This window comes from Camellia sinensis, chromosome 5, assembly GCF_055761805.1.
Source record: "Camellia sinensis isolate YWXY chromosome 5, ASM5576180v1, whole genome shotgun sequence".
Taxonomy (NCBI): domain Eukaryota; kingdom Viridiplantae; phylum Streptophyta; class Magnoliopsida; order Ericales; family Theaceae; genus Camellia; species Camellia sinensis.
In genome coordinates, this window is record NC_138965.1 from 180548414 (window position 1) to 180620502 (window position 72089).

General features: G+C 40.3%; 2 pseudogenes across 1 annotated transcript; one reads left to right on the forward strand and one right to left on the reverse strand.

Moving 5' to 3' along the window:
• Positions 1-23638: 23638 nt before the first annotated feature.
• Positions 23639-42835, forward strand: LOC114304123 (putative caffeoyl-CoA O-methyltransferase At1g67980; annotated as a pseudogene). Its single transcript, XR_014330636.1, has 5 exons — positions 23639-24026; positions 28543-28650; positions 29274-29417; positions 42053-42184; positions 42436-42835. The product of XR_014330636.1 is annotated as a putative caffeoyl-CoA O-methyltransferase At1g67980 (transcript).
• Positions 42836-45250: 2415 nt separating this feature from the next.
• On the reverse strand, positions 45251-46928 carry LOC114288244 (pentatricopeptide repeat-containing protein At1g09220, mitochondrial pseudogene; annotated as a pseudogene).
• Positions 46929-72089: the final 25161 nt, after the last annotated feature.

Here is a 72089-nt window from a genome sequence, read left to right on the forward strand (position 1 = left end):
TCTACTATAACATTTTCTCTTCAATTTCACAATCTTTTGCATCCAATCTCCATCGGCCTAATATATACCTTTCGGGAATTTCCATAACATTCATTCTATCAAGTGCTTTGATTGCGTGAATACATAAAATTCCAAAGTTCTCAAATTTCTTACAAGTACAATATATTTCTCGACAATTTTTTTCTCTTCTTAGCCTAGTAACTTCCACCCTACCCTCCACAATATATCATTACCATACAAGCCAATCACGCACTTAACTTCTTCTAACTCTTGGAATTGCTTCACTTGACAACAAAGGGACGTATCCAACTCATAATGAAATAAATCAAAGATAGGAGGGGTGTACAAACTTGCAACTTGGATTAAAATGGGAGACTTTTTTAATTTCATTCTTGGCAACTTTTGTCTAGAATCATATATTGCAGAAAATTCCTCATACTGCTTATCTACAACAATCCGATTGAAGTGAGTAAAGAATTGAACAATGTTATGATCACCTTTCAAATATCTCCTTAATGTTCCATTTAGACTTTCACTAAGTTGTGTGCTTCACATTCCTCTAGTAAATACCCACTTTATATACACATGCGCCCACTGCTATCTTTTTCTCCTAGTTCTTTTCATCCACTCATTCTCTTGGAAGTTGTATTTATCAATCAAAGAATTCCAAGCTTTAATTAATTCATGCTCATTCTCGTAGTCATAAATGCAAGCTTTTAAATCGCTACTAAATTTTGAACCACTCTTGAACAAGTAACCTAAATGCTTCAAAGCATTTTGCATTGGGTGAAAAGTGCACAACCCATGAAAAACCTCAGGCATGATTTGCGAAATTGCCTTAGCCATTGCTTGATCATGGTCTGTGAAAAAAATAATAGGTTTTTTTCTCGACATTGCATCCAAAAAAGTTTCAAATAACCATTCAAATGACTCTGCAGTTTCATCATACAATAATGATGCACCAAAAATCACTGTCATTCTAAAGTGATTAAAGCCAGAAAATAAAGCAAATGGACGATACTCCTTATTTGTTCTAAAAGTTGTGTCGAATGACACTGCATCACCGAAAAGCCCATAATCTGTTATCATCTGATGATCAACCCAAAAAATATTAGTAATCATCTCATCTACATCCAACTGAATGGCATAGTAAAAATACAGATTTTCTGCCGCTTGCTGCTGAAAATATCTTAACAAACTCCCTGCTTCACCATACTGCAAGTTTCGTTGTCTTTTTGCACGTAAGTAGGTTTTCTGATCCTCCCGCATGAATCCTACAAATTCCTTCCCTCCTACTATAGCATTAATAAGATCATGCAAAGCCTTAAAAGATATTCTAGTCTCATCAGCTATATCAATATGTATACCCTGAGCATCACATACCTTTCTCTGAGATGGCATCAAATGAGTACATTGAGGAAGATGCAAAGGGTGGTTGTGGTTGTTATCAAACTTTGACACAATCCACTTCGACAAGTCCTGCTTAAAAGATATATTCACGAATGTATCACAATTTGTTCTTGTCTCACTTTGAGGATTTTTTTATCATTGTGCACCGTTTATCTTTTTCCCTCTCTCCCTCCTTACAACAAACAAACTTTCTACTAGTCATAACACCATCTATTTTGATTTTGTTACAATAATCTCTTCTAATACTAAACCCCACAATTCTTCCGTATTCATTATAAAACTCATATACAACTTCTTCTCATGGAAACTCCATACCAGGATATTGTTGGGGAATTTTTAAAATGGTTTTCAAAATGTATAATTTAATTTTTGGGCGTTTTAAAAACCTTCCATGTTTTCTTTGGAAATCATGAAATAAGCTTGGGGACTTTGTCCCATAATGGACAGAGAGCAAAACATGGAGCACTTAGTAAAGTGCTACATGGAATGTTCTTTTGAATATGGAATTATGGGATGAAAGCTAGTGTGCATGCACCCACACCGCAAGGATGGTGCCTCGCACCATCCGCACACGCACACGAACGCGTGCTCGTGGCATGGGCTATGTGGTGTTTGATGGCGCACTTTGCACATAGCACAGACACATCGGCGCCATGAGGGCGCTTTCCTATTTGCATCGGACAGGTTGGAGCAATGACGTGGATCCGACGTGCTGGCATGGGTGACGTAGAATATAGCCAGCTCCACGTGGCAGTGACGTGTCGTCTGTTGGCAATGAGTCAACCAACCAATCAAACGGTTGTGTGTCTGATCTGGAACGGGTTGATCATAGCCGTTGATTGGAGATGCGAGCGATCATACGGATGAGATGGCACCCGATTGTGATCAGGTGTGATTAGTCAAGGCACCTATTCGGTGTCAGAATGATCTACACCATAGATTGTCGATCCAACGGTCAAATCTGATCGGATGCGATCAAGGGACATGACCATTCAATCAGATCCATCAAGGCCTATACATAGGCTACGAAATTAGTCATTTCATTCTATCCAAAATCCTGAAAAGCATTCCTGCAATTCTCTCTCTTTCTCTCTTCTATCTCTCTCTTCCTCTTGATTTTGAATTTTCGATCAAAAGTTTCTTAAGCAAATTTCTATTTTTCTTATTGATAATCAAGTTCTGCAGATTTGATTATCAGTGTCTTGGTTTCTTGATTACATCAAGAGTGTTCTGATATATTGTCGTCAGTGCAGACGCCGATAGACTAGATCTTTAGATCAGCCTTCATTGTATCCTGGAGGCAAATTTGTTCTAACCCTTTGCACACCTTTCGGTGGGTACAAATATTGTGTTTAGTAACGCGACTTGAAGCACTAATTTTCTATTCTATATAGACAAAATCATTGCCAAATTTTGAAGACTGGAAGACCACCATTTGAAGAATTCAAGATCATTTGTTCCAACAGATATGGTGATTTATCCTTGGCCAACTCTCCCATTTCTTTTATGCATCCCTCAAGTTCACCATCATCCATTATACCATCCTCCATTTCAACACTAACAAATATGAAGAAAGTAAAAAATTAAACAAAACAAGAATCTGAGCAAACAAATTATTAATTAATTTTAAATGTTGAGTAATTAAGCAATTCAATGAAATCTAATAAGTCAATCAATAATGTAAATTAATTAAAAGGATAGGGGAAAGGGAAAAAAAGATGTGTAATTTGTACAGTAATATTGAAAATTTATTGTGTCTAAGTAGATTATAATATACAATTGCAAAATTATATTAGAATTAGTATATTATATAATATAGGGAATCTTTTGGCAGACACGCTTAAAGATGTGAATCATATGCCCTCTTATTATATAAATTTTTGATATATGTTTCGTATTTTTGTCACAAATGTTATGTCATTTTTTATTGAGTTATGACAATTTATGATTAAAAAATTAAATTTGCATTTGTAATAAGGTTATAGATTTTTTTATTGAAACTTTTTTTAGACTGTAAAATGCATAACATTATTACAAAAATACATAACATTGTTATAAAAATGTGTAATATTTTCACAAAAATATATAACATTGCTATAAAAAAAATTATGAATTACAAATTATTGTAACTCCTTCAAAAAATTATATAATATTTATACAAAAATACATAACATGTACAAAACAAATTACATAATAAAGAAATTTTCTTATAATATACAATTGTGTTTCTCAAACTATTCATAGAAAACAAACCAAACCATTATACTTGTTGAATCCAATAACACACTATACGAAATAAAATACAAAACATATATACATATAATATATATATATATATAGATACACATACCAGTTTGCTGAACAATAATGGTCTATAAATCCAACAGAAGGATGGTGAAGCAAAGACAGAGAACACTGTCCAATCTATTTGAGAGAAGACAAAAATGTTTAAAAAAAAATAAAGCTAACTTTTCTACTCTAACATAGCAGAGACTTTTGCTTGGAGTGTTAGAAACGGCGGCAACTGGTAAGGGTACTAAAGAGTCAATGAAACCCTTACATATAAATTAAAAGAACAAAAAAGAAAACGAAAACAAGTGATAAAACGGTGCCGTTTCGAGGCACACAGTAGGCATGCCAGGGAGTAAACACAGCAGGGACCCCACGTCCAATCACATCATGTTTACGTGTAGAAGGGACATTGATGTGACATAACATTTAAGAGCAAAAGTGATGGTGGAGAAATTATTTTTTACTCCTGAGATAATATTACAGTGTTTCAACTAAGCCTTTGTGTAGAAAGACTTAAAATAGTCTAACTTTACCCTTTTTTTGTTATTTGAATTTTTTTATTCTTGTTTGTTTTTTATTTTTGACTTTTTTGACTTTTGTGAGAGAAAAAGTGTAAGGATTATGGTTTGGATTAAATATTTTATCTTTGGCTTATGTAACCAATTTTGTCTTTGGTGCCTTTTTAGCCAAAAAGCCAAAGCCAAACATAGCTTAAATATTCATTGGTAAAAATAATAGAATTCAATAATTTTTGTTGAATTTTTGGAAAATTATTTGTTAAGTGTCAAGTGATAAATAGTGTAAAGTAATATTTAAAGATTATCAAATGATCACTTGTGTGCAATAGGTTAACAGAAAACAGTGAATTGGTCTCATTTAGGAACAGACTATTTTAATAATTTTTGACATTTTACAAAAAAATGTTTAGAAAAATAAAGAGAGTGATGTGATAACTTATAGTGACTTTTTGACTTTTTAACTAAAATATATTATCCCCAGACGAGGTGTCCCCCATAAATTTGAAATTTTTTTTCCCCATTTTACCACTTTTTAAATATTTTTCATGTTTATTTATGAACTTGTATACTTTTGATGTTATTAGGGCTATGTTTGGTAAGTAATTTTGGGCTAAAATAGTCATATAGGATAAAAGTAGACTATTTTAACCAAGAGTGCTGCTATTAGCACTCCATAAATTATTTGGACCCTTAATTTTTAACTTTTTTTTATTAAAATAATAACCTCAAATAAAATTACTACTAAGTATATCATTAATTTTGAGATACTCCATCTCACAATTAAGCCTACACACCCACTACATCATGAATTAGGATTTATGAGAGCACCCACCTCCATCACCACCCATCTATCTTCCCCAAATCTCACCTTCAAAACCTACCCACCCTCAAAACCTTGAAAACCCTTTGGCGGCAATATTCCGTTGATAACGATAGCAACCATTTGATTACTTACACTTCTTCAGCAATAATAATGAGTGGAAGTTTTTTTGACAACCACAACTCCATAAGATGAGAGGAGTACAATAATAAAAACTTAGAGGAGATTCATATCTTTAATATTGTTCTTAGCTCAGAGGAGATTGACATTATACGGGTAAGTTTCTTAAAAAAATGAAAAAAAATAATAAAATGTGTTTGTTATTTTTCGGGACTGAACTCCTGAACATAAGACCGAAATTCGGAAACACGGACCCGAACATTGTTTATTTGTTCGGAAACAGGTAACAGAACATTATTCATAGGTTTGGACCTAGTTTTACAGATCATATTTTGAAATTTAATTTGTATTGTTATTTCTTTCAGGGTGATGGTGAGTTAACAATTAAAATTCTTAACACTTGCAGAAATTTTAATTTTTCAAGTTCAGAAATACAGGCCAGAATATTATTTATTTGTTTGGGGACACATTCTTGAACATAACTTATTTGTTTAGGAATATAGGTCCGAACATGAAGGAAACTCACCATTTTCTACAACTTTGTTTTGTTTATGGCTCTCCTTCAATTCTCACCACACACACACCCACCCACCCACCCAAACTACCATAGTTCCAAGACAGAGATAGAGAAAAGAAAGGGAGGATATGTTATGGTAGAAACCGGAGCACATCAAAAGGCTATACCATGTTAAATAGAACAAATGGGTGTTTTGGAAAGATAGTGAAAAATTGACCTTTTGGCTTATTTTGGCTTTTTGTAAGAGAGAGGAAGTGGGTTAAAACCACTTCTCAAAATACTCTAAAATGTCGCATCCAATCTATAATTATTTCATTTTTTTCTCACAAAAATTAAAAAAGCTAAAAAACTTATCTCAAATAATTTTTTTTTTACCTCAGATTAAAATAGTTAAAAAATTAAAAATTAACCCACATTCCAAATGAAGGCTAGGAAATGACAATCATTTGATGCTATTGAATTATTTATGTAAACCTTCCCCAGCAAGCTAATTAGAAAAGAACAAAATAAATGATGATTGTTCAAAAATAATTGAAGCTATATATCCCTCTTATATATTTTATTATATAAGGAACGCACTTTCCTGTTGTCCATAATCTAGAATGAATTATATTGTCTGCTAAAAAATAATTGAAGCTATATATCCCTCTTATAGATATTATATAAGGAATGCACTTTCATGCTGTCCATAATCTAGAATGAATGATATTGTCTGTTCAAAAATAATTGAAGCTATATATCCCTCTTATATATACACATATATTTTTTTTTGATAAATAACCAAACTTTATTAAGAAGCATCAAGAAGATGCAAAGAATACAAAAACCGGCCACAAAAGCCCAACGAAACTAACAAATCAAATTCTCCACAGAATCTGTAAAAGCCAATACATCTGGATCCACTAATCCTGTCACCCAACTATACAGAACAGAAAGAAGACGCCTCTCTAACCAAGTGATGGAATGAGCGACCCCATGAAACACCCGCCTATTTCGCTCCAGCCAAATCAGCCAAAGTAAACAGTGCAAGGCAAGAATCCAAGCCTTTCGACGCTTCTTCCCCACCCTTCCCTCGACCTAACTCTGCAAAACTGCAAACAAAGACCCCGGTTGAATCCAAACCAACCCAAACATTACCACCACAAGCATCTAAAGACGAGAAGAGACCAAACAATGAATAAGCAAATGGTCAACCGATTCCGCAACTTGACCGCACAAACAACACCAATTCACCAAAATATGCCCATGACGAATCAAATTATCAATAGTCAAAATACCACCCAAACTCGCCGTCCACACAAAAAAGGAAACCTTGGATGGCGTGCCCGACACCCAAACACTCTTCCACGGATAGACGAAAGAGCCATCAACAACACACTTATCCTCAACAAGCGCCTCATAGAATGAAGACACCGTGAAAATACCTTTGGCCCTAGGACAAACCCAAACCAAAGTATCATTATCCGCCTGTCCAAGATGTAAACCATATAAAAAACAAAGGTGGTCCACTAATTGATCTAGCTCCTAGTCTTGGACATGACGACACAGCTGCACATTCCACACCCTGAACTGCCCCTTCCCAACCCTTATAGCACTAACCAACACCTCAGAATTCGCAGCAATAGCAAATATCAAAGGAAAGCGAAACTCTAAAGACAAGTCACCACACCACCTATACCGCCAAAATCGAACTCTATCCCCCACACCAATTTTGAACCTCACATGTCACCAAAACGCTTCCCGACCCAACCAAATCCCTTTCCATAACCCGCAACCATGAGAGTGACCCACCCGTCCCGAGCACCACATTCTCCTAACCACACCAAACTTAGTAACCACCACTCGCCTCCAAAGACACGCCCTCTCCTCCACAAAACGCCACAGCCACTTCCCTAACAAGGCCAAATTAAACAAGACCAACATCCGAACCCCTAAACCCTCTTGCTCCTTAGATCTACGGATCCAATCCCAAGACCCCAAATGGTAATGACCACCCTCACCCCCATCACCCCACAAAAAGTCCCTTTGCAATTTCTCAATTTGCCTTGCTACAGAGACCGGGATCACATTAACAGACATAAAATAGGTTGGGATACTTGACAGAACACTTTTAATCAATGTAAGCCGCCTACCCTTCGACAAATACTGACGTTGCCATCCTGCCAACCGATGACGCACCCGATCCACCACTCCTCCCAAATCCCTGTCGCTTTAAAGGAAGCCCCCAAAGGCAAACCCAAATATGTAACAGGTAACGATACCACTTTGCACCCCAACATGGCTGCCAACACCGAAGACCTCGCCACTTGCCCCACTGGAATCAATTCTGATTTTGCTAGATTAACCCGAAGCTCGGGCATTGCCTCAAAACACAATAACACGCATCTCAAATGTCCAATCTGGACCTCCTCCGCATCACAAAAAATAAGTGCATCATCTGCATAAAACAAATGAGACACCATCGCATTCCCCGGAGCCACTCCTACCTCAAATCCATTCAGCAAACCTGCTTGCACCGCCCTTGCCAACAAATGCCTCAAAGCCTTCATAACCTAAATAAACAACAGAGGAGATAAAGGATCACCCTGCCGCAGCCCGCGATGAGTGGGGAAAAATCCTACTGTGGAGCCATTAACCAAAACGGACATTCGCACAGTAAAATTACAAAACAGAATCCAATGCCGCCACTTCGCCCCAAAATGCATTCTCTCCAACAAATACATCAAAAAGTCCCAATTCACATTATCGTAGGCCTTCTCAATATCTAATTTACAAATAATCCCCTCTTTCCCTTGACGCAAGCGCGAGTCCACACATTCATTCGCCATAAGAACCGCATCTAAAATTTGCCTACCCCTCACAAAAGCATTCTAGGATTCTGATACCACCCCTACCAACACCTCGCGCAAATGATTCGCCAAAACTTTAGCCAACACCTTATATACACTCCCTAGAAGACTAATAGGCCGGAAGTCTCTAATGTCCTTCGCCCCCCCCCCCTTCTTGGGAATCAAGGCAAGAAATGTAGCATTAAGACTTTTCTCAAATTCGCCTGACTGATGAAATTGCTCAAACATAGCCAACACCTCCAACTTGACCACCCCCCAACAGTGTTGAAAAAATGAAATAGTAAACCCATCTGGACCAGGGGCCTTATCTCCAGGCATACTTTGCAAAGCCTTAAACACTTCATCTTCTGTAAATGGCCTTTCTAGAGAAGTACAGTCTGCATCTGACATAACATCAAAACTTACCCCATCCAAACCCGGATGCCACTCCTTCCTTACGCACCGAAACAAATGCTCATAAAAACCCACGATACTTGCCTTAACCTCTTCGGAGGACGAAAACTCCACCTCATTTACTCGAATCCGACCAATCTGATTAACCCGCCGGTGAGCATTTTCCATACGATGGAAAAACTTAGTGTTACGATCACCATCCTTCAACCACAAACATCTAGACTTCTGGCAGAAACTAATCTCCTCCATGTGTGCAATATGACCAAATTCCTGCCGAACTTCCTCCCGACGAACCACATCAGCCTCAGACAACCCCTCACCACCTTGTTTCTCCTCCAACACCTGCAAAGCTTCTAAGACTCTAGCCTTCTACCCCTTAAATTGTCCAAAAACCTCCCTATTCCAACTCTTCAAATCTAACTTAAGGAGCTTTAATTTTTTCGCTAACCGTGAACTAGGCAATCCGGCCACTTTGTAAGTCACCCACCAACCTTGAACCATCTCCACAAAGCCCTCAGATTGTAACAACATATTCTCAAACCGAAAAGGCGTCGGACCACTTCTAATACCACCACTATCCAACAAAATTGGCCAATGATCTGAAGTGGGACGTTGTAACCGCCGTTGAGTTGCCTGAAAGAAATGCTCCTCCCAATCCCCGGTGACCAAAAATCTATCAATTCGAGACATAGCGCCACCCCTAGACCAAGTGAAACCACTGCCTTGGAACAGAAAATCTACCAAATCCATCTCATCAATGAAAGAAGAAAAACGCCGCATAGGACCCCTCCCTGAGGAAGCCCCTAATTTCTCCTCCAGACAACGAACTACATTGAAATCCCCACCCACACACCACGGAACCCCCTCAACGATAAGCAATAGTCTGTAGCTCCTCCCAAAAGCTTGGTCTCTCTACTCCCCGAATTGGCCCATAAACCCCTGTGAAGGCCCATTTGAAATCATCATCTACACATCGAAAGAGGCAAGACAAAGAAAACCCTCCCAATTCTACATCCTCCTTTACCACCACTCGTTGATCCCAACACAAAAGAACACCCCCAACCACCCCCAGTGCAGGGAGGAAATCCCAATCCACAAATCTACCACCCCAAAGATCTCGAACTACCGCCCCCTCAATACAGTCCATCTTTGTTTCCTGAAGACAAACCACATCTGCCCGTGCACTTCTAAGAACGGATTTCACCAAAACCCGCTTCCTCTTGTCATTCAATCCTCGCACATTCCAAGATAAAAATTTTATTCGCATGATAACAACAATGGTTGATCACGTCCTTGTCTAGTACAACAAACTCCACCTCCCTGAGAATGATCATAATTAACAGTACATTCCAACCTTTGTAATTCCCTAGCATTTCTGTCATTATGGCTACCTGAATCCATCCCTTGCTGAAGAGGAACCTCACCTCTCCAAGATTCCTCTAATGCCGAAAATAATCTCAAAGCTTCTTCTTCATGGCCCTCAAAAGAAACCCCCAGTAATTGGCTTACCTCATTAATTCGAGATAAAACCCAAGCAGAAACCTCCTCCGACGCCGATATATCAACATCTGAACCAACAGTACCAATTTCAAGCTCAACCTCATCCGAACCAATCACCTCATTCACATCGTTTTCCACAGCCACCTCATCCGAACCTGCCTCAGGCCTAACCACCATGGCCAACTAATCCAGCATACTAGACCAGCGATGTTCAGCATAAACGGGTTGCTGCAGTTGCGATTTTGGAAACCCGGTTGTACTAAGCCGATACTCATGCCTCTCGACGCCCTCTGAAACTGAAGGGACAGCAGCGACACCAACAGACGACAGCAATGGACTAGTCGGCACCATCTCGGCATTACCCAATGAGTCACGCACCACCGGCGATGCCCCGACTGTGCTTGGACCGAAACCAACTTCAGCGAAGAGGTGTGCCGCTTCACTCGCTCTAAAGCTGAAGGAGCATCATCAACGCCACCAGATGACGGTGTAGGACCAGTGGTGACCATCTCGGCAATACCCATCGAGTCATGCACCACCGGCGAAGACCCATCATCTGGTCTTGTACCTAACCCAGCTTGCAGCAAAGAGAGAACCCGACTGAGAGTTGGGTTTGCATGGGCTTCCACAGAATGAGCCCCTTCATCCCTTCTTACACCATGAGATGGCCCACTTCAAGTATTGGCCCATTTCGGTTTGGGCAGACCTTCAATTCTAGTAGCTTGGACCTTAGCAAAGCCCAAATGACGTCTTTGGATACCCCGATTTAAATCCTGAACCAGGCCCATGTTGGGCAGTTCAAACAAATGACCTCGTCCACCCTTATCCCCATTTGTCCCTCTTATATATATTATATAAGGATTACACTTTCCTGCTGTCCATAATCTAGAATGAATGATATTGTCTGTTCAAAAATAATTGAAGCTATATATCCCTCTTATATATTTATTATATAAGGAATGCACTTTCCTACTGTCCATAATCTAGAAGAATGAATGATAGTCTATTCAAAAATAATTGAAGCTATTGTTAGATTCGTGAACTTTATCCCCAGTCTTATTTTAATAATTCAAGTATTTTATTTAGTAAGATTCATCATATATATTATTTGTAAAAAAATTAAATCAATTCGATAATTATAACATATTTAATATTTTGCGTTTGTCGCCCAAATAATAAATTGAATAAGCTAACTTTTTGTGTGGATAAAATACATAAAAAAATTTAAAAATTATTCGAATCACTAAAATAAGACCGGTGATAATCTTTACCGACATAAATAACAACCTTTGGTCCAAATTATAAACCAAAAGAAGAGTGTGGATCCTTTACTTGCACTCTCTCCTTACCTCCTTACTTACAATGCTGGAAATGCACCTTAGGATGATCCAACAGTCCAAATCTACCTATTTTAAAAAAAAAACAATATTAAAAAAAAAAACCAAATCTAGGCCGTTGGATCAGCCTAGAGTGCATTTCCACCATTAGAAATAGAATGACAAGAAGAGAGTGCAAGTAGAGCATCCTAATTCGCAAAAGAAATCTAACTCGTTTTCCTTTTACGATGTGAATTCAAAAGCTGAAGCTGGGTGGGCTGTTATTTATGGCAAATTTATCATACAACTGTTTCAATTTTTGTTTTCCTTCTTATTTTATGTCTTCCTTTTCTCATTTGCTATGATTTCACAACACACTAGCTTCTCTCTCTCTATATATATGGGCAATGGCGAAATCAAGAATTCAATGAAGAGGGAGTATAAATTAATAACAATATTGATTTTGTTTTTTCTTCATAATAAACAATAATGAGATATTACTAAACGTAAATATTAAGAGTTTATTTGGATAGATGTGAATTTTAAATTAAAGGATTTGAGGTTAAATTTTATACAAATATTGTGGAGTACGTGGATTGAAAAATTAAAAAAAAAAAGATAAGTTCAGATAGTAATGATATATTGTAGTAGAGAAATTCTATAAAAATACATCACAAAAAAAAAAATATCTATCATATGTCGTAGTTATGATCTTTGTGGTCTTTAGTTAAGACACAGTATAGTGTTGGATATAATTTAGTTATAACTTCTTGTGGTTGTTATTTTGGTTATGATTGAAGAAGTCTTTGATTACATATCAAGTAATGATTCATAATTGAAAATCCTAAGTGATTCGTGATTAGATCAAGATTCAAATATTCCAAATTCCAAAAATTCAAAACACACAATCTAAATCAACAAGCACTTACGAAAGTGATTTAGATTGTTTGTTTTTCAGAATAAATAATAAATCGACACCAACGATTTTAACGTGGAAAAAACCACAATTGGACACCTCCAACTGTGATTAAAAAACCACGGGCGAAACACCACTAATCAACCCACTACTGAAGTAAAAAAGATTACAAAGATATCATACAAATTACCCAACTTAGTCAATTTGTCTTCGAATCTTCTGTAACTCTTTCTCCACGACTTCTTCTCGGAACTGATCAATCCTGAAGTTGATTCCACAACATCACTTGTCGAATTAACGACCACGTATAAGATCAAACGCCTTTTGAAACTATACGCTTGAATCTTCGGAATCCACCGAAGAGAACTCTAAGTTAAAGAAACCAACTCCTTGATGTAAGTATTTTAGATCATGAGTGAAGAACTCTTCTCAAAACATCAAGGAAAACTCACCAAAACTTCAGAAGTACACCACAAACAAAACCCTAGGACTCTTGAATAAGATCTAGGAAAAGTAAAACTAAAACAGACCTAACAAACGAATATATAGAATCTGGGATCGCGCGGTCCGCTCGAGCGTGGGTATTCCCGCTCGAGCGGTGACTTCAAATTCTGCGATTTCATACAGGCTCCACGCTCGAGCGTCAGTTTCCACGCTCGAGCGTCTAATCACACCACCCAGTATTTTTCAGGCGACTGCAGAGATGCTGAGAGTTTCCAATCCCCGCTCGAGCGTCACTTTCCCCGCTCGAGCGGGGCAACCAAAATATGAAAACCTGGAAAACTGAAAGCTGTAACAACCTTGGTTTTGATCCATGGATTTTGACAACAAAGGGTCCTAACAATCTCTCCCTTTGTCAAATCCCGGACAAAACCATTCTAAAACAGTTATCCGAACAAAATCACAAAAGAACTCAAACAATATTCCAAACTAATCTAAAAACAATGTTCCAACATAAATCCAAAACAAAAAAACGACACCACCAACGACGATCCAAATCCATGCTTGTAAACAACTATCCTGAAAGAAAACAACCACACACAAACCAACCAAAAATATGTGGAACTGGATTAGATGGATGAAATAAGAAATAACCAATGACAAGAAAAAAAAACATCCAAAACAAAAGAAAACAATCCAACTGTACCAAAGAAGGATAAGATAAAAGCAAAAACAACTGTACCAATATCAAATCCAAAAACATCACCAACATCAACGGTACCAAAATCATCCAAAATCATCCATCACTCCCCTTTTTTGTCCGGGAGGGAACAAAAGTAAGAGAAACAAAACAAAATAACAAAGAGCAAAGATCACAAAGCCGGAGGAGGAGACTGCATTTGAAGCAAGGTCAAGATCTGAGCCAACTGAGAGGAAGACTATGCCACAGAATCCTCAATCCACTGGGAAGAAGCCTCCAAGGCACTGAAACGAGCATCGGTAGTGGTCTCAAGATCTGTGAGTCTGGCCTCAAATATATCCATCCGTGCCTTAAGATGGTCAAACCGGGAACCAACAGAGCGCTCGAGGAACTAAAGCTGACCACGAACTGTACGAACTGGTGGGTGCGGCTCCCCCAAACCAAGATCTCCACCAGCAGCAGCAGCATCAAACTCGGCCTCCTCGGCCATGGCCTCAGCAGCACTGGGACCTGCACCAGATCTACCCGAACTAGAAGGAACCCCCCTAATGTGAGACTGACTCTGGGAGACAGTCTTTTTGGTAAACGGGCGGGAAGGAGAAGCAAATTCGTCCTCATCAAAGGTAGGGACCTTCATTTTTGCTAAAAGGCGGTTAATGAGACAGCCATAGGGTAAGCCAAGATTACTACGCTCAAAAGGAGCAACCATCTTTTGAATGATAAGAGCGGCAAGATTGATGGGACGGTTTTGGGCAATACACTGAAGAACAAAGCCTTGATCTTGGTTAATCTCAGAACAGTGGGTGGTAACTATGATATTGGCACACACAATTAAGTTGAGTAACCGAAATTGTGGAAGAAGTTCATTCTGTTTGATCAAGGAACCAGAAGGCCAAGAACGAGGACAACCACAAAGAAACTGAGCAACCTCATCAAAATCACACGTAGGGCGCACTGGAAAAGGGTAAAAAATCGGAAATCTCTCACGAATCCCTAAAAGCTCGCGGATAAGGTCAGAGGTAACAGTGATTTCCTTAGACCTAACCCAGGTCTTAAAAGATGTTCCAATGTCATTAAGACCATCCATATTGCAATAAAATTCCCGTACCCAAGTAAGATTTTGTGACCCAGAGAACAAAAGTACCTGATCCCCACCCAAAGAATCAAAGAAAGATCGGATAGAAACGGACTCAAAGGTGGAGGTTTGGACTTTTTGTTCAAGATGGATGGAGCGGGAGGAGTAGGACTCGTGGCATAACTTGGCTTTTTCAGCGGATGGGAAGCGTTCAGTGTTATATTTAGGGCGAGAGGCTGTAGACTTACGTCTTTTGAAGGTGGACATGACTAAACAGGACAAACAACCCCCAACCCAATACAACCAAAAACCAACAAAGACAAGAAAAACATTAGTAACACAGTGATATAGCAACATGAGGCAATAACAGAAACCAATTATGCAAAAAATGTATGCAGCATGGTGAGGGATTTATATAAAAAAATCAAATAACACAAGATACTAGAGGTAGACTAAAAACCCCAATTGCAAAGGCAATCAAACACTAGCAAAGTGCCCAAAATACTAACCCTAGATGCAATACGTGGACAGTACAGCATTACTAACTAATCAAGAGCAACAATGAGGGACCTTCAGTAAGATGAAGAAAAAAAACTCAACAGACCCATCGACATACTGAAAACCAACTCAAGTAAAAAAAATACGAAGAAATCAAAAAAACAGAGACCCGACAAGAGCAAAGGAGAAGGAGAGAAGAGACAAACCTGAGATGTGAAAACACACGAAGATCGCCAAGGAGACACCACGGAAGAGCAGAGGACTGGAAGCACAACCAAAGAAAACCTAGGAGAGAGAGAGAGCACAGAGGAAAACATGAACTGAAAGGACGAAGGAGGGAAATATATACAAAACCAGTCCGCTCGTGCGGGATATTTGCCGCTCGAGCGTGAGACAAAACACACAGAAACCAGCTCGAGTGGGAACACAGACGCTCGAGCTCCAATTCACCCCTCTCAGAACTGTAAGGCAGAGAGCAAACTACTGCAAGGCTCAAAACTACGCTCGAGCGTCAAAAAGGGCCGCTCGAGCGAGACAAATTTTTTTTTTTTTTTTTTTAAATAAAAACAAACTACTCAATAACAAGAAGTGAGCCCCGAAACAAAAGTAGATGAGCACATTCAGCCAGAATTGAATACTAAGATGAGATAATCCGTAATTCATGAAGTCTGGTAACTTGCAGTTGTAAAAAAAATGACACTGAACATCATGAGCAAAGCAGATAAAATATAATCAGTGATCATAAGCTACATGAGAATGTACAACTCAAAATCCAATATGAGAGCTCACATAAAAAAGTGTGTGTGTGCAATCCATGAGAGGTCACTGAGCTAGAGTTAATCCTAGTAGTGATCGGATGGCTGGACCTCCATCAAGAGTAACTCAACAATACAGAGAAAAGTCAAACCACTAGGAATCACGGGGTATTTGTTGAGTAAATGCGGAGGCTCCCCCTCAATCAATGAGTCCCATTTTTTTTATTTTTTTTTTATATTTTTTCTTGTGGGCACTCACTGGTGGCTTTCACTCTCAAGAGTATGGAAACCAAACCAGAGAAGAATGAAATCATAAAGGATGGCCTGGTTGGTGCCTCTGAGGTAGCCTTTTCTTAATGCCCGGACTTCAAGGTACTGAGGGAGAAACCGTGGAAGTGAAAACAGATGGTAGATGGTTAAGAGACTCAACATCACCCATGATATGCTAGTATCGGTCAATTCCACTGTAAAAGTACAAGAAACACTGTTAGTGGTCCATAGAGAACTTTGATCACATGTGCGGAAACCCCTGCAACAATTAATCTCAAGGATATGTACAGAATGAGGTCATGAGGTTAATGAGCATGGGCATTCAAAATGAGCTATGACTAATGAACAATGAGATCTTGTAAGCAGCATGAGTAGTGTAAAAAAAAAATTGGATGCAAGTAAACCAGATATCAATGATAATGAGATTATCACATCCAAACATTCATAAGGAAAAACATTTACACCTACTCAAGAAACAAGTAACACTCTAGTGATCGAGCATGACACCCAAGGTCTTTCTAAGGAACTCAAACCGAAGAAGATCGAGGGGTTTTGTAAAAATATCAGTTTTTTGATGCTCAATGGGAATATGCTCAAGAACAACAAGTCCCTCTTCCACTAACTCTCGAATAAAATGATGACGAATGTCAATGTGTTTGGTGCGAGAGTGTTGGACAGGATTTTTTGAAATGTTTATGGCACTTGTGTTATCACAGAAAAGAGTAAGAGTGTTCTGTTCTATCCCATAATCATGAAGCATTTGCTTCATCCACAACATTTGAGCACAACAACTCCCTGCAGCAATGTACTCAGCCTCAGCAGTCGAAAGAGAGATGGCATTTTGCTTTTTACTATGCCAGGAAACCAGATTATTCCCAAGGTAAAAACACCCCCCGGATGTACTTTTCCTATCATCAGCACACCCTGCCCAGTCGGCATCAGAAAAACCAGTAATCTCAGCTGTAGTGTCAGTAGAAAACCAAACCCCATATCCCAATGCCCCATTAACATATTTAATGATGCGTTTGACAGCAAGAAGATGAGACTCTTTAGGACTAGCTTGGTAACGGGCACAAACACCTACACTGAAAGCAATATCAGGACGACTGGCTGTGAGGTACAAAAGACTCCCTATCATACTCCTATAAAGGGTAGGATCAACATCAATACCAGAGGAATCTTTGGAGAGGTGAAGACTGGTGCTCATGGGAGTGCGAGCATGTTTGGCAGACTCAAGACCAAACTTAGACACAAGATTTTTCGCATACTTAGACTGAGACACAAATATACCTGAAGGAGACTGTTTAATTTGAAGACCCAAAAAATAAGACAATTCTCCCATCATGCTCATCTCAAACTCATGTGTCATGCAATCCGAAAAATATTTCACAAGATGTTCAGCAGTGGATCCAAACACAATATCATCAACATAAATCTGAGCAACAAGAATATGAGACTTAGTATGTTTCACAAATAAAGTCTTATCCACACTACCCCTTTGAAAATCATTATCAAGAAGAAATATAGTGAGTCTATCATACCAAGCTCGAGGGGCTTGTTTCAATCCATACAAAGCCTTGTCTAACTTGTAGACATGATTAGGACATTTAGGGTCCTCAAACCCTTTTGGTTGCTCAACATATGCCTCTTCTTTCAAGTACCCATTTAGAAAGGCACTTTTCACATCCATTTGAAACAATTTAAAGCCAAGAAAACAAGCAACACCAAGTAAAATACGAATAGATTCGAGACGTGCAACTGGGGCAAACGTCTCATCATAGTCAACACCCTCTACTTGTGTGTAGCCTTGAGCAACCAACCTAGCTTTGTTCCTAACAACTGTACCATTCTCATCAGATTTATTTTTAAAGATCCACTTGGTACCTATCACATTCATGTCTCTAGGTCTGGGAACTAGAGTCCAAACTTTGTTACGTTCAAATTGACCTAATTCTTCATGCATAGAATTAACCCAACTATCATCAAGCAACGCCTCTCTAAAATTCTTAGGTTCAATTAATGAAACATAACACATATGTGATACCTCATCCCGAATCTGTCTTCGGGTTTTCATTCGATCCGAGACACTTCCAATCACCTGTTGAGCTGGATGGTTCAGTTTCACCCTTGCTGATGGTTTTAGCTCAGGACTTGCAGTGACAGAAGCAACAGGAGTGATGTCCCTTTGTGCACTCTTTGGACTTGCACTTACCTGTGAGGATGGAGCTGTAGAAATTTCTTGTGATTGGTCCGCATATTCTCCTTGATTTTGTGGTTCAGCATCCAAGATTGGAGATTCATCATTGTCATCCTCATTTGTTGCTGGAGTAGGTGCACCTGTGTCATCTATAACCACATTGATAGATTCCATTAAAGATGAAGTTCGCAGGTTATAGACTCTAAAAGCCCTACTAGTGGTTGAATACCCTAGAAAAATACCTTCATCGCTTCGTGAGTCAAATTTGCCCAAAGGCTCTCTATCTTTGAAAATGTAACACTTACTCCCAAAAGTTTTGAAGTATTTTACATTAGGTTTCAAGCCCTTCCACAATTCATATGGAGTTTGTAAAGTGCCGGGCCTTAAATACACACGATTTATGACATAAACAGCAGTATTTATGGCTTCGGCCCAAAACTTTGGAGGAAGTTCTTACTAAGGAGCATGACCCTAGCCATTTCTTGAATAACCCTGTTCTTCCTCTCAACAACTCCATTTTGTTGTGGAGTAATGGGTGCAGAAAATTCATGCTTAATTCCATGTATATCACAAAAATCCGAAAACGAACTATTTTCAAACTCACGACCATGATCGGTTCGGATTCTTATGATACGATCAATGGAAATACCTTGTTCATTTTGGATTTTAAAGACTAAGGCCTGGAAAGCATCAAACGTATCAGATTTTTCCTTTAAAAAATTTACCCATGAAAATCGAGTAAAATCATCAACAGTTAAAAAAATGTATCTTTTACCTCCGATGCTTTCAGTGCGAGTAGGACCCATTAAATCCATGTGAACCAATTCAAGAGGACGTTTGATTGTAAAGCTGTTCACCTTTTTATGAGGAGCACGGGTTTGCTTTCCAAGTTGACATGGTCTACACACATGGCTCAAATTCTTACCCAATTTAGGTACTCCTCTCACAAGCTCTTTGTTGGCTATCTTAGTTAGGTCATTGAAATTCATGTGACCTAATCTTTGATGCCACAGGTCAATGTTACTAATGATGGCAGAATGACACGTGAGATCATTAGTAGTAACAATCCCATAGCAGTTATCAGATGTGCGAACCCCATGTAAGATAGTATTTCCCTTTTTATCCAAAATTTCACATTTATTTTTTGAAAACAATACTTCATGATGGGAATCACACATTTGACTAATGCTCAAAAGATTTGCTTTAAGACCATCAACAAGAAGAACATTTTCGAGCTTAGGAAGACCAGCAACACTTATAGAGCCCTTACCAATGACTCTAGAAGTGCCGCCATCTCCAAAGGTAACAATTCCTCCTTCATATTTTTCAAGGGAGGTGAAGTAAGATTTGTTACCGGACATATGACGAGAGCACCCACTGTCAAGGTACCACATGTGGGAATCACGTGCTTTTAGAGCAGTGTGAACAACTAAACAAGTCAAATCATCTTTTCTCACCCAAATCGTTTTAGTCTTGGTATTTCGCTTAGACATATAAGGTTGTCTCCTAACCCAAAAAGTTTTCGAATTTCTACCCTTTTGAGACACCTTACCAAACAATTCAAAACAATAAAGACGAATGTGGCCATACCTACCACAGTGATGACAAATAAAAACAGTTTTTACCTCCCTTTTGTTGATCTTACCAACTTTAGGTGGATGAAGAGAGAGATCAGCCTGGTCTACCTTCAACTTTCCCTTTGCTTGAGTCTTCATGTCATATGAAGTGGAGGCCTGTCCCTTGTGAGCTGTTGCACCATAACCTAGCCCGCTTTTGTCACAACCCATTTGTTGAGACCCGAGGATGTCCTCTAAAGATTTGGAACCTTTGTTCCACATGGCAATAGTGGCTCTAGCAACACGGAGTTCTTCATCTTTTTGACAGACTCTCTCTTTCAGTGTAGCTTGTGACATCTCAAGACTTTCAAGTTTTTCTTCATATGTGGAATACACCTTTAGGAGTTCATTCCTTTCAGTTTCACAGGATAGAAGTTTTCCACATAATTCTTGCCTATCACTAGAGATCTTGATGATATTCTCCTTTGCTGTTGCAAGTTCTCCTTTCAGCCTGACATTCTCACTCTCACATGTTTTGAGCTTGAGAGAGAGTTTGTCGTTGAGTTTGGACAAATTCAGAGATTCCTCGTACAGCTTTTCGTAGGCTTGTTGTAGTTCATCGCCATTGATCTCATCATTATCCTCAGATGTTTCATCATCCTCTTTTTGCTCTTCATTCTCCTTGACCTCATCCAGTCTAGCAACTAAGACAGGAAGGTTGCTGGATGGTAGTGAAGGTGAATTTCCTCTTTCATGGAATTGGCTCAAAATTTCCCATGCCGCTTTAGCCTTTGTGTAATGAACAACCCGTTGCTGTTCTTCAGTAGAAATTGCCCCACGAATAGTGATCAGGGCTCTCTGATTGCTCGGATTGTCAGCCCTGTCTGTATCTTCTTCAATGGCCTGCCAGCCTTCTGGATCAAAAGCTCTCAGAAAATCTCTCATTCTGATTTTCCAAAACAGGTAGTTACTCCCATCAAAGGTAGGAGCAAGATGCAGGTTCTGACCACGAGCTAACTCTGCAGGCTTTGGAAGAGTTTGAGTGAAAGTGGACCAAAATGCCATGAAAGCACTATCCCCATCTTCTCCAGATTCTGGTTCTTCGGGCTCTTGCTCCGACCCGCTTTCATCATCCCAAGTTACAATGTAGACTTTCTTTCGATTCTTTTTCGAAGGGCATTCAAGGGCAATGTGACCAAACCCTTGACATTCATAGCACTTGACCCCTTGCCCCTTTACAATCTTTTTTTCAGTTTTTGGAGCAAGTTTTGGTGGAAAAGTTTTGGGTTTTTCATTACTCTTGTCTTTAGAAATAGGGTCTCTGAAATTAGGCTTCTTTTTCTTCAAAATTTTTTAAAATTGTTTAGTAAACATAGCCGTCATCTCAGACTCTAAATCAAATTCAACCTCCGGAGTTTTTGCAGACTCATGAGCACTAGTGAAAGCCATACTTTCTTTTTGTTTTTTCTTTGAAATTTGGTGGGCTTCATAAGTCTGCAAGTTTCCAACCAATTGATCAAGCTTGAGGGTATCAACATCCTGAGCCTCCTCAATGGCTGTCACTTTTGGTTGGAACCTCTCGGGTAATGACCTCAAAATTTTTCCAACAATTTTAGCTTCCGGGATTTTTTCCCCGAGTGTGAAACAGGAATTCACGATATCACTAAGTTTTGCATAGAAATCATCAAACGTCTCCTCATCGTGCATAAAAAGGGTTTCAAAGGATGAGGTGAGACGTTGAAGTTTTGACCTTTTGATAGAAGTAGTACCTTCATGAATTGTTTCAAGAATGTCCCAAGCCTCTTTTGCTACCTCACACGTGCAGATATGACGAAATTCTTCAGGTGTGACGGAGCAAAACAGGGAATTGAGAGCCTTACTGTTCCAACTCGAGTTTTGGTAATCAGTAGTGTCCCATTTATCAAGGGGTTTAGGAATATCAACACCAGCAATGGTGATAGTAGGTTCACTCCATCCATGGATTACGCTATGCCAAACTTTCTCATCGATGGATTTTAAAAATGCTCTCATACGGGCTTTCCAATAAGAATAGTTTGTACCATCGAGTAAAGGAGGTCTATGGGTCGAGTTACCTTCACGAATAGAATCCATATCACTAGTCACACAAAATCACACTCCTATATTTTTTTTTTTAAAAAAAGAGTGACCCGCTCTGATACCAATTGAAAATCCTAAGTGATTCGTGATTAGATCAAGATTCAAATATTCCAAATCCCAAAAATTCAAAACACACAATCTAAATCAACAAGCACTTACGAAAGTGATTTAGATTGTTTGTTTTTCAGAATAAATAATAAATCAACACCAACGATTTTAACGTGGAAAAAACCACAATTGGACACCTCCAACTGTGATTAAAAAACCACGGGCGAAACGCCACTAATCAACCCACTACTGAAGTAAAAAAGATTACAAAGATATCATACAAATTACCCAACTTAGTCAATTTGTCTTCGAATCTTCTGTAACTCTTTCTCCATGACTTCTTCTTGGAACTGATCAATCCTGAAGTTGATTCCACAACCTCACTTGTCAAATTAACGACCACGTATAAGATCAAACGCCTTTTGAAACTATACGCTTGAATCTTCGGAATCCACCGAAGAGAACTCTAAGTTAAAGAAACCAACTCCTTGATGTAAGTATTTTAGATCATGAGTGAAGAACTCTTCTCAAAACATCAAGGAAAACTCACCAAAACTTCAGAAGTACACCACAAACAAAACCCTAGGACTCTTGAATAAGATCTAGGAAAAGTAAAACTAAAACAGACCCAACAAACGAATATATAGAATCTGGGATCGCGCGGTCCGCTCGAGCGTGGGTATTCCCGCTCGAGCGGTGACTTCAAATTCTGCGATTTCATACAGGCTCCACGCTCAAGCGTTAGTTTCCACGCTCGAGCGTCTAATCACACCACCCAGTATTTTTCAGGCGACTGTAGAGATGCTGAGAGCTTCCAATCCCCGCTCGAGCGCCACTTTCCCCGCTCGAGCGGGGCAACCAAAATATGAAAACCTGGAAAACTGAAACCTGTAACAACCTTGGTTTTGATCCATGGATTTTGACAACAAAGGGTCCTAACAATAATGACTCATTCTGATATTAGTTATGACTTATTGTAATTTTTTTTGGGGGGGTTATAATTGAAGATGTGTTGTTTGGTTATAATTTATATAGTAGTCATTTTAGTTATGAATGAAAATAATTTGATTATGAAAATTTATAATATTAATACCATAAAGTAATAACTAGTATATGGTACACCCATTTTGGTGGTGTACAATAGAAAGACTTATTTTAGTAGGTTCATTATAATTAGAAAAATTTTTTTTTATAATAGATGGACTTTTATAATTTGAAAAAGGGATATTATTATAATTTTATAAAAAAATATATATATTATATAATCTATATATATAAGGGTACCAATATAATTATCAAAACTTGAGGGTGGGCATAGGCCTCTCCTAGGCATACATTGCCTCCGCTCCTATATATGGGCAATTTTTAAGCGTGAAAATGTATATCATATTTATTTGTATAAATTTTCATAAATATACATAAATATCTTATAAAATCATATAAATTTTCACAATAATACATAAGTCAACTTATAAAAATTTTAGAAATCACAACTTATGTATATTTATAAAAATTTACGTAAGATAATTTATGCATATTTGTAATTTATACAAAACACCCTCAAACACTTCCCTATATATACACACATACGCAGAGAGAGAGAGATAGAGTTGTTTAGTCTCATCTGAGAAAACATTTTGAGTTTGGGTTTGCAGGTAAAGCCATGGCGGATAATATTGTTTTAAAGACCATACTGAAAAGCGAGGCTCTTCAAAAGGTAAGCCCTTTTGTTGCCAACATATCTATGATAATGTGTTCTTAGGCACATTCTCTGGTTGAATTAAAAGTAGTACACCATCAAATTAAAAGTCTCTGTTGTCTGTTCAGCCTTTCTCCTCTCCTTTCATCTCATACATGCATTTGGATGTTTTCTCATCTTTCTCCTTCTCTCAACAATTCTTACACACCTTTCTAAATTTTTTGTTTTTGTTTTTTGTGACAAATCTTCCTTTCACTCCATTAATTGTACTAGAGGATCTAGTTATGATACTTCGACCAGAGGATTTTTTAGAGTGACTTTTCGTATGGTTGATATTTTTTTTAGAAGTAAATATCAATCATGTTGTTTGATTCTGATTTTTAGAAAATAATTTTCAGAAAATAATTTTTTTTTATTTTTCGTATTTTAATGTTTTCAATGATTTTTTTTAATATTTTAAGCAATTTTTAAAAAAAATTTAGACACACCTAACATAAATACACTTAAAAAATATAATATTTGTGAAAAAAAAATCTTTAAAAAAATACACTAAATACCAAAAAATGCAAAAAAAAAATACGAAAATTCAATATATTTTTCATATTTTTATGTATTTATTAATTTTTTAAAGGGCATATTACACTAATAGTCCCTACAGTTTGGGGCTTGTGTTACTTTGATCCCTAACTTTTCAATTGTGACACATTTGATCATACGTTTTGAATTTTGTTGCAAATAAGGACAATTGAAGATGCCATTGCTTAATTTCAAGGGCAAAATCATCAATTTGATAAAATATAAACTAATTTGACAAAAATAAGTGTCAAAGAAATATTTTTAAATTTTTTAAAATTATTTCTACACACCAAAAATAAAATTATGTAAAATTGATAAATTTTTTGGACATTTATTTATTTATTTTTATCAAATTAATTGTTATTACGTGTTTAGATGCTGATCAAGTAATGGATAGTTGTTAAGATCTTAATGTGTAATCGATATATTTAATATATAAAATATTTGGGTAAACTACCAATAGGTCCTAATAGTTGGACTTAATTCCCATCAAGTCCTATTGAAAATAAATCTTGGAAAATTGTCTCCAAAAATAATTTTTTTATGACAAGTTTTTGTATATGTCACTAAAAATTGACAATTAGTGACTTCTTTTGTCATAATTTTTATAAATTGTCGCTAAAACTTACAATTAGTGACTTTTTTATGACAAATTTTTCTCATAGGACCTATTAAACAATAAGTCCACTTATTATGACCTACACGTAAGTACCCCAAAATGTTTTCAATTTTAGATTTTTTAATTTAATAGATTGGTTTAATAACGATATCAAAATTGTGGTCATATTTAAATTTTAAAAATTAGAAACTAATTTAATGAAAATAACCCATTACATAATCATCATCCAAACACATAATAAAAATTAATTTGGTAAAATAAAAAAAATGTCTAAAAGATTTATCAATTTTACATAATTTTATCTTTAATGGGTAGAAATAATTTTTTAAAATTCAAAAATATTTTTTTGACATTTATTTTTGTCAAATTAGTTTATATTTTATCAAATTGACGATTTTGCCCTCAAAATTAAGCAATGATATCTTCAATTGTCCTTATTTGGAACAATATTCAAAATTTAGGGTCAAATGTGTCACAATTGAAAAGTGAGGGACCAAAGTGACACATGTCCCAAACTATAGGGACCGTTAGTGTAATTCGCCATTTTTTAAAATATTTTTTCACAAATATTTTACTGTTTAAATACATTTAAATAAGGTGCATCTATTTTTTTTTTAAAAATTGCTTAAAATTTAAAAAATATTCACTAAAAACAAAAAACTCAATTTTCAGAAAACTGAAACCAAATATACTGAATACTATTATATCATTCGTTCAAAAAAAAAAAAAAACTATTATACCATTAATTTTTGTAAAATTAAATTTCAACCATTCAAAAAATTATTATAAAATTACTTTAATAAAATCCACTCTATAAGATCCAAATTCGGCCAAGGTCTACTTCTTCATTCTTTTCTCTTTTTTTTTTTTTTTAGATAATCAGTTATCAATGTTCCCGAGCCCTACGTGAAGTACCCCTCCATGCGGAGTTATTTTGATGATTCAAATTATTCGACTTAGTTTATGGAGCAAATAATTTATATAAATGATTGAATTGAACATTGATATTCACATAATCATGTTTGTTTTTTTTATGAAATTGAGAATAGATACTAATTTTTTTTTTTGGTGATAAAATACTACATATAATCTTATTTCTTAGATGCTATTATATTTGAAATTGAGAAGACACTATTATAAAAAATGAATGACTATCATTGAAATTATATTTGTTATTTATTTTTTTATTAAAAAAATAAGATTTTAATATATAGTTACTAATGTCAAATTATCATAATTTTTTATATGAATATTCTATTTAATGATTTTTAAAAAGTAAATAGTTTGAATCACCGAAATCGAATACAAAATAGACTTAAAAATTCAAATGCTCTCTTAAGTTGAGATGACAATTTTAACCAACTAGGCCTAGCCTAGTTGGCCATCATGTTTTTCTTAGGGCTTAGTCCCAAGGAGGTCATAGATTCAATTCTCCTTAGGGGGTTGAATGAAGGGAGTGCAAGCACTTATGTGCTTCGCCATGGATGGAGAGATTTTCTCCCATAGGTGCTAATCTAACAATTAACATTTGCCGATCAAAAAAAAAAAAAAAAGTTGAGATGACAATTTGATAGAAGTCAAACTCAATGAAAAAATAAAATAAAATAAATAAAATTGTGTATAGTATCACTTTCTTTCTTAAGATAGAATTGTGACCAAATGAAATGGTTGGATTTGACTTTTTCATACAAATAATTTATTTTCCAAATTTAACAAGAACAAAATAATTAATTGTGCATAAAAAAAATAAAAACAATAATTGATTGATAACCAAAAGTGGATAGAAATAGAGTGAGAGTGGAGAAGTTATTGGTTGATCTTGAAGCACCGTCACGTGATGCTCCAATAGTATTGTAATTGATAGAAGGAATAAGACTCACGAATTTATATTGAGTGATTGAGGAACATGAAGGGATATGAATTTTTTCACAGTCTCCTCAATTAGACAATCTCAGTCCAATCAATCAAAATAATTTATAATTGAAAAATATTGATTGTTGAAAAGCAGTGGATGGGGGTACAGTCCAATCAATCAAAATATTTTTTATTATCAACTTTCGTAAAATATTTCATCAAATCTGATAATTTGATAATGGGTGGTGATAGAGAGCTCTAAATTGAATTTTACTTATGTGGCAATGAAAAAAAAAAAAAAAAAAAAAAGCCAAAGCATCACATCAATGGGTGAGCCACACTCATTAAAGCTCCTTTAGGGCTCTCAAACATTTTTGTTCGATAATCTTCAAGCAAAAATTAACAAATAAATAATAAGAATAAAGGAGGAAGAAAAGAGGAAAAAGAGTAATAAACAATTTATTGAAACTAAACAAACTTAAAGTATACCCTGGGCATTAAGCTCTGTTTCATATAGGATAAAATGCTACAATGGTCAAATTTGCACACCATAAAATATTTTGTTATCTATACATATATCATCAACGTATTATATGGCCCTAGTTTTCATATATGTTACTAACACAATGGTAACACATGAGGTGGAAAGCACTTTATTGTATATAAATGTGGTAATTGTAGCATTATTGATAGGATAAATTACATTTTGACTCCCTTAGTAAATACACTGCCCCCTTATGTTTTAGAGTTTTTCAATTTTGGCCTTTAAAGTTTTTTTTCCCACTTTCCTTACCATCTTAATTTTTCTCAATTTAATCCAACAATTAATGTTAGTCCAAAATTGGATGAAGAATGTTACGTCACCAACTTTGTAGGACCGAGGATGTAGCTTAAATAGTCTTGAGGACCCGTTTTCGCTCATTTAAACAAATTTGACCATTGTAGCATTATTGTGTAAAGTATACCTTTGATTTGTCTAAATGAGAGAATCAAACTATACTGGTGGTGTCAATATTTTGAATAGGAAAACTGAGTTTATAACTTTGTATTTTCATTATATTGTTAATTGATTGTTCATTAAAAACATGAAATTTCAAAATGTGACCAAACTGCCACAATGCATAACGGTTTGGCGCGGTTTACAATGAGGAATGGTATGTTTTGATTATTGCTAAATACAAATGTAGAAAAAAAATTTGGTCCCAAATTCTTTCTAAAACCTGACCGAAGCAAACAATATATACACTCTTACTGCCAAACAATATGTTTTCCTTTTTCATATATTGTTGAGTTTTTGCTTTGATACTTTGTGCACTTGTCCCCCCAGTTGATTGATGTTTGTCTTAGTATACTATGTACATTGATTCTCATCAATGAAGTTTTTATTTGTTCATCAAAAAAATAAACTTGTTTTAGATGTGGGAAACACCATTTTATGGATTTATATCAATCATTTTGCTTATTGATTCAATTTTGGTTAAGTAGTACATTTTGGATACCAGTGCATACCCAAGAGAACATGAGCAGCTCAAGAGGCTAAGAGATGCAACATTCAAGAAATATGGCGACAGGTTAGGGACTTGCTCACATATGGTTGACAATATTAATAAACTCAAACATCATTTTAAGCAACCTGAAATATATTTTTATAATTAAATTATTGGACCTAGCTTCTATCTAGTCAAAATCATGGACTAGAGGGTGTTGTCCGGATCTATGGAGCCAACCATGGGTTTTGTTTCGATAATTCAAACCGTTCATTTTGTAAAGTCCTTTGTGTATATCATTCACAAAATAATTTAGGTTAATTTGATAATCATAACCTATTCAATTTATCGCATTTATTAAATCGACTTATCTTTTTTGTTTTATTTTTTTGTAAATGATTTACACAAGGAACTCCATAAAATGAATTGTTCGGATCATCGTAATGAAATCCGTGATGATCTCCACAAGCCTGGATAGTACCATACAGTCTAACTCATGGACTGAAAAAGATTTTTTGTTTTTTTTCTAGTCGGCCTAGTTAACTTGTTACTACAAGTTTTGGCCACAAAGCACTACTACTTTTGAATGGTCTTCATTCCAAGTAGTGGCCAATGAAACATTAAAAAAAAAATGTTTTCAGAATTTTGTTTATTCACAACTTATTTAGTTAATCTTTTTTTTTTATTTTATTTTTAAAGTATAACAAAATTGCAATTTGAATTGTAGAGCGGAGATAAGTGTGCCCCCCTGATGAAGGATTGTTCTTGTCCATGCTTTTGAAATTAATGAATGCGAAGAAGACATTGGAGATTGGTGTTTTCACTGGCTATTCTCTTCTTACCACTGCCCTTGCTTTACCACATGATGGCCAGGTTTGTAACTCCCTTTTAAATTGTAATCAAATTTAAATCAAGTCCAAAAGAGTTTGTTAAAAATTTGCTTTTTAACATTTTTAAATCAACAAGTTGTCATCCATGCATTTCATCTGAAAATGGCATGGTGGAGTTATTATCATAACCACGTAAAATATTAAAATTATCTTAACCTTTCAAACCCCTTTCTTGTGAGCAGAATGGAATACTCGTGTCCATGTTTGTTTCAAACTTTTTTGTTTTTGTTTACATTTGCTTTTTTGTGGATCTATTTTTAGTCAATAAACTATATTTTTAGCCAAGTTACAAAGGATGACTTAGATTACAAGGTGATGTGGGTAGGCCCATAAAGGCCATAACCCACTATGAACAACCCAAGCCTACCACTTAGGGCCTAATACATAACCCAACTGATAAGGCCCAACACAGCTGGAAGTCAACATGACATGAAGGACTAATGATATTCAGACACGTGGCAGGCAAAGGGCAAGCCACATCAGCAGACAAAGATCTGCAAAGTTATTGCCACTGCACATCGCCATTAACGCAGCCCCTTACAGCATTTATTACGACAACACCTCTCCGCCGGGACAGCACGCCCTCACCCTGAACAAGGTGAGCTACAGCATAGACTTTTGGCCAAGGTGACAGGTCGGAAGGGACAACGAAATGATTACCAAAGGATATAAGCAGACGTTGAAGACAAGAAGAAGGTTAAGCTTTTCTATCTCTATTCTATCTCTATACTCCACTTCTCTCTCTAACTTGCTCGTCGGAGGGTTCGCTGGGGGACGCCCCGTTCCCTGTTGAACTCTTATGCAGGTCTTCAGGTGGGCTTGGTCATTCGGATATAGGCTTAAGGAGCGTGGATCAGTCTGACCCGTTCTACCATCACGAACTGTATCATCAGTTGGCACCGTCTGTGGGAACGTTTTGCTCCACGCGCCAGTTGTGCTCACTGTCCCCGGAGACCCTGTTCCAATAACCCTTTCCTGCTACCCATCAAAGTGTATGGTCATGACTAGATCCATGGCTTCTCACCAAAATGCTGCCGACCATCAAGTCGACCCCCCCAATCCAAACAACCCACCACATTATTTCATCGAGATTACCAACAGCATTAACCGCATGGCCGAGCAAAACCAAGCCCTGATAAATGCCCTACTCCAAAGAAACCTTCCTATGCCTCCTCCACCACCTCCAGATATTCCGCCCAACCAAGAACGAGCCCTGAGCCATACTATCCCGCATCCCTATCCACCCAACTTGGAAGGCTTGCAACCTCCTCCTCCTAATATAAATCCACCACCCCGACCTCCGCATCCATCGGTCCTGGCACCAGCCCCTGAAGGGGAAGCTAGTAGCGTCCAACCCCCGCTGCCTTCCGGTGGTGATAACATCCCTCTCTGGGATGCAGAACTCCGAGCCATGAAGTTCCAACTCCAAGGGGTTATGCAGAACATCCAACATAAACCCTCTACCACAGCAAACTCACCATTTGTTGCCTCAATCCGGGACAAGCCTCTACCCCCCAAGTTCAAAATGCCCACCATCGACTCTTTTGACGGTACGACAGACCCAGTCGACCATCTGGAGACCTACAGAACCCTTATGATCCTCCATGCATTCCCTTACGAGATCATGTGTTGAGCTTTCCCCGTGACACTAAAGAGGTCAGCTCGGCTATGGTTTAGCCAGTTATTAGCAGACTCTGTCTCCACTTTCCAGCATCTCAGTGACTCCTTCATCAGCCATTTTATTGGAGCCCAGCGCCAATGCCGTCCGGCAACCCAACTCCTCAACATCCGCCAGATCGAGGGGGAGTCCCTGCGCAGTTTCGTTACCCGCTTCAACACCAAAGCCTTGCAGGTGGAGGAAAACAATGATAAGGTCATCCTTACGGCTTTCATAGCCAGACTACAGTCGTCTGATTTCCTCTTCTCCCTCTCTAAAAACCCCTCCATGGCAGCCCTACTCTCCAAAACCCAAAAATACATGAACGCAGAAGATTCCCTAGCCGCTCGCTAAGACCCTACAACAAAAAACCCGACCTCCCGAGAAAAGCGAAAAGACTCAGAAGCCAGAAACACCCAGTACAATAATCAAACACCGCATTATACCGACCGACCCCCCCGAGCCGACCGGTCGGCACCAGCCCGACCGCCCGGCCGGTTCGAGTGATACACACCCCTTAATTCCCCCATGGAACAAGTCCTCAATCAAAACTAGCGGGATTACCCCCTCAAATGGCCCCAACCATCACGAACCCCCTCCAATCGGAAAGACTAGTCCAAATATTGCCGTTTTCACCAAGACCACGACCATAATACCGATGACTGTGTCAACCTCAAAGATTAGGTCGAGACCTTAATATGTCAGGGACGTCTTAGCCGGTTCATGGATACCCGCCCTCAGCAGAGGCAAAGGACTGAGCCCGTCAGAAACAACCGCCGGCGCACCCCTCCCCCGGCAGCCAGCCCAACCTAACCAAGGCCATGATCGCCCTCTACAGCAACCTTGGGCACAAGGCAATCCCGCCCCACCTGTTGGAGAAATCAGAGTTATTTCCGGCGGGCTTGCGTGTGGAGGACCATCCCGCTCGGCTCAGCAGGCAGAACTCAGGAAAATAAGGCAAGGCTCAGACAAAGAAGTTGCCACATTGGATCGACCCCCCAGACACCCCAGGCAGTGGACCGAGCCTATCACCTTTACGGACGCCGACAGCACAGGCATCCGTTATCCTCATGACAACTCTCTCTCATTTCTGCCCTCCTCTCCAATTACAAGGTCAGACGAGTTCTCGTCGACAGCGACAGTTTTTCAGACATCATCTTCCTCAACTGCTTCCGCCAGCTCAAGATTAGGAAAGAAAGTCTATCTCTCCTCCAAACCCCTTTGGTCGATTTCACTGGCGACCGGGTGACCTCCATCGGCTCCATCGATCTTCCTATCACAATTGGCGAGTACCCCAGGCAGACCACAAAGCTGCTCACCTTCCTCGTTGTCGACTGCCCCTCTGCTTACAACATCATCCTTGGCTGTACCGCCTTAAATGCCTTCCAAGCCATCACCTCCACCTTCCATCTTGCCGTCAAGTTCCCCACCGATCTAAGGGTCGGCACAGTCAGGGGAGAACAGACTGTAGCCAGAGAATGCTATGTGGCCTCACTTAAAGAAGTTAAGCTTAAGGAAACCATGATCATTGAAGGACTTGACATCAGGGACGAGGATGAGCTGGTCAGGGGGGAACCAGTGGAAGAGCTTATCGAGGTCTCCATCGACCCCACCAACCCGGCAAAAACTGCCAAGATTGGTAGCCAACTGTCCCCCCAAGCCAAGACAGACTTCACCGCCCTCCTGATTGAGCACAACGATGTGTTTGCCTGGACTCACTCCGATATGCCGGGTATTGATCCCTCCTTCATCAGCCACCGTCTCAGTGTTGAGCCCCATTTCTGACCTATCCTCCAGAAGCAGCGCGTCTTTCACCCGGAACGCAATAACCTTATTGCTTCTGAAGTAGACAAACTCCTTGAGGCACAGTTTATCACCAATGTGGATTACCCCAGATGGCTATCGAGTGTGGTTCTGGTTCGCAAAAACAATGGTAAATGGCGACTCTGTGTTGACTACTCTGACCTCAACCGAGCTTGCCCCAAGGACAGGTACCCTCTGCCTTGCATAGATCCGCTGGTCGACGCCATAGCCGGTCATCAAATGCTCAGTTTCGTGGATGCTTTCTCTGGGTACAACCAAATCTTGATGCACCCATCTGACCAGGAGCACACCTCCTTCATTACCGACCGAGGTACCTACCATTACCGTGTGATGCCATTTGGACTGAAAATGCTGGGGCCACCTACCAACGGTTGGTCAATGCTGTCTTCCATCATCAGATAGGTCGGAATCAAGAGCAAACTCTCCGCTGATCATCTGACCGACCTGCGAAAGACCTTCGCCACCCTACGAAAGTACCAAACGCAGCTCAACCTGGAGAAGTGCGCCTTTGGCGTAGAATCTGGGAAGTTTTTTGGGTTTCATGGTCAGTCAGCCGGGCATTGAAGCCAACCCTGAAAAGATCAAGGCCTTGATTGAAATGCAGTCACCCAGAACGGTTAAGGAGGTTCAAAGACTCACTGGTCGAGTTACCGCCCTCAATCGCTTCATCTCCCGCGCAACGGATAAGTGCCTCCCCTTCTTCAAAGTTCTTCGGCAAACTTTTGAATGGACGACCGAATCCGAAGAGGCTTTTCAGCAGTTGAAACAGTGCATGGCCAACCCCCCCTCATTTCACAAGCAACCACAGGCAAACCCCTCTTCCTCTATTTAGCCGTGTCAAGCACCGCAGTCAGTGCAACGCTTATTAGGGAAGACGACTCTGTCCAACGGCCAGTCTACTACATCAGTCGGGCTCTCAGGGGAGCGGAGCAGAATTACCCACTGTTAGAAAAATTGTTCTTGGCCTTGGTCACCGCCCCTAGACAACTCCATTTTTACTTCCAAGCCCATTCCATAGTGGTCCTCACCGACCAACCCTTGAAGAAGGTAATGCAGCAACCAAACTCTCCGGCAGACTCATGCAGTGGTCAGTGGAACTCAACCAGTTTGACATCTCCTACCGACCTCGAACAACGATTAAGGGGCAGGCTGTCGCCGATTTCATCCTGGAATTCACTAATCCTACCCCAACCACGACCCTTCCACCCCCACCAACCCCTACTGACCCAGAAGACCCTCACTCTTGGACTCTTAACGTCGACGGGTCATCCCGCAGGGAAGGTAGTGGGGCTGGTCTCATCCTCACCGCCCCTAAGGGTGGTTATTTCAATTGTGCTCTCCGTTTCTTGTTCGAGGCTAGTAACAATGAGGCCGAGTATGAGGCATTGATAGCAGGTCTCTGCCTAGCCAGGGATATTGGTGTCAGCCACATCTAGGTGTTCAGCGACTCCCAGCTCATTGTCGGACAAATTATGGAGGAATTCGATGCCAAGGAAGACACAATGCGGGCTTACAGGGATATAGCACTCCCCCTTGTTTGCCTCTTCAATACCTTCCGCATCAAGCACATCCCTCGGGTGGAAAACTCTAAGGTGAATGAGATGGCTCAGTTGGCTTCTGCAGACCAGTCCGACCTCAGCCATGGTGTCCGCCTCGACTGCCTAGCCCACCCTGCCATTTCTACCAACCAGCAAGAAGTGCAGTTCTTCCAAAATGAACCCATCCCTTGGGCGGCAGACATCGTCCTGTACCTAACAACAGGGGGACTTCCAGATGACAAACAATAGGCCGCCAAAGTCAGGGCCCGATCGACTAATTACACTCTTGTCAGCGGACTCTTGTACAAAAAGGGCTTCTCACGCTCATACCTAAGATGCCTCAATCTTGTTCACGCGACCTACGTAATAAGAGAAGTCCATGAGGGTATATGTGGCAATCATTCGGGCGGCAGGTCGCTAGCCCAAAAAATACTTCGCACTGGTTATTTTTGGCCTACTCTCAATCAAGATGCGATAGACTTTGTGCTCAAATGTGACAAGTGCCAGTGTCCCCCATGCTCCTCCTACAGAATTGATCACGCTTTGAAGCCCCTACCCATTCGCCAAATGGGGGATCGACCTGGTTGGCCCATTGCCCACTGGCCGAGGCCAAACTAAATTTGCAATTGTCGCCATCGACTACTTCACTAAATGGGTAGAAGTAGAACCCCTTGCTACCATTACTGAGCGGAACACAACCCGATTCATCTGGCAATCAATCGTATGCAGGTCTGGCATCCCTCAAGCCATCGTCTCCAACAACGGCAAACAATTTGACAACGCCAAGTTCAAGAAATTCTGTGTAGAGCTTCAAATCCAGTCATGTTTCTCTTTCCCAAGTCATCCCCAAGCTAACGGTCAAGTTGAGGTCACCAACCGTTCTCTTCTGAAGATCATTAAAACCAAGTTAGAAGCTGCTAAGGGACTCTAGGATGAGGAACTACCGAATGTACTCTGGGCCTATCGCACTACTGCTCGAACTCCCACCGGGGAGACTTCCTTCCGCTTAACATACGGCGCTGAGGCAGTCATCCCAGTGGAAGTCGGTCTTCCTACACCAAGGGTTCTACATCCGAATCCAGAACTCACTGACGAGTTGCACCGGGCAGACTTAGACCTAATTGAAGAACTCTGAGAGACCACTGCAGTCAGACGGGCCTCATACCAACAGAAAACGAGAACACACTACAACCGCAGAGTTCGACCAAGGGAGTTCACCGTGGGGGACCTTGTTTTGCACGAAATAACCCTCGGCCCCCAGAATCCGACTGAGGGCAAGCTGACAGCCAAATGGGAAGGACCTTACGTCGTTAAAGCCAGACCTCGTCCAGGCACTTACCGACTTCAGGACATGGAAGGCCATGATCTCCCCCACCCATGGAACGCCGAGCACCCGAAGCACTATTTTCAATAAAAGTTCAATTCTTGTATCGATCTTTTGCTGTATTTCCTTTTGACAATTTGCACACTTCATTGTTCTCATTCTTCTCTCCTGTGATGTAAATTTCTAATCAAATGAGCTACACTTTAATGACGACAACTTACATTCCAAATATATGTGTGATCTTTCAAATAACGCTTTGATTGTAGCCTCAGCCAGACTGAGCATAAAAGCCTCGGCCAGACCGAGCATACAAAGCCTCTGCCAGACTGAGCATAAAAGCCTCGGCTAAACCGAGCATCAAAGCCTCGGCCAGACCGAGCATACAAAGTCTCATCCAGACCGAGCTTGACAAGCCTCAGCTAGATTGAGCATGACAAGCCTCAGCCAGACTGAGCATAAAAGCCTCGGCCAGACTGAGCATACAAAGCCTCGGCCAGACTGTGCATAAAAGCCCCGGCCAGACCGAGCATCAAAGCCTCGGCCAGACTGAGCATACAAAGCCTCAGCCAGACCGAGCATGACAAGTCTCAGCCAGACTGAGCATGAAAGCCTCAGCCAGACCGAGCATACAAAGCCTCGGCCAGACTGAGCATAAAAGCCTCGGCCAAACCGAGTATCAAAGCCTCGACCAGACCGAGCATGACAAGCCTCAACCAGACTGAGCATGACAAGCCTCAGCCAGACTGAGCATGACCAGCCTCAACCAGACCGAGCATGACAAGTCTCAGCTAGACTGAGCGTAAAAGCCTCAGCCAGACCGAACCTACACAGCCTCAGCCAGACTGAGTTATTTCAAGCTACTGAATTACTTGCAGAGTCAGTTAATCATAGCTTAACCCCAACTGAGCATGCATGCAGAGCTTGATCAAGGCCATTCATGCAAACTTCATGCTTGTGGCATTAGTAGACACACTTAGTCAAAATTCTAGGTCCATGTTTTTACACCGCCCTTCACTTAGTCAAATTCCAAACTCATCTTTTATTTACCAACACTCTTGCAACATGATTTACAACTCCATTTTTGGGCATAATTTGAAACTTCACATCTTTGACATTCTTACATGTTTCCTTTACAAGTCAGATTATTTTCTTACTTATCAACTTTTGCAAGTCAGCCTCTTTCCTTACAAATCAAGCCTAGCTTGAATAAACCACCCTCATTCACTTCAGACTCACCAAAATAAAGACAGCAGTGTGGCAAACACAAACTTATAATTTTATTACATTTTCAACTTCACTCTGCATGGAGTTTTTATTACAAGTTCAACTTCACTTTGCATTGAGTTTTTCTTAACTTTACTTTGCATTGAGTTTTTCTTACATTTCAACCTTGGCTTTGCATTGAGTTTCCCTTACACAAGCCTCATACATGAGTCACCATTCTCATTCATTCCAGATGCACAAGCAAACACAATAGAATGAAAACACAACTCAAATTTTATTTATTCACAAACTTGTACATAAGTTCATTACAACAATTCAAAAAAAAAAAAAAACTTGTACAACCCAAAGCACAATAAATACCCAAAACCCTAAGTACAGGTTTTGTTCACACCAGTCACTCTTCCTCACTTGAAACAAGGTCTTCTTCTTCAACGCCCTCATCTAGGGGGGTCTGGGCCACGTCGTCTTCATCAATCCTTACATCGCTAAGGTCCAAGTCTGGGAACAGTTCTTCTGCCTTCCGCTTGAACATCTTCCACCCACTGTCCCAGAACTTAGCCATTTCGTGCTTGTAGAAGTCTGACCGCTGGAAGCTCTCAATAACTTCTGCTTCAGTTCTGCCCCCAACGGTCGTTCCCGACGGGCCTGCCCCCCCAGACACCTCCCTTGCCAAGTTGCTGGCGACCGCGGCATCAACTGCTATCTGGAAGTCGGCAGACCCCTTGAATTGCTCCACTACTGTGACATACAGGTCGGGGTATGCTGCCCTTTCAGAGGCTACCTTGGTTTTTTCTTCCTCCAACTCTTTTTCCAATCTCTCCTTCTCCTCCATTGCCTTCGCACGCTCATCTTCCAGCTCCTTCTACAGCCCAGCGATCTTCAGGTCTGCATCATCCTTTTCTTTGATTTGTTGGGCACGCAGTTCTTCATTGCTGGTCATAGCCTCTTCAAACCGCTCAGTGGCGATCGTGCAGGCATTTTGAGCATCCCCTAGCTTCTTCTGCTCGCCAGCCAGCTGGAACTCAAGCGACACTACCTTGCGGCAATCGTCCTCTAGCTCCAACTTGACCGCCAGCAGCTCAGCATGGGCTCGAGCGGAAACGCTGCGCTGCACAATCGCCATTACTTCCATCTTCTTCGCTTTCTGCACCTCCTCCAACCCCCTAGCACACGCACTCCACGCAGCCTTCCTCCAACCCACGCTTTCCCTCTTGAAATTTTGAAGTTGGGCCTCCACCCCCCCAACTTCTCCTTCTCCCTCCTCCATTCGCCCTTCGCCACTGCCACCTTAATCAACAGGGCTCCTGCTAAGGCAGCCACCTCCATCTGGGTTGAGCACAATCCCTTCATTAGCTCAGCCTCAGTATAACAAGCCACCGAGCGAACGGCTGAGTCTTCTACCACCCCCAAGAGGCAATCTGCAGCCATCCTGGCCTCTCTCCCTTTCCCTTCTACTCGCCCGGACACCCAGGGACGTGATAGAAGGAGGTCTTCAACCCTAGCCTTGCTCCCTCCCGTTGGGGTGCCAGACCCTCCTGTGGTTGTGGCTCTTCCCTGGGCTCTACCCTTGGCTCAGCGCTGACCCCGCCACTTTGCATTTGCTCCCCAAGGCCAGTCGCCCCACTCTCTCCCTCTTTGGCCGCCTCTTCCAACCCATTTCAGGGGTCCCCTCTACCTCCCCCGCCAGGGGAGTCTGCTCCGTCGTCGCCTCCTTCCTTCTCTTCAAGGCAGGCTCCCCCTCACTCCTCCTCAATCTCTTTTTCTTTTTTACCACACCCCCCATCTCCTCGTATGCTCTCTCCTTCAAAGGATCAACTGGAGGCGGTCGTGGCTCAAATCCACCTAAGTCTTTTTCCCCCAAGGGTTTGGGGCGCTGTCAAATCCTCTCCCTTGCGATCGGCTTCGGCGGTCGGTCTGCCTGGGACTCTTTGAACGTACTAGCTTTGGCGAGGATGGTCATATCCTCAGCCTCTTGCGCTTCTCTTCTCGCTTCTAACTCTGCTGGTCCTAGGTCTCCACCGATCGGCTGAGGACCTAACCCTGCTGCAAATAAGGCTGACGGCTGAACAAGCTCGTCCCATTGGGCGCCCTCTTTCTCCCTTCATTCTTTCACCCTCTTCACTCTCGCCTCTGTCGCTGCTCCCAGTTTTGGCTCCACAGACTTAGTGGGCACTTTTCACACTATGCGCACCCCAACCCCTCCGTTGACAGACACATAGAACCATCGCAGCCTCCACCCCTTTATCGATGACGGTAACCCTGCCACCAAACCCTTCCCTGTCGCTGCCTGCAAAGTGACCCAAGTCTCTTGCTGCCCCGACGCCTTGTAGCACACAAAAAACTCATCCACCGTCATCTCAGCCCCCCCCGTTCGCCTTCGGCCACGCGCTCGCACAGGCCAGCAAGATTTTCCACGCATTCGGCATCAGTTAGCCTAGAGCTAGCTCCAACTGGTTCAACACATCCACCACTATCCGAGGTAGGGGCAACCTCAAACCCCCTTTTAGCACCTCCTCGTATAGGGTGAATTCCCCCGGTCGAACGTCGGATGCCTTCTCCTTCGACTCCGGCAATTTCAACTCTATCTCGGCGGGAATCTGGTACTTCTCCCGCATACCCTCCAGCTCCTTCGCGGTAATAATCGACTTATCGGCCTTTGTATGCCAATGATCTGGCTCCACCTGACTGATTGGCGTCGGTGCCGCCATCATTGTGGACGAACGAGGTCGCTCCGATAGCTCCCCCCACTCCCCACTCGCCTCTCCGTCCTATATTGCTCTGCCAAATCCACCGCGTCGTCATCCCCCAATGGATCAACCCTGGCGTTTGCAGTTTCTTCTTGGGCCATTTCTGTGGTGTGTCTACGAATAGCTTCGGATGCGGGCGCAAGAAAATTCAAAAAATGTCGCAGGGGTGTATCACTTGCAACGAAGGAGTCTATACTTGGAGTGTTTTGATTTTTCAAAGAAATGTAGGTAAAACGTATAATACCAAAAGCCCAAGGCTTGCCTGTATTCTAGGGGTCACAATTAATTTTTGCCAGTTTGAAAAATTTTCAACCATCTACCAAAACTGTCTTTTCAACACCCATTATGACCTATCGTTTCACTTCTGGCCCAACGCCTAACCTCCCCACCACGAGATGCTGCCACGTGTACGACCACGATTCATTGCCTCCTTCCCCTACCCTGTCTTTTCCACTTCAAGTCATCACGTGATCCACCGCTCTCAAGCCCCACACCCTGCCACCTCACCCTTCGTGGTCGGCCCTCCTCATGGTCGGTCCCTCCACTCGATTACCCTTCGTGGTCGGCTCTCCTCATGGTCAGTCCCTCCACTCGGTTACCCTTCGGGGTCGGCCCTCCTCATGGTCGGTTTCTCCACTCAACTACCCTTCATGGTCGGCCTTTCTCATGGTTGGTCCCTTCACTCGATTACCCTTCGTGGTCGACCCTCCTCACGGTCGGTCCCTCCACTTGGCCACTTCTGGTCGGTCGTTCCTTCCACTCGACCTTCAACCCCCATCTTCCTCATTATTCCCTTTGTTGGACAAAAGCTACACTTGGGAATGGGGGACTACTGACGTGGGTAGGCCCATAAAGGCCATAGCCCACTATGAATAACCCAAGCCTACCACTTAGGGCCCAATACATAACCCAACTGATAAGGCCCAGCACAACTGGAAGTCAACATGACATGAAGGACCAATGATATTCAGACACGTGGCAGGCAAAGGGCAAGCCACATCAGCAGACAAAGATCTGCAAAGTTATTGCCACTGCACATCACCATTAATGCAGCCCCTCACAACATTTATTACGATAACACCTCTCCGTCGGGACAGCACACCCTCACCCTGAACAAGGTGAGCTACAGCATAGACTTTTGGCCAAGGTGACAAGTCGGAAGTGACAACAAAATGATTACCAAAGGATATAAACAGACGTTGAAGACAAGAAGAAGGTTAAGCTTTTCTATCTCTATTCCATCTCTATACTCCACTTCTCTCTCTAACTTGCTCGTCGGAGGGTTCGCTGGGGGACTCTTCGTTCCCCGTTGAACTCTTGTGCTGGTCTTCAGGTGGGCTTGCTCATTCGGACATAGGCTTAAGAAGCGTGGATCAGTCCGATCCGTTCTACCATCACGAACTGTATCATCACAAGGGATCATTAGTTTTGAAACTAATAATTCTAGAATTACCAATTTTTTGGAATTAAGTATCTTATTCCACGTTTGGAATGTTCCTGCAATAGGAAGGCATTATGTAACCTATTCTATTTTTGTTTGAAATCCTTAAGACATTGATTACATAATGTAATGACCATGTTTGAGGATATTTTGATCTTTTAAACTCATAATTTGGATTCTTTACTCGGTCATTTTGTATCCTTCTCAATGGGACTCAATAATTCCAAATACGAGGGATATAAAATTCAGCGGAACTATCAATCCTAAGACACATTTTATATCCAAATATTATACAAGATTGATCAAGATACATAGTCTAATCTCATGGTCATGGTCTTATCTCCAAAACAAGTACTTTTTTTTTTTTTTGGTTTGGGAATGAGTTTAGTAATGAGGTAACTAGGACAAGTACTTGCTCAATATGAGAGACTAAGTGGGTGTTTGGAAAGTGGGTTTTTTTTAGGTTTTTTTAGTTGTAGGATATTATTGGAGAAATTTTTTTTTTTTGTGTTTGAGAAGATAGTTGGGTTTTTTTGTGATTGGATGTGATGTTTGTGAGAGAAAAAGTGAAATGATTATGGGGTTTGATGCGATATTTTGTTTGGATTAGTTTTTTTTTGGTTTTGTATCCAATTTGTCTTTTATTAAAAAAAAAACAAAAAAAAAAAAAACCAAAAAACTTCTTTCGCAAACACCTCCTAAGTTCTACTGGGATTTAAACATGACAAGCTGACAAAGATTCTATTTACTAGAATTAATGTTTTTCTTGTTCCCTCATAAAATGATGTTACGATTCCAATATAGACAAAATCTAAACCAGTCTTTTTGTTTTCATTATTATTATTTTTTTAATTTTTCAACAGATAGTAGCAATAGATCCAAATCGAGAAGCATTTGAAGTTGGACTGCCATTCATTCAGAAAGCTGGTGTGGAGCACAAGATCAATTTCATAGAATCAGATGTCATTTATGTTCTCAATGAAATGTTGAGCGATGTGAGTTTTTAATTTTAAAGCTGATTTTTTATTGCATTAACCAGTACAATTACACAATTAATTATTTTGCACTGTTAAATTTACTATTTGGGAGTGTAAAACATTTTCCTAATTTGATCTGCCATTCTTTGCTAATATTGTCAATCACATTTTTTGTGCCAATTTCTGTAAATCTCTAACTAACATGCTTATACAGGACGCTCGGTTCTTTAACTTGGGAACTAATTATATGAATTATGTATATATAGCAGGAGGGTAAGTTGAAAATGGAGTTTGATTTTGTGTTTGTGGATGCCGATAAGCCCAATTTCATTAAATGTCATGAGCAAGCGATAAAATTGGTGAAAGTAGGAGGAGTTATTGCATATGATAACACTCTGTGGCGTGGTTCAGTTGTAAGCAAGGAAGAAGAAGTCCCTGACCGTTTCTGTGCCAACCAAAAGCCCATAATTGAACTCAACAAGCACTTAGCCTCTGACCCCCGAATCGAAATCGCTCAGATTTCCATTGGTGATGGTGTCACACTGTGGAGGCGCATACTCTAGATCAGATTGTATCGTATCATATCATATGAGCTTGACTAAATTTGTAATAATAATCATGTTACCATGGATTTCAAGTCATTTATTTTCAAGGATGATCCGTTTATAATGTTGTTATCTTATTCGTATATGAAGTTCTCTACGCGTTTTTGTGTTGAAAAAATGGCAATGGCAACCTTGTAGTCGCAAAAGTATTTGAGACTCCACTTTTGTAGTTCATGTCATTTATTCATAATGTATTTCGTGGTACCACTTGTGGATTGGTTTGGACCTTCAAACTCTCTTCTTGAAGGTGTGCTTAGATCTTAAAATTTTTAAAAAAAATATATTTGTGGATGTAACAAAAAATAATGCACCTCAGAGCTGACTTTGAAGGAATTTTCACCAAACATTTTGGTAGTGAAATTATTGATGAATTGTTTGAACATACTCTAAATATTGTGGAGTTTTCCTCCCAGTCTAAATCAAGCAACATGCAAAGAAGCCTACTATTTTTGTCTTTGAAGCGCAAATGATTCGAGTGATCTTGGTCTCCTCCTCATGTGGCGTGATGTGGTTGGCCAAACGGTTCTAATAAAACAAATGGATTGGATCAAAATCCATCACTTTGAAGTGGACCCAATTGGATTTTGGGTGAATTTTGTTAAGGAGTCTAAATTAGTTATTTCTATATCTTGTTTGAATTTTCCATTTTTATTAGTTTTATATGCCTACGGGCTAATTTGTTTTGAGAATTAACATAAATTCAAGTTGTTGGGTACTCTTTCAGCTTAAATGCCAGAGCCCATTTGGCTACTCTTTTTCCTGTCAAAAACCAACTTTTTAAAGCCAAAAATAATTACAAATGTCAAAAATATGCCAAACTAACTTTCTAAAGCACTAGTTTATTTGTGGACTTATTTTAAGCCAATAAGCAAACTTATAAGCTGAGTACCAAAGAAGGCTCTCTAATCTGCTCCTATTCCCAACAGTTTCACCATCGAAAAAGGTAAAAGCAACATATGTCATATACATGTCTGCCAGCAATTTCCTTTTAGGTCGCGATATCTGCTAGAAAACTGACCTTTCAACCCAGTTAGGTCTCAAACCCTCCATCCATCTAGTTTCCTGCAGGCTGCTTTTATCTTAAATGTTTTCAAGTTTCTCCTGCTAACCCCTCTCATTTTCATCACATCTCAAAATAGGATACACGCACAGGGAAATACATAAATCATGGCGACTCCAAGTACCCAAGAATTTCAAGCCACTCTATTGTAAGAACCACTACCAAACACTCATTAAATTAGATAAGCTAATTGCAAAATGAAATTCATCCACTTATTGTTGTAGAAAACCGAATGTGGTATTATGAACATACAATCCAATCCAAGTTTTAGTCTTCGAAGATGCCTAAATCGCAATTAACAAACAGCAAGAAAAGGAATTAACACTATTTCACACTTTTCCCTATGAAAGAGCATAGCCATTTAAATAATTCATCCTTCATGTACAATATTTACATCATGTGAGGAAGATCTTATTGCTTTTCAATCACAATGAAGTGAACACCACTTGAATTGATCAGAACAGCAATGTTACAAAGAGAAAACCCATGTCACACTACAATCCTACAAATCACCCTGAAAATCAATTACAAAACTTAACCCATTAGTGAACATATAAATACTGCAGCTACTCATACTACAAATGACTTGCATAGTCAAAAAAATGTGGGTTTCTGATCATTTTATACTGCAGATGGAAGTTGCTTCGGCTTCTGCTTAACCAACATGGTTGAAAGTGACGGTCAAATTCAGCATTTTCCATCTCACTGGTTTTTCGGTTCTGATCCCTGAAAAATGTATGTGAAATTATATCAAACATAAATGATTCTATACAAATGCATACTTTCCCTTACCTTGATAAACTAAATTTTGTGGATTCTAACTAACAAAAATTTAATGTCCAGCATTTATTCATTTTATACAAAGATAAAATTCAAACTCCCACAAGCCATAAATGTCCTGCCCCATCTCAAATGGAATCAACCCTGATTTATAATCACTAGAAGTCAGGGAAACTACATTTAAAAATTTATTCAGGGAGGCTCACACCGTCATTATCTTCACAACACAGGAACAACATAATAATAAATAACATAATGGTCTAAAATACAAGTTGTGTCTGCTTCACTCATTTCACCATGAAAAAAGACTACCACAGTCATAATTCATAAAAATGCATTCCATTCCATCCATAATTCATATGCCTCCTTATGCAAGAATTCATTTTTCACCAAAATGATTGTGATTTGGAAAGAAGCAAGAACAATGCACAAATTGAAAAGAACAGATCATGGTGCTTTTAAGTATCATACCTTTTAGAACCATGTAAATATTCTTGCATCCAGGGTTGCTTTAAATAATAGTCTGCTTAAATGAAATGCTTGTGAGCATCACATCCTTTGCCTTTGGAAGAAATCTCCAATTTTCCATGTCAAGGAACAACTTATAACTGTAAGACAAATCAAAAGTGGCATAAGAGACTACCAACAAAAAAAGACATAGAAGAAAAGAAGAAAGATAGTTGCCATTTGAACAGGGCTAAACCTTGCCAATTTAGTAGACCATCATAAACTAAAAGCCAGTTATTTACATTCTACTATATAATAATTAAATAACAGAAATAAAGTAAAAACCAAATTAAATAATAAAAAGAAGAGCCAGTTACCCAAAAGATCTTCTTGGGGTATTTCCCATGTAAAAATCTTGCACAAGATTGAAGGTTTGGTGTATAATTGACTCCAATAACCACCTGTCCTAGACTCTGATCAAGAGACTGAACACCAAAAGATTTGTGGTAGAGGGATTTCCACAATAAAAGATTTATAAACTACCATTCCCACAAAATCACTGCCCCTACATTGATATTTTTTTTTTCTTTTTTCTTTTGGTATTATCAGACATGACTAAGTCCGGGAACTTTAGACGCATTACTTTCATCCATCAGTCTCCTCACCCCCTCAGCATCTACAAACCTACAAAAACCAGCATATATATTGGACAAAAGCACATAATCACCACCATATCTTCTCTCTATCTCTAGTATCTTCCTCATAACTCGTTCTGCAATCTGAATATTACCATGGAAGCTACAGGCTCCTAGCAACGTCCTCCAAATCACAACATTAGCAATCTCAGTAGGAATCTGCAAAGCTATCGTCTCAGCTTCCTCTAACCTACCTTCCCTCCCCAACATATCTATTAAGCACCCATAATGCTTAATATCGGGTACAACTTGACACTCATTAAGCATCTTTCTAAAAAACTCAAGCCCCTCTTCACCCAATCCTCCATGACTGCAAGCATTTAAAATACTCAAGAACGTTACGCGATTTGGCATCAAACACTCATCTTCCATTCTTTTAAAACTATCTGCTACATGTTTCCTCATTCCATGCATTGCAAATCCAGAGATTATAGATGTCCATGACACCAAATTCCTCTTTTCACAAGTTATGCCATCGAAGACTTTTACTGCACTCTCAATGCACCCACACCTTGCATACACATCTATAAGGGAATTGGTAACTCGAATGTCATGCTCATTAAACCCACATTTCTCTCCATAAGCATGAATTAATTGGCAAGACTCAAGACACCCAAGATTCCGTATGGACGGAAAAATTGCTAGGATTGTTACTTCAGTTGGTTTAATACCCTTGTCCACAACCATTGTCCGAAACAAGGCCAAAGCTTGCTTGTGTTGGTTCAACCGCGAGTACCCGTTAATGATACCAGTCCACGAAACAACATTCTGCGATGGCATCTGGTCAAAGAGAGAACGGGCAAGGCCAATCTGCCCCCATTTAGTTAAACCAGTGATGAAGGCATTCCAGGTGACTGAGTTCCTCTCAGGCATTTCATCAAACACTTGTTGTGCTTTAACTAAACACCCAAAAACTGAATACATGTTGACCAGAGCAGTTTGCACATAGATGTGATGGTCAAAGCTGGCTTTGACAGTGAGGCCATAGACCTGAGTACCCAAAGTGGGTTGTTCCAAATTAGTGCAAGCCTTGATGAAAAAAGAGTAGGAATAGTTGTCGAAGGAGATGATGGGTAGGTGTAGAAGTTGGAGGTACTTGAAGAGTAGGACAGCTTCTTCGGGGGAGGAACCGAGAGAGTAGTGTCGGAATAGGTAATTCCATATTGTCATAGACATTCCAGTACAATGAATGCCATTGAAGATCAATTGAGCGTGGATTTGTCGAATGGCTTCGCGGCTTGCTATGTGTTTCATTAGCAGAGATAGCAAGTAGGGCATGCGTCTCCTCTTCATGGCCACCTCTACACAATGAAATCCAACATGCTAACTAGTAAGCCCTCGTTTGAAAAGAATTTTTTAGTATGCCTTTTTTTTATTTTTTTTTTATTATTTTAGCTTAGTTAAAAATATTTTGTTTGGGATAAATTTTTTGGTTTTTTTTGGGGGGGGGGATAATTGTGAGACAAAAAGTGAAATGATTATAATTTGGATGTGATATTTTGTCTTATTGACTTTTTAACCTATTTTATTTTTTAATGGACTAATTTAGTCTCAATCATCTTGCGAACACATTTGGGTTGCTTATTACAAATAAACGTGCAAAAAATAGAGAAGTAATTCGACAGAAATAAGTCAATAAGCTAATAAGTAGCTTATTTAGGTGGTACCTAAACCTCCTTACTAAAGTGTGAACAAATATACGAGTATTGGTATTTACCCTTACCATTTTTCTTAGAACTCTCCACAGAAAATTCTATTTCCACACACCTACTTATCTCAGTGCACATTATATCTTAGTACACATACTTATTAATTATTCTTCTCAATCCACATACTAAATGTTTCGATTATACCCTTCACTTATATCATTGTACACACACTTCCTTAACCCTCGTTCCACTCACTTGCTGAAAATTGTAGATCCACTGCTACGGTTCTATTCTAAACAAAGAAGACCACAGTCCTCCATTGAAGACCTCCATTCCATTAAAGACCCTATCATAAATATATATATATATATATATATGTATATATAATTACTATGAACCAACGAACTAAAGACCAAAAAAAAAAAAAAAAACAAAACAAAACAAATCAAAGAGAAATATTCTCATGATGATTTTGAAATATTTCAACAAGAAAATAAAACACTAAAAAAATAAAAGGAGACAATTTTCATCTCTTTCTTCCTTTAATTTGAAGCAATTTCATATTAAACACAAATAAAAACCAAACAGGTCACCAAAAGAACCTATCTTTATCCAAATTATTAGCTAAAATCCCACCAATATCTTGTATTCATAAAATTTACATTCAATTGCACATGAATTTTCTCATCAACTTAGAATCCATCATCCTATTGAACATTCTCGAAATCAATACAATTATATGAAATCAAAAACTATTCCATTCGCAATCAATCTTCAATGTTTGGACAACGAATTAGGTTTTAGATTTCGATGAATCAAGAGAGATCAAACAACAATGACATGAATTTTAGATGAGATTTGGGGTTTTAGACAATTGGGAACAATGGAGAGAAATTAGGATTTAGATTTTTTTAATGTGCTGAGATTTTTTTATTTTTAAAAGATGTGTATAGAGAATATTTTAATATAATATTATGGGTATGTTTTGATGTCCATTATAGTCATTTTATTTTAGAATATAATTGTTATTAAAATAATATTTCATTAAATGTAACAATCCCGACCCATGATTAACTGTTAAGCCATGATTACGTATGTCTAATAAGTAATTAAGATGAAATCTTGGGTTAATTACATGTGCATTGCATTATTTGTGTTTATATCTGTCTGCTGTAGAAATATCTGTTTGTGTTTCTGTGTTTGTTCTGTGAATTAAAGGCCTTATTGGCAACCGATCACGAAATTGACCTGAATTATGTGTTAGTTGAAATTTTTAGAACATTATGGTAGGTTTAATTGAAATTCGATTCAGAACGAAATAATTAAAACAATTAATACTCAATTAAGCCTAATTAATGAATTCTTTAATCCAAGCCTATATAAGGCACTAGTGGACCCTTGTATACATTTTACACTCTCATTTCATCCTTCTTGAGCTACAAACGTGTAAGAGAGAGAGAGAGAGAGAGAGAGAGAGAGAGAGACTAAGAGTGAAAGTGAGTTCAACAAGGGAGAAGGGGAGAATTGCTAGAAATTGTTGGAGAATTGAAAAGAGTTTAGAAGTTTTAGCCTTTACACTTGTGAACCCAAGGTATAAGGTAAGAATTCAATCCTTTGGTCTTGCTTTTGAGTTGGTGAGTTCATGAATACAAGAGAATTAAGTTAAAATTGAGCTAGAATGAAGAAGTATAGATCATACCGTGCATGCATGTCCAATTTCATCACAATCTGAGTTTAATTTCAAGAAATCTCTCATGCATGTGTCCATCTTACCTTTGTTTTGAGAATTCATCAAGTTTCATACCATTTTATCTTGCTTGACCATGTTTTGGAAGGCTGAATTCATAACAACTCATGCATGTTCTATATACATACAATTCAAGTTTGATTTTGAGCAAATGACATGCTTTTAGGCCTTGATTTCGTGAAACTATCTTGAATTCTTAATGTTTTCAAAGTTAAGACTTGTTTTCTCAAGTTTTGGGGCCCAACGATTTATTTTAATGGTTTTGAATTTGAGTTTTGAAGCATGGAAGCAAATTTGGAAATTCCAAAATTCTGCTCCTACACTCGAGCGACCACTCTATATTTTTTCACATTTTCTCGAGCGACCAAAAGTTTACAAGTTTTGAAGACCGCTCAAGCGATAAGAGTTACGCTTGAGCGAGGACCTCAGTCTTATGCTTGAGCGATCGTCGAGCAGAAAAATCAAGCAGCTAGTACTTTTGCAAGGTTTATAGACTGCTCGAGCGAAGGAAGTTGCGCTCGAGTGACCACTCACATGTTTGGACGTCCGCTCGAGCGAAGGAAGTTGCGCTCGAGCGAGACCCTTGTTTTCAGCAAAAATGACTAAGTGTTTTGAAACTCATTTTGGCATCCCTATTGTATCCTAGGCATTCCTAGGCCACGAATAAAATATAATAATGAGGATAAGACGTAAAAACACACTAAGAACAAAATGCCATAAGTTAAGTACTATTCAAGTGTGTGTTTCAATCTGTGTATCTGTTATGTTTGTGTAGGTCACGTAGCGTAAGCTATCTGATTTGTTTGCTTTATCTGTCTGCTTTTAGAGCCATCTGTGAGCAATAACTTAGTAAAGTTATGTTCAACTTTATTTATTTTCTGTATGTTGAATTAAGATCTGTTTTCTGAAATGATAACTTTTGTACAATGAATGATTGTCCAATTCTGACAATGTATTCATGGCATCCTCAGCATCATATGATATATGTTAGCTGTTACCCAGTATTGGAGGTTCCATCATGAAACTTAATATGTATGTTATCTGTTACCCATACCGGAGGCTCAATTATAGAGCTCAACATATCTGTTATCTGTTACCAGAATCCGGAGGTTCCTTTATGGAACTGGTTATACATAACTAACATCTATTATGTATCTGTTCTGTTAACACTAATAGGTGTACCACGTATTATTAAGCACGAATTCTGATTTCTACTTATGACTATAAATCTGTTTTTGATATGAACTCTGATTTCCGAATCTGATATAGGACATCATTCAATTAAAACCTTTTACTCTATTATTATTCACTAGGCCTCCGTTCACTAATTATATTATATATGTAGGTGATCAGATGCGTGACCAGGCATAATGATAACCGTCTGGAGCCTGTTTTGTCGGCCAACCCTTGTGCCTCCCAAGAAGGTTCCGAAAGTCATATGGTCATGTTTTGTGAATGTATAAGACTCGTTTTCTTTTGGTATATGCAAAAAGTTTTCTATTTATCTGTACTTTGGGCTAAGTCCCATTTTGACTTTATTTGTGTAAATGGGTGATACAAGACTACCACATCTATGACATCACATGTACATATATGAGTTTTTGAAAATTCTGTCACATGCACGTCAGCGCAGCTCAATGGACTATGAATGTTTTTATATATTTTCTTCTGGAGCCCTTTAATATATGATAGACTATATAGAGGCCTTTGGTAATCCAAGGATTATTGGCCGGTTACGACTCTAAACCTATAGGGGCGGGTTTAGGTCGTGACATTAAGTGTGAGTACTGAAGTAAGTAAGTGTGTGGAAATAGAATTTTCCACTCCCCATGTCACGCCCCAAAACTTGGACAATTAAATATTAAATTAGGAAAAAACCCCAATCAATATTCCATCATCCAAATCCTAGGGGTTGAAACAAAATCTAAATGTTTTTGTCTCCATAAGGTTTAAGTAAATTTCAATGCAAAAAAAAAAAAAAAAAAAAAAAAAATACAAGGGATAAAAAAAATTAACAAACACTAACCAAATCATCCATCATAAAATCATGACTATCCAATACCTCCAACATTAAAGTAGCAACAAATAGTCAAAACAATTTAAATATTGTGAGTGCAAAACCCATTGTAGACGTTCCCGAACATCCCGGGAGGGAAATCCCGTTCTGTTCATTTGGGCTCACTACAGTTTAGACTCAATGTCACGGTCCTGTATCTAATCTCGCAGAGTGCAATGCAAGACCGATGAATCACCAAAGAGTCCAAATTTGGCAAATCATTTTTAAAAACTGATTTTTAAGAAAGAAGTGCCAAACATGGACTGCTTTGCCAGACACAGAGTCGCCACCTAAATGTTTATTTTGGGAAATTTAGGAAACCCTGACTCGTTTCCTAAGGCCACGTGTCCGTCATCACCAAAGTTGCCTCGGCTCGGGAACTTGGGTACGATTGGGAAAGGTCACCTCGTGAGCACCCCCACTCGCCCAATCAAAGATCGGCCTCTACTAACCATGATATCGAGTTTTGAAAACATATGTGTTCTTATTCCGGTTTATTAGCCTAGAATTATTATGTGATGCGCACAGCATACAAGTATAGACCGGATCACCTGAGTTGGAACAAAACATTTCATGTTTGTTTTTTAAAGTGGTTTGTTACTCGCAAGTAGGCTTAAAATGCAGATTTTGCCACCCTCGGGTGGGCTTAGAAAACATGGTTTTGCCACTATCTAGTGGGCTTAAAACTCGCAATCAATGAATTGTTCCAATCCAAGTAATCCAACCTTCACCCACAGGCATTCAAGCAGTTATATCACAGAAGCAGTTAGCCTCATGGTAAGCATGCTATCATGGCAGTCACTCACACACATGCAAGGATACTAAAGCATAAACACTTACCGAGTACTCCGAGCCACAACAGAAACTAATTAGTAATCAATGCATGATCCTAGTTCATGTTAAGATGGCTAATGCAACACATGCAAAATGCAACTAGAAATAGGCTCGGCTATCCCAAGAATGGCATATGAGATGCTACAGCTAACACGTGTTCAACTTGGAATTGGAATACAATGCAGTTAGTATGATGCGCCGAGCCTGGTGCATGCAAAACAGATGAATGAATGCAAACATGCTATCATAAGTATGCTAATTGAAACATGTCCTAAATTAACCATCATAAGATGGTAAATAAAAGGGAGAAAGACGTGGGGTTGGAAGACATACATCACACACACGCACACTTATTACAACAATTGGCCCTCTCTCGGAGGGTCCGAATAAATAATACAGTCCAAATAAATAATTAACTACTCTAGCTAATTAAATATTACAAAACCCTAATTAATTAACAAATTAACTAGGGAAGCGAATAAACTAGCATGCAATACTACAAGTAATGGACTGCCTCAGCTTTGTTCTGAATGATGAAATATGCATGCATGCTCGAGTCGCCTTGTCGGGAAATTCCTCGCGATACCCCGATTTGCCTCTGTTTGTAATTAATCCCGAAACACTGTACAACTCTCTAGAAGGCTGCTGATTTCTGGTTTGCTACAATAGAGAGCAAAAAAAGGGCATAGCAAAGTATTTTCAACATATGTGTGCACGGCTACTCTCCCTATCATTGCACAAGCTCTAGGGAATGTAGTCCTCGATCCTCGTGCCACCTATCACGCATTTCGGTGCATGATGGCTGAGGAATCGAATTGCACGACTGGATGTGAAACGAATGCACATATAAACACAACAAGGCCTAGACTCCATTATAGGTGATCCAGAGTGTCGGCGACCGAGGATCGAGACACGTTTCGTCACTTGGAGTACGAAACGTCCCTCGTTTCCCGTGTTTGGACTAAACCCTACTCCAAACACAATACAACACACATGGCATGCGTGAATGCAACTCTAACATGTAACCTAAATGCAATGCCACTAAATGATGCAAACATGCTATGAGCATACACAATGCTATGAAATGATCAAAGGCATGCTCAATGCACATGAGGACTATATGGCATACGTAATGCACACATATGAAGATGGACATACACAAAGGCATAATCAAGGCATACACAATGCGACAATCAAGCATGCGACAATACGGACATGGCATACACAATGCAAGATGGACTTAAACTAAAATGAATGGGCCTCAACCACACCCAAATCAATGGCCAAATGATGAAAATGAGACAACCGAAATACATGCAAACATGCACGGATGTAAAGGACCGATCCTAAGGCACAACATGCAACTCTAACAAAGCATGGCAAAGGATGAAATATGGCATAAAATGGCACATGATCTTGCTCTGAAATGGCATAAAAAATGGTCTCAAATCATGCAAATATGTCACACAATACATGCTAGATGACCCGGATACCGAAACTAGTGAAGTGGATTACACTACAAGTACACAAAGCAATGCACATATGGCAAAACCAACCCCAAACAGACCCTAGGTAGGTCCAAGACAGTGGGAAAATGGCCTAAAATGATGGCTCAACATGCAAAGAAATGGAGCTCATTCAATGGTCGGTAAATGAGGCATACAAGCCCGACTCTCAAACGCATTTAAAGAGTGAAAAATATGAGAATATGGCATTTATACAAGCTCTGAAATATGATATGCAATGGCCCTAAAACATGAAAACACCTCAATATATGCATGCAATAGACCTCAAAACTCAAAGCTAGGCATGGATTTTGAACTACAAGCATGCAAAACAGGCATCATTCGACCATGAGACCCAAAAATAGAGCTAAGGCAGTTCAAAACAAGCACAAGATTTGTTTAAGGCATGGCCAAAAAAGTGCTAGAATCAAGGGCCAACATAGCATGCAACACAAGCTAGTAAAGAGGATTTGCACCACAAGTATATGAGGCAATCAAGTGGCTACCAAACCAACATAATTCAGAAGTATGACATGCCAAATAAACCCCAAAAACCTACTGAAATATGGTCTACGCATGCAAGAATGATAGGCTCCTTTGATGGGCTATAAAGAGGGTTGTTCTACACATGCATGATGGACACCCACAATGGAAAAACCACCTCTATAAAGAGGTTATGAAGGCCCTAAAACTCACTAGAAAGGGCCTGAAATGAGTCTAGGAAGCATAAAAGTAAAGGCTCCTTTGAAAGGCCATGAAGAGGGTTACTCTACACATGTAAGAGAAACACTTTATATGGCAAAACTACCTCTGGAAAGAGTTCATGCAGGTCATAAAACTCACAAATAATGGCCTGAAACATGGCTTGAAAACATGCAAATAGGGGCTCCCTTGTAAGGCCAAGAAAGCTAGTAAACAAGACAAGGGGTGAGAGGGTCACCCCTCTCTGATTTTGATGCTCAAAAACACATAATAACCACTGAAAATCCACTGAATTTTAGTGGTCAAAAGGGCCAACAAATTTCAACACAAAGGCCCTAAGGCATAGCTCAAAACAAGATGGAATGAAGCATGCAAGGGGGTAGATGACCCCCAACAGAAAAAAGACCTTAAACAAACATGTTAAAAAGCTCAAAATAAGACTTTTTTTAGTTTATGACAAAGCCCAAATATGCTTACAAATGGAGCTAAGATATGAACCAAAATAATGTCAAAAAGAGGGAAAGAAGTGTTACCCTTGAAGCTCATCAACTCTAGTAGCTTTGAGACCAAAAACTCAGACCTTAGGACCTTTCAAGACCTTCCAAGAAGCTTAGGTTGGTGTTGGAGGTGTTAGGCTAAGAGGTGTAGTGGAAATGGGCCAAGAACAAAGGTCTTTGGAGCTTGAATTAGAGAGATATAGGGAAAGGTGTATGTATGCCTCAAACCAGGTTCTGAACCCTTGCTAATAAGGGAGAGGGTCTCTCTTATAGCCAAAGAGGTCTAAAGCTTCTCTTGGAAGCTTGGAAGCAAGATTAAACATCCTCCATACACGTGTATGGAGGATGCAGCAAACGCCTCCCAGCTAGCACAGCTGGAAGCAACTCAGGAAGACAAAACAGGAGGGAGTAGGCCGACCAGTTCAAGTGGTCGGCCAACCAGGCTAAGTGGTCAGTCAGCCACTTTTGTGGTCGGCCAGCCAGGTCAAAAGGTCCAACTCAAAACTAGGTGGTCGGCAGCCCATATTGGTGGTCTCCCAGGTGAATACAACTCAGTGGTGATATGGAAGACCAGTAATTGTGGCCCAAAAGTGAGGGAGACCAGTTTCCTGACAAGAAAACTGGCTGGAGGAGAGAGAAAATTGGTCTCCAAGGGTAATTGGTGGTCTCCACACTGAAACAAAGCCAGTGGTATGGTGGGAGACCAGTAAATGTGGCTCAAAAGTGAAGGAGACCAGCTCTCTAACAAGAAAATCAGACGGCGAAGAGAAAGGTGGTCTCCAAGAAGAAAAGGTGGTCTCCAAGAAGAAAAGGTGGTCTCCCACCCTTGTACCACCTTCCTAACAATGAAAATAGGGTCCATGCCAAAAATGAACCCACACCGATGCAAAACGAGGGTTCAGGGGTCAAAACCCGCAGCCGGGTACCCCGAAAACTGACTATCAAGCATCGGAAGTGGCGTGCGACCACGAAGGTGGTCTCCCATGCCACAGTGTCCCTTTAGGGAGAGGAAACAAGGTGTGTGCCAAAAAATCGGAGCAAACGGAGAAAGTTACGCGGTCTCGAACCGAAGCGCACGGCCGACGGCTCTGAAAACTAGAAACTGGTCTCCAAATGGGAACAATGGCTTACGGCCACGAAATTTAGCCTACGGCCATTGAGAGATGGTCTACGAGACCTCTCCCTCCCTTCGGGAAGAGAAAACAGAACCTGGTTCGCAAACCGAGGTGAAGCACAAAAGAGTCCCGAAGTCCGGAGGCAAGGCTCTCAGTCGAGACTCTGTAACCTCAAAACGAGCACAATATGCACCATCACCGAGCACTCAGTCGATGACGTCCGAGTCTTAAGGTCGGTCAAAAATGGGGTGTCTACACCCACTTCCCTTGATTTATATTTATTTCATTATTTTTATTTATTTATTTGATGTTGGTTTGATATTGTATTTGCATGAAGATGATAGATTGATTTTAATTATTTTGATTAGTTGTGTATGCAAAGTTTAGGATTTTTATATGTATTTATTTTATGGTTGTAATCACACTTATGGATATATGAATTTAAAATAAACTTGGAACCCATAGATAAATTCCGAATACTCCACTATGACTCCATGGATTGTTGTTTTATTTGAGTGCTGGTGAGAAAGAGTATATAAAAAAAAAGAGTAAGGATTATAAGATTTATTTGAATGCCTGAGGCTCGGCATTGTGATGTTTGTTCTCATGAGTAGATAAGGTGTAGCGTATATATATTGTTGCCTCGTTCTCAAGAGTAGATGAGTGCTTTGATTTACGCACGTACGTATATATTAACTGCCCGGGGAGTGTGGGTCAAACTCGGGACGATATCCCCATGCAAGTTTAGCTTCGGAGCGGTATCAAGTATATGGGAGGCACATGGGATGTATGTGTAGGCCAGAAGTGAAGGGCCGAAGTGATGGAGTTAAGATACAAAGAATTAAATATGAACTTATTGGTATAATTTGAATTGTATTGATTTGTACATTTTGAAAAATAGTAAGCGACCTTGATAAATTATGAAATTTGGATAGAGGCATGTATATATAATTCTAAACAACTTTTGTATTTTAACCTTTTTACTAAAAGGATCGATTAGAACTTATAATCGGATGATCTTCGTTATAATAATTTTTATTCATTTTAGCAATGCAGATTTTAGATGTTGTTTTAACCAATGAAACAAGCTCATTTTTGTTGATTTCAAACTGAATTAAATCTTCTAAACACTTTTCATGTTTTGAATTTTTCCGGAAAAAATCATCTTAGGGAAATTTCTTTTCGTTTTCAACTTCAGATTTATTGGTTGAATTCCGTCTAGGTTCTTCTATCAAATTTTTCTCTTAACCTGTTCAGTTTCTACTAAATTCGTTCGTGTAATCTTTTAGGAAATTTAATTCTGTACAACTTTTGTTCTTTGAGTTTTGGTCAATTCGAATGATTCACTGTTGGAAATTTCACATTTAGTGGCGTTTAAAAAATGCCGCTATAGGTGTAAAAAGTGCCACTAATTCTTTTTGTGACTTTAGTACCAAACATCGAAGATGCGGCCGTCGCTATAACGTTATGGCGCTTTAAAAACGTCGTTAAATTAGCATAGGCAGCATTTTTAAAAACATTGCTAAATGTGATAAATAAAGGTAAAATGACGTCATCCAATATTTAGCAATGTTTTAATAACACTGTGATAGATTTTTTCTTATTTTAAAAATATAACCGTTGGCACTGTAGTGGCGTTTGTAAAAACGTCGTTATAGCTTCTTCTTTTTTTTTGAAATTGTTTTCTCTTGTTTTCTCTTGGTCAAAAGACTGAAGCAAAATAAATAGTGTCACTTGCCATGTTGCCTTTGGTCTCTTCAAAAGTAAATTTGTCAGAAAAAGCCTCCTTACTTTATTTTATGAACCAAACATATGGATCTACTCATGGATGGCCAACTTTTGGTAATTCTTGTCAACAGTAAATTAAATAATCGATGAAATTTATTTTTAGAATCTATTGCACGCAATTTGCTAATAGAGCATGCCTAGTTGCAATCATCTTATTGTGGTTCTCCACCACCAACCATGATTCTGCGATACCATCCAAGGCAAAAAAACAAAACAAAAAAAGGGATTTACTGAGACCAACAAAAAAATATATCCAGGTCTTTCCATGGCCCTTTCTCAGACCTCACCTCATCTGCACATGTACAGCTACCACCAAGAAATTCTGGTAACTCACTGAACAATCATAATTATACCCAAGAGTTACAAATGGTTAGATTCTGCATAAGGAAAAAACAACATATTTAAATCCTGAAAATTCTAATTATTTACCTATCATCAATAATCTCAAGCAATTTACTTTGGAATTTGCTGCTAAGAACCTAAGAAAAAAATGAAAAATAATTGATCCAACATATGATTCTGTTATGATGTATACACTTTCAATAGATAAAAGTAAACTCTTTTAACGTACATGAATCTTCAAAGCTGTTTTGGGATCAAGGAAACCTTTCATTGTGTTCCACAGCAGCCTAAAGACAAAACTAGCATTTATAATAAACATATGACCAAGTGTCTGCAGAATTGTAATTCCAAAAGTGATCCATCTTTTAGGGGGATATATACAATTCAAAATTCAAATGAACAACAGCGTAAAGATGGGTAGCTAAGCTCATCTCTAACCTAACCCTTCAAATTTCCTTGAAATCAAATTAACCTGACCCTATCAAATCACACGTGAAATCAAATTTCATTGATTTGATTTCAATGAAATTTCCTTGAAATCAAATCAACCCAACCTTATCAAATTTCCTTGAAATTTCCATCAAATCACATTGAAGACGTCCCCGAACGCCCCGGGAGGACGAGTCCCGTTCTGTTCATTTTGGGTTCACTACAGTTCGGACTCTCAAATTGTCATGGTTCTTAATCTGAACCATAGAGTCCAAATCCAGCAAATCATTTTGAGAAACAGATTTTTGAAAAGAAGTGCCAAACATGGACTGCTTTGCCAGATACAGAGTCGCCACCTAAATATTTTTTTTTATGGGGGAATTTAGGAAACCCTGACTCGGTGCCAAAGGCCACGTGTCCGTCATCACCAGAGTTGCCTCGGCTCGGGAGCTTGGGTACGATTGGGGAAGGTCAGCTATGAGCACCCCCTCTCGTCCGATCCGAAGATCGGCCTCTATTAACCGTGATATCCGTTTTTGAAAACGTTATGTGTTCTTATTCCGGTTATTAGCCTAGAATTACTACGTTATGCGCACAACAAACAAGTATAGACCAAATCGCCTGAATTGGAACGAAGCATTGCATATCCGTTTGTTTAAAAAATAGTTTGAAATTTGCTACTCGCAAGTAGGCTAAAGCACGGATTTCAACAAGTTGTTTCAACTTAAACAATCCGACCTTCACCCACAGGCATTCAAGCAGTTTATATCACATAAGCATCTAGCCTCATGGTAATCATGCTATTACGGCAACACTCACACGCATGCGGTATGCTAAAGCATAAATGCTTACCTAGTACTCCGAGCCAAAACAAAAACATGTTAGCAATCAATGCATGGTCCAAGTCCATGTTAAGTGGCTAATGCAACGCATATAGAATGTCACTAGAGTAGGCTCGACTAGTTTATAAATGATATGTGAAAATGCACAAGTAACATGTATTCAAGTTAGATTTGAAATATTTATGCAGTTACTATGATGTACCGAGCCTGGTGCATGCAATACTGATGAATGATGCACGCATGCATAGCATAAGGTATGCTAAAGTAAACATGCCCTAATACTAACCATCAAAAGCAGGTAAGTAAAAGGGAGAAAGAAGTGGGGGTTGGAAGACATGCACACACGCACCCATACTTATTACAAATTTGCCCTCGCTCGGAGAGACCGAAAGAATAATACAAGTTAATTAACCTACAAGCTAATTAAATATTACAGACCAATTAGTTAATTAACAAATTAATTAATCTAATTAAGCAGTAAACAGTCTCGGGATGAAGACCCAATGCAGTGCGCGCTCGATTTTTCTCAAAAATCCACCACCATGCTCAAGCTGCCTCTATTTTCCCCGCTATGCTTCTCTGAGTGCTGTGGAGCACCACCGGCTGAAAGAATATACTACCAGCCATGGAGAATGGTCACCGGCTAAATATTGTGCTCTCGGCCAAACATTCTTTGCCGATCGGCACTAAACACTGCCGGCCGGCCAAATATTCCTACTGAAACCTGCAGCTGACAGCAGCAGAGGGCAAAACATGGCATGGCAATGCATTTCAAGCAATGTATGCACCAACCACACTCCTTATCATATGTATGACTCAAAGGAGGATGGGCCTCGATTCTCGGACCACCAATCGCGCATTTCCATGCATTATGGCCCAAAGAATCAAGTGTGCATTTCGATTTCAAATGAAATGCAATGCACATAAACAAAGGCCCAATCCCTATCACTAGATCAAGGGGCAAGGCATGCATGCTAGATGGAATGCAACCTAGGCATGCAAACTAGTATGCTATATGGTATGGAGGGGAGCATGCAAACATGCAATGTACACTAGGTACGCAACCTAAGCGAACAAAGCAAACAAGCATGTCACAACTATGCAAGCTAATGAAGCATGCGAGATGTGATCTAATCATGCAAGTGTGCAAGACATGCAAACATGCTAGCAACTTGACCAAGGGAATGCATGCCAAATGCAAGTGATTTCAAGCATGCAACACATGCAACCAAAACATGCAAACGTGGATTAATGCAACAACATTTGAATAGCATGCAAAAGATGGACTTAAACTGAATTAGGCAGCTCTCAACTAGGCCCAAAACAATGGCTAACATGCTCAAGAATGGAAGGACGAATGACATGCAAGCATGTATGCACACAAGGACCAACACCTAGACATATAGGAACAACTCTCAAGCACACTTAAGAGGATGCAAACATGGGCTAATGGCATGCATCATAAGCTTTGAAAATCATGTTAAGAATGGTGCTAAACCAAGTAAACAAGGTAAGCATGGCATGCGACAATGGTCCAAGATTCAAGGCAAGCCCAAGGGGGATTGAACTACACTTAATGCAACCACACATGGCATGAATTAAGTGACCAAAACCAGAGTTTTAGCATGCTAAAACAAAGCCAAAAGACCACTTAGATGGCATCTAAATGACTTACACATGGAAGCATACACAATGACCAAACATGGAGCATAGGACACAACCTCTTGAAGCATCAAAGGGGCCATGAAATGCAAGCATACAAGCATGCTAAGTGGACTGAAATAACATGGAAAATGGTTCCAACTCACTAAGTCAAAGCAAGTAAAGCATGCTCCACATTCACACACCCAAGGCTAACAAGCCAAAATGCAAGGTGGCTATACCAAGCATGTCATGGTCGACCAAAGCAATCAAAAACAGAACTTAAGCATGCTAAAACAAGTACAAAAGCTTCACAAAGCTAGGCCAAAAGCATGCTTGAACAAGGGTTAAAACCTAGATGCATATTAAGGCTACAATATGGCATTACAAGACATGTATGCTAAACAAGCAAGGTGTACCAAAACCAACTAAAAACAAAGGCATATTATGACATAATAAGCATGAAAATCAGCTAAGGCATGGTCAACATGCACTTAGACTAGATGCTCCCTCAAGAGGCAAAAAGGGGCCCTTTTCAAGGACAACAAGGAGAGGGGCCCTCTCCTTCCTAGGACCTCAAGGCACCATCCTCACCTCTAAAATCCCTCAAGATTTCAATGGTGAGAAGGCCCAAACACAATGGTCCCGGAGCTCAACCGAAATGGCATAAAACAAGGGCCAAACAAGCCTTAAGAGGGGTCAAACAACCCCAAAGCTTAAAACACCCTCAACAAACTATTTAGAGCAAGTAAAAACACAACTTTTATATGTTATACACTAAGCTCAAAAACGGATGCGAGATAGGTAAATAAGCTATGGAAAAATGGGGAGAAAAGGGACAAGTTTCTTACCCTTGTAGACCCTCTTCACCAATAGTGAACCAGCTGGTTCTTCAAGCTCAAACCAGCTCCACAACTCGAAAAACAAGCCTCAAGGGCCTCAGCTCCAAGAAAATGTGTGATGGTGGGTGTTTGTGTGCAAAACTAAGACAAAACACACACAAAACACAAGAGAGAGAGAGATATAGAGATGGAGGATATATGAACCCTAACCCTAAAACTCAAAACCCTCTGAAAATGTTGTCTCAATTGTCTAACCCCTGAACAAGAGAGAAGAGGTTCTCTTTTGTAGACAAACCCTCTTGTAAAGCTTCTAAAGGAAGCTAACAAGAGGGCAATCCCTCCATACACTCCATACACGTGTATGGAGGGGGTGAAAGTGTATGCCAGCTTCACAAAAATATCTGCAAAAGCAGATGCACAGTAGTCGGCCGGCCAAAAATGCAATTGACCAAAAAAAGATAGCCGGCCGGCCAAGAATTTGGCCGGTGGCAACAAGACACAGCCGGTGGCCTCAAGCCATGGCCGGTGGAGTGTGGGGATGGCCCACAAGCCATTCCCTGCCCCTCCAAGACAAAGCACAAGTGTTTGGTGCAAAACCAGACACAAAACAGTCGAGTCGAGAGATCCTGAGGCAAGGCGCGTAGCCGAGACCTCCGGGAACTCAAGACGAACACAAACATGGATGATCACCAAGTGTTCAAGCGGTGACGTCCAAGTCTTGAGGACGGTCAAAAATGGGGTGTCTACAGTTGCCCCTCTTTGACAGAACTCAAAAGTCATAACAATGACGGGAGTGACTGTCAAAGCATAGAGACGACCCATTTTTGACAAAGCCGAAGACTTAGACAAACATGCTAGCCAATAAAGATATGCGCCCGAAGGCAAGGGCAAAATGCAAGACAATGCACAAGGCCGAACATAACTTATGATCATGCAAAGAAAGCTGTAACGAAGCATAACATGCGACAGTTTTAAGCTAGCATACACCAAACTACACTACAATGCAGAAAGGATGCAAGAGAATTATGCAATTCTCAATACATTTCACGCGGAGAATACAATACCTGTCCGATTCGTCTGGTTGTACCAGCCTCAAATGAACCGTACATACAATATCATGCCTGCAAAGAAAGCAACTTAACAGGTACGATATCGTTAGCAACATGCATAACAATGAAAAATGATATGTAATATATACAAAACTATGTATAAACAATGCAATTGAATCATGATCAAATCCTGAGCGGTTCAAAACCACACAAATGTCAAATAGATTGATGGAGGTAACAAGTCCGTCTACCATAGAAAAGGTCACACAAAACTATGAGTGATGTAGATGAACACAAGAACAAGTAATTGGGTGGAATGACACAAGTGGGGAATGATCCGCTAACGAAAGAACATGATCCTAATGCAGGATGCAAAAATTACACTACAATGTAATATGTATGATGGATATGGCGCGCAGGCCAAACCAAATCTTGCCTAGGAAAGGCATGGACACAAACAAACCACATCTAACATAGAACGGTCATACAGAACTATGAGTGTATAGACGTGAAAAGTATGGGCACATACCAGACCAAGCTCAACAAGGAAAGGCGCAAACCCTGGATGGAAGTGATGCAATGAATGCATGCAAGCTACAATGCAACATGCACCGGAATGGAATATATACAATGGATGAGGCACGCGGGCCAAACCAAATCTTGCCTAAGAAAGGCATGAACACAAACAAACCACGTCTAACATAGAACGGTCATATAGAACTATGAGTGTATAAACGTGAAAAGTACGGGCACATACCAGACCAAACTCAACAAGGAAAGGTGCAAACCCTAGATGGAAGTGATGCAATGAATGCATGCAAGCTACAATGCAATATCTACAATATGCAGTGGATGGAATGGATATAGTGGGATTAAGGTCTACGGCCAAACCGTATCTTGCCTAGGAAAAGCATGGACACAAACAAACCACGTCTAACATAGAACGGTCATACAGAACTATGAGTGTATAGATGTGAAAAGTATGGGCACATACCAGACCAAGCTCAACAAGGAAAGGCGCAAACCCTGGATGGAAGTGATGCAATGAATGCATGAAAGCTACAATGCATCATGCACCGGAATGGAATATATACAATGGATGAGGCATGCGGGCCAAACCAAATCTTGCCTAAGAAAGGCGTGGACAAAAACAAACCACGTCTAACATAGAACGGTCATACAGAACTATGAGTGTATAGACGTGAAAAGTATGGGCACATACCAGACCAAGCTCAACAAGGAAAGGTGCAAACCCTAGATGGAAGTGATGCAATGAATGCATGCAAGCTACAATGCAATATCCACAATATGCAATGGATGGGTGTAAATGCGATATTTACAGTGATGCATGACATATGCACTATTGGTAATGAAATGCATGACATATGCAATGTATACAAGGGATGCATGACATATGCACTATCTACAATGAATGCATGACATATGCATGTTGTTTTTTTTTTTTTTTTTTTTTTTTTTTTTTTTTTTTTGTAATGCAAATGATGCATGTTGACGCATGCAAGAGAAAATGCATGACAATGCACGTTGCTCTCTTTTTTTGTTTTTCTTTTGAAAAATGCATGATAATGCATGATTGCGTTTTTTTTTTTTTTTTGTAATGCATGTTGACGCATGTTGATGCAAATGCGTGACAATGCACGTCTTTTGATATGCATGACAATGCATATGATCTTGAATGTACGACCACGCATGTCACTTGAAATGCTTATGAATTCGAATGCGCGACGATGCGCATCGCTTGAAATGCATGATAATGCATGTGAACTTGCCAAAAGTCGTTCGGGCACGACGAACACCGAAGGACTTACACCTTCAGAGGATTTAAGGTCTCCTAGACCGAGCGTATTTAAGGTCTCGCCAGACCATGACGAATGCATGATAATGCATGCATAATGATGTATAACTCAACACGTGTTCGCAAAACAATGCGTGTGGGGCAACTTTCAAATCTTAAAAGAGACAAAAGGATACAAAAAGTATACACCTTACACATATTCGAGTGCCGTGCGCAGAAAACACGGTCCGAGGTCAAAACGGAGGCCGGTTGAGCTTCGGAAAGGCATTGTCTTGCACTATCTTGAGCAATAAATACCCCAAACTATACATCTGACCCAAAAAAGGTTTTTGGAGGCTCACCGGCCATCAGGGGAGGTCACCGGCCATCCACCGGCTATCAAAACATATCACTGGCCAAATATTTGGCCGATCGACCAAATGTTGCTGTGTCGGGACAGTTCGGTCTTTTTGCCTCGGGTCTTTTAAAATAGGGCTTCAAACCTTATTTTTCTCATTTCCTCGTAGCTGAAATTTCTCCCTCTCTCCCTCTAGAGTATTTCTCAAGCCTCCATTCTCTGTTTTCCTCGATTTTCGCGCCTGTTTCGTCGTTTGATTCACGAATATCTTTGCGTTTCAAACATTTTGAACTGAACATTTCTTCATTCTGGTGTCTCCTTTGCTATTTCCACCTCTTGGGCTTTGTTTTCCTTGAGTTTTTCTCGATTTTCGTGCCTCTTCCATTTCCCGGCTTTCTCGGCCATTTTTCGCCTTCTCGGGGTTGACTTTTTGTTGACTCTTCGCATTCTAGGCCGATTTTCTCTCTTCCGGCCATTTTCACACCACTTTTGGCATGGCGGATGATATTTCACGGGGCGGGACTCCCCTAGAGCATGAGATGGATCCAGAGGCCGAGCTCTTCCCCTTGAGCGTCTACTTGTTTGACCCGACGACCTACCGGCTAGCGATTCACGTGCTTCCTCCCGACGAACTTCGCCAGTTCTGGGATTTTGCGAGAGGTGTGCCACCAGAGCTTCTTTTGCGTGAGCCCGAGACGCACTTTTCATACAGCGCTTCTGAGGTATATTCTCCCCCGTTTCATTTTCCGCAATGTAGAACACTTAACTGCCATAGTTGATTCTGCTCTTTAATTGCTTAGCCCGGATAAACCGATACACTATATACTGTAGTTAACTGTGAACACACTTGCACTTGATGTCTGTTTGAATCTGAACACGTGCACACACGTTGCATTGTCACTAAACCACCCAAACAGACTGGCACATCGCGTGTTGTAGTTCACTATAAGCACACCGGCACCCGATGTTTGCTCGAACTTGAAAACGCGTACTCACGCTGTATCTATACTGGACCACTTGGAAGTACTGACACGTCATATGCCGTAATTCACTTCGAGTACACCGACACCTGATATCTGTTTGAATTTGAAAACGTGCACACACGCTATATTTGCATCAATTTTTGACTGTTCTTCAAAACTGTATATTGAATATTGCTTCGCAACTATTTGCTTTTGAACAGGGAGATTCCCATACTGTCCGCGGGTATGGGAATGTCGCCGCCAGGGATTGGTGCATGGAGCTACCTGACGCAGTTCGTCACATTGTCGATCAGGCGGGCTTCGGCGCCTTCTGCAGAGGACTTTCTCGGCTCACTGCGAGCAGACCCCTCCTTGCTGCTTTAGTGGAGAGGTAGTGGGACACCACCGACTCTTTTCACTTTTCTGGTACGGGAGACATAACGATGACTCCCTATGATTTCTCGATGCTCACCGGCATCAGGGTAGGGGGTGATCCGATCCCCTTCGACACCGACATGGACGAGTGGGAGGCTGCTCAAATCTACCTGCTCGGTGAGGTGCCGCCTTTCACACGTCCCGGCTTCGTTCGATATTCATGGTTCGAGGTCCAGTTTAGAGTCCAGCCAGCCTTAGTCGAGGAGGCTCAGATGACTCAGGAGGCGGTGGAGCGATACGCGCGCGGCTTTCTCATGTTCCTGCTGGGGACGACTATTTTCGCCGACCGGGCAAACACTATGCCCCTCTGCCTGCTTAGCGCTCTCGTGGACGTCACCCGAATCTTGCGCTATGACTAGGGTGGCGCTGCCTTGGCCACTCTGTACGGGTACATGAGCTCAGCCTCCCATTGCAGCGGACAGCTGCTCGGGGGCTACTGGCGAGCTTGGGAGGTATGTTTTCTCCTCTGCTTTTCATTTCTACTTTTCATTTTCTATACTCTGTACATTGCACACACTGCGGTCTGTTTCACACTGAATGTACACTGCACACACGGCGCACATATACCCTGCTTTACACTAACTGTACACTGCACACACTGTACACTCTGCTCAATACACTGCACAATACACGGTCCTGCAATTTCTGCTTTATTTTGTATTCTGCTTTATCTGATAATCCTGCTGGTATTTACTCTGTAGTTGTGGGTCTATGCCTACTTTCCGAGACTCACCCAGTGCCAGACGTGGAGACCCCTCTCGCCGTTCCGTTCTCGCGCTACTTTGACGTGAGGTGCGTACGGAGGCCCCGGGAGACGTTTATTTTCTTCCGTCGCTACTTCGACACCATCACCCCCGCGGAGGTATGTTCAACTTTTAGAGTTTTGTTTGGCTTGGCTTTACACTGTATTTTCAATAACAGTAGATAACAAACTGCATGTCATTTACAGATCACTTGGCAGCCTTGGGCTCCATTGCCTGCGACGATTCGAGATCGATTTGCTGGTGCAGAGGAGACTGCACGTTTCAGGATTTTGCTGGAGGGCCCGATCTGTCGGGCTTGGTACCTGGGTGAGCGTTTCCTACGCCAGACCTTGGGTTTGCCGGAGCAGATAGTTCCGGGTCCGCCTCCTACCCACATGAGGGACACCGAGAGGTGCACTGCCAAGGATATGGCCGATTACACGATCGGCTAGAACGCGGAGGGCTTTAGGGGCAAGGGTGACTACTCAGAGTACGTTCGGACGTATATTATGCGGCCTCTGAGCGGTGGCTGTCGAGCTGAGACAGAGAGGCCTGCGGTGCCGGTAGTTGGAGCGGGAGCAGGGGCAGGGACGTCGAGGACAGCTCGTGTCCGTGGTAGGAGCGGAGCTCGGAGGGGTCGGGGGGTTAGTTGGCCAGCGTTACCCACGTCATTGACATACAGAGGGCAGGGTGGGGTGACCTACCAGATCCCCTTTGCTCCTCCTCCGGCTGACCACGAGTTGGTCGGTTTCCATGACTTACCTCCGGTATGTACTACTTCATCTTGCATCTTGCATTGTCATTTTATTTCAGTTTATTGATATTCCTCATAATACTGATACATCTAATACTCTTGCAGGCTTCTTCCGAGTATACCCGGCAGTCCTTGGAGCTGAATGCCTCTATGATGGGGATGTTGCAGCGGACTTTCGACCTCCTGGCCCGCTATAGTATTCCGGTATGTTCTTCTGATAACGGTCTCAAACCATACCCATAAGTTGGTTCACATAATCTGGTGCACAACACAACACTTGATAAGCTGCTAACGGCATTCATACACTGTACTCATACACTGCATTCTGCATTGATAAACTGCTCACAGTATTCACACACTGTATTCATGCCACTGCATTCTGCACTGATACACTGCTCACAGTATTCACACACTGTATTCATACAACTGCATTCTGCACTGATACATTGCTCACAGTTTTCGCACACTGTATTCATACACTACATTCTGTACTAATAAACTGCTTACGGCATACTGATGCGTTTGCCTCTTATATTTTTCAGCCTCCTTTCCAGATTCCCACTGTGGGAGGTGTTCCAGCTGGACCTTCTGTTCCTACCGGGGGAGATGGCAGAGTATACCCCCGTACCAAGGCGGGGCGCACCCATGTTAGGAGTAGCTCATGGGCACTCGTCCCTGATGATGATGATAAGTCTGAGGCTAAGGTAGAGGCGGAGGCAGAGTCATCCGAGGAGGAGACCGGAGACGGCTCGGGCTCAGACTCAGATGACGGCGCTGATGATGCTCCTGGACCTTCATCTAGGAAGAGGACTAGGACGGACTCCCAGGCCTGAGATCCTTTGTCATTGATCCAAATTTTTGCTGTTTTTCTTTTCCTCTTTCTTTTTGTACTTTTTGCTGGTAGCTAGAGTACCTTTGTACTGCTGCAGGCAGGTTTTTGTTTCCAAAACTATGTACTTGAAAAAGATGATGAAATGAAACAAACTTTTATCAAAAAAAATGTTGCATTTGTACATTTCATATATTGCATTGCATGGCATCGTGTTGCACCTCATTGTAAATAAAATTGATCTGTTGTCTGAAAATTGAACACTTGCATTGTAATAATCAGATAACGAACCAGTCAATAGCAAAACAACCCATACCAACCACTGCACATTCTGAACACTCGGCTCATACTCTACTGGGGATTAATCTGCATACAGCTCATAACACAGTGCTTGGTTCATTTTGCACACAGCGGATCCTGAATAAACAGCCCAAATCTGACAAGACGGACCACGAAGGTTGAATCTACTGAAGTTGAAGCACACTCAGATGCGATCTGAAACCCAGAAGCTTCAAAGAGGCCCAGGTTTTCCTGTTCACACTTATCGGGGGTGAACCCTGCAGTTGTATGAAAGAACCAAATCATGTTTTTGCACAAATTTGGAGAATGGCACAACATTCTGAGCACAAAACGATTAATTTTTGAAATTGAAGAAGGGTTTTTCAAACCGGGGTATTAAGCCTACAACTGAACATAGCGAGAATGACTCAACAGCGGAGACAAAAGGTAAACTACCTGAACACAACGAGACACACTCGGAAAAGACTCAAAACAAAGGTTGAAGTAAACAAAACAAAAGACACGACATACCGACGTGCATAAAAAAAAAAGACTTTAAATCACGAGGAGCTAGTTCTTCCGGGCATTATCTCCCACCCTTTCTCATTTGTGATTCTCACATCACTCGGCCCTCAGGCTCGGTTTTTCTCTCAAAACCCTTTGGCTCACTTTTTCTCTCAACTTACACCTCTCTATTCTTTATTCTCTTATTTTTATCCCTCCCCGGGGTGTTTAATGGATGAATGGGAAGTTGTGGGTTCACGCCCAACATGGTTAGCTCACGGCTGTTTCTTCCGGTGGCGCTTGGTCGATGCCCCAGGTAAGGGAACGGAGTACCTTGATCCCTTCAGATTCGTGCTTCGCACTTGGTTCGATACCTCGTTGCTCGGAGGTTGAGAGTGCTTTCAGCCCTTTAATGACAGCTTCAGTTGTGCCCTTTCTTAGCAAGTATGTTGGCGATGGGGGAAAGAAAGAACACCTGACTCAACTGTACCCCTAGTTCATCATTTTGACCATTTTTGTTTTGGTTCTCTACTGAAACAATTTTGACCAAGACGAGAGTCAGATTAACATACTTGTTCAATTTTTTATTTGAAAACCATGCAAGTCAGGCTATGAGCACTGAAAATTTTCCTTTTTTGGGTCCCAGAAAATGGTCCAGTTTTGAAAAATAAAACAATTTTCGAGAAAACAAGTCATCCTCAGTAAAAATTCTCAAAAACTATTTTTTTTGGTGAACGGCTGCCGCCCAACGAGCGCGGAACTCACTCTCGAGATGCACAACCTCGGATCGGAGGCAATGGAAAATTGCCCCTTGTTTGAAGGACGCTGCACGGCAACGGAAAGTTGCCCCTAGTTTGAACGGCGACTCATGGCAACGAAAAGTTGCCCCTTGTCTGGATGATACCGCAGCATATTGTAAACAGTCCTCACTAGCGATGATCACGACCGAACTTTCTCAGATACAGAGAAGACGAAGATGGTCAAAACCAATATATGGACACAGTCACTTTGAAGGTGTTGGGGGCTGGACTTCGGGATGAAGTTGCCTACGTATCCGGTTGTCAAAACCGAACTATCGGATTCGAGGAGGGCAAGAATAATCAAAACCATTACATGGACTGAGGCGTTATGAGAGCGTTGGGGGCTGGACTTTAGAATGAAGTTGCCTACGTATCCCAAACATGGGAATCAAGCCTTACGTAGTTCCAGTTAAGGTACACTCGGGCATTTTAACTTTCACTTTTAGGCTCTAACTTTTGCCAAGGCGCCCGATGCGGGTTTTCGACCTTGCGAGCTTTTCTTTCTTTTTTCTTTCTTCCCTTTCTTTTTTTCTCTCTTTTGTATATATATATTTTTTTTTTGTATTTTTCTCTTTTTTGTATATAAATATTTTTTTCTCTTTTTTTTGTATATATTTTCTTTTGCTCTAACTTTTGCCTGGGTCGCCCTTCCAGGTTTTCGGCCCAGCGAGCCGCTCAAAGGGTAAAAGTGTAACAAGTCCATGCCAAATGGTTTTAGGGTTTTGAAGCCATCCGTATCTAGGAAAGTGGTTGTTGCATTGACCTACTAAAGGACCCATCTTCGGCTTTTCGAACAAATCGGACATTTTTGCCCCTAGTTTGGAGGGGTGCTTCTGTTCTACCTTTACAGGCTTCTTCTGATGAGATCTGATCTTTTTGATCTGACCTTGGTGCCTCTTGTTCGAGGGCTGCTTCCAATCTGGCCACACAGGCCTCTCTTGATGGTCGATCGTTGAACACTCCGAATTGTAGTTCAAGGCTTTAAAACAAGGGCTCGAGTCTTGAGGCTGAGAGCGATCCTAAGCTGCACAATCTCAAGAGTGATCCCACACAGGTCTTCGCAGGACCGCGCAAAACATTTTGTTTTTGAAAGTTTTTTAAAAAAGCAACAAATCGCTCGCGCTGAAGACAGTGTGGAACCAGTCTGGATCAAGCCAGGGTCCTTCTCAGTACTCACGCTGACAAGCATGATTTCAATCATTAAGGGCTTAGCACGCCTCTCTTTCTCTCAATTTGATCAAAGTTTGCAAAACCCGAGGAATTCCTTCCTCTTTGTTTTCACCGCAGTGTTCAAAAAGTTTTGAAAAACTTAGGCCAATGTAATGATTTTCAGGGCACAAGAGAACAGGTGGAATGTACTGCTGTCCCATTCAAGTCTCCTGGCACAACTAATTCAGAATAGTAGTAAGCATGAAAACATGATAGTCGCAGCTGTTTCATTCAGATTCCCTGGTTACAACTGGCTCCGCGACAGAGACAAACTCAAAAGAAAGCAAAAGGGTAATTACAAAACAAAACGGTGTTCGAGGCAACAGCCCCCGAATCACCTGACATTCTATACAAAGGGGACTGACTCGCTACAACAAGACAAACCCATAAGCAAAAGGACTGACTCAAGACAATGAGACAGATTCAAAACAAAACAAAAGACTAACTCGACACCTAAGCCAGAATTTACAAAACTAGCATTCGTAGACGCTCCAAAATGCGTGCCAGACGCCACATCCCAAAATACGCCGAGCGCTGCCCGCAGGTGGTTTACTTCCTGATTACATACTCACAGTATCAGTATCCTCAAAATCCAATAACTGGGTAGTAACAGACTTGGTTGAGGTGGGC